The sequence below is a fragment of the Ranitomeya variabilis genome, chromosome 6 (genome assembly GCF_051348905.1).
Source record: "Ranitomeya variabilis isolate aRanVar5 chromosome 6, aRanVar5.hap1, whole genome shotgun sequence".
Taxonomy (NCBI): Eukaryota; Metazoa; Chordata; class Amphibia; order Anura; family Dendrobatidae; genus Ranitomeya; species Ranitomeya variabilis.
This window is the reverse complement of record NC_135237.1, coordinates 21,441,736-21,513,824: the sequence shown is the minus strand read 5'-3', so window position 1 is coordinate 21,513,824 and position 72,089 is coordinate 21,441,736. Positions and strand designations below refer to the sequence as shown.

General features: G+C 46.5%; 2 long non-coding RNA genes across 2 annotated transcripts in view; both read right to left on the bottom strand.

The window, feature by feature from the left end:
• Nucleotides 1-36,642: 36,642 nt before the first annotated feature.
• LOC143783371 (uncharacterized) lies at nucleotides 36,643-54,668 on the bottom strand. The gene is made up of 5 exons (XR_013217134.1): nucleotides 54,600-54,668; nucleotides 42,543-42,611; nucleotides 41,011-41,049; nucleotides 40,300-40,358; nucleotides 36,643-36,861 (listed from the first exon to the last, which is right to left on the bottom strand). It is a non-coding gene; the product is annotated as an uncharacterized LOC143783371 (long non-coding RNA).
• A 12,199-nt stretch (nucleotides 54,669-66,867) lies between these two features.
• Nucleotides 66,868-72,089, bottom strand: part of LOC143783370 (uncharacterized) — a 6,343-nt gene continuing 1,121 nt past the window's right edge. The window contains exons 2-3 of the long non-coding RNA XR_013217133.1: nucleotides 67,099-67,131; nucleotides 66,868-66,910 (exon numbers count right to left, since the gene is read on the bottom strand). This is a non-coding gene — a long non-coding RNA (uncharacterized LOC143783370). The remainder of the gene's footprint in view (nucleotides 66,911-67,098; nucleotides 67,132-72,089) is intronic.

Here is a 72,089-nt window from a genome sequence, read left to right as displayed (position 1 = left end):
GGACACTGACTGAGGAGGGCACTGTGGCTAGTACTGATGGACACTGACTGAGGGGGGCAATGAGGCTGGTACTGATGGACACTGTGACTGAGGGGACACTGTGGCTGGTACTGATGGACACTGACTGAGGGGACACTGGCTGTTGCTGATGGACACTGTGACTGAGGGGACACTGTGGCTGGTACTGATGGACACTGACTGAGGAGGGCACTGTGGCTGGTACTGATGGACACTGTGACTGAGGGGACACTGTGGCTGGTACTGATGGACACTGACTGAGGAGGGCACTGTGGCTGGTACTGATGGACACTGTGACTGAGGGGACACTGTGGCTGGTACTGATGGACACTGACTGAGGAGGGCACTGTGGCTGGTACTGATGGACACTGTGACTGAGGGGGCACTGTGGCTGGTACTGATGGACACTGACTGAGGAGGGCACTGTGGCTAGTACTGATGGACACTGACTGAGGGGGCACTGTAGCTAGTACTGATGGACACTGACTGAGGGGACACTGTGGCTGGTACTGATGGACACTGAGGGGGGCACTGTGGCTGGTACTGATGGACACTGTGACTGAGGGGACACTGTGGCTGGTACTGATGGACACTGACTGAGGGGGCACTGTGGCTGGTACTGATGGACACTGTGACTGAGGGGACACTGTGGCTGGTACTGATGGACACTGAGGGGGGCACTGTGGCTGGTACTGATGGACACTGTGACTGAGGGGATACTGTGGCTGGTACTGATGGACACTGACTGAGGGGGCACTGTGGCTGGTACTGATGGACACTGTGACTGAGGGGACACTGTGGCTGGTACTGATGGACACTGACTGAGGGGGGCACTGTGGCTGGTACTGATGGACACTGTGACTGAGGGGGCACTGTGGCTGGTACTGATGAACACTGACTGAGGGGGCACTGTGGCTGAGGAGGGCACTGTGGCTGGTACTGATGGACACTGTGACTGAGGGGCTCACTGTGGCTGGTACTGATGGACACTGACTGAGGAGGGCACTGTGGCTGGTACTGATGGACACTGTGACTGAGGTGGCAATGTGGCTGGTACTGATGAACACTGACTGAGGGGCGCACTGTGGCTGGTACTGATGGACACTGTGACTGAGGGGACACTGTGGCTGGTACTGATGGACACTGACTGAGGGGGGCACTGTGGCTGGTACTGATGGACACTGTGACTGAGGGGGCACTGTGGCTGGTACTGATGAACACTGACTGAGGGGGCACTGTGGCTGAGGAGGGCACTGTGGCTGGTACTGATGGACACTGTGACTGAGGGGCTCACTGTGGCTGGTACTGATGGACACTGACTGAGGAGGGCACTGTGGCTGGTACTGATGGACACTGTGACTGAGGTGGCAATGTGGCTGGTACTGATGAACACTGACTGAGGGGCGCACTGTGGCTGATAATGATGGACACTGACTGAGGTGGCAATGTGGCTGGTACTGATGGACACTGTGACTGAGGGGACACTGTGGCTGATAATGATGGACACTGACTGAGGGGGGCACTGTGGCTGGTACTGATGGACACTGTGACTGAGGGGGCACTGAGGCTGGCACTGATGGACACTGAGGGGGGCACTGTGGCTGGTACTGATGGACACTGACTGAGGGGGGCACTGTGGCTGGTACTGATGGACACTGACTGAGGGGGCACTGTGGCTGGTACTGATGGACACTGACTGAGGGGGGCACTGTGGCTGGTACTGATGGACACTGACTGAGGAGGGCACTGTGGCTAGTACTGATGGACACTGACTGAGGGGGGCAATGAGGCTGGTACTGATGGACACTGTGACTGAGGGGACACTGTGGCTGGTACTGATGGACACTGACTGAGGGGACACTGGCTGTTGCTGATGGACACTGTGACTGAGGGGACACTGTGGCTGGTACTGATGGACACTGACTGAGGAGGGCACTGTGGCTGGTACTGATGGACACTGTGACTGAGGGGACACTGTGGCTGGTACTGATGGACACTGACTGAGGAGGGCACTGTGGCTGGTACTGATGGACACTGTGACTGAGGGGGCACTGTGGCTGGTACTGATGGACACTGACTGAGGAGGGCACTGTGGCTAGTACTGATGGACACTGTGACTGAGGGGGCACTGTAGCTAGTACTGATGGACACTGTGACTGAGGGGACACTGTGGCTGGTACTGATGGACACTGAGGGGGGCACTGTGGCTGGTACTGATGGACACTGTGACTGAGGGGACACTGTGGCTGGTACTGATGGACACTGACTGAGGGGACACTGTGGCTGGTACTGATGGACACTGACTGAGGAGGGCACTGTGGCTAGTACTGATGGACACTGTGACTGAGGAGGGCACTGTGGCTGGTACTGATGGACACTGTGACTGAAGGGGGCACTGTGGCTAGTACTGATGGACACTGTGACTGAGGGGACACTGTGGCTGGTACTGATGGACACTGTGACTGAGGGGGGCACTGTGGCTGGTACTGATGGACACTGTGACTGAGGGGGGGCACTGTGGCTGGTACTGATGGACACTGTGACTGAGGGGGGGCACTGTGGCTGGTACTGATGGACACTGTGACTGAGGGAGGCACTGTGGCTGGTACTGATGTGGAGCTCCCCCAGTGGGCAATGGGATACTCTGTACCGGGTCCGGTACTTCATGGGGGGATGTCACGGTGGCTGACCCAGTCCATAGCCCTGGGACGTCCAAGGGAAAGGTCTTTAAAGGGATAGAGTTTGTGTTCGTGACGCCACCTGTGGTATTTGGTCAGGGTGACCGACGCTGCTTTAAGGGGTCCGCTGGGGTGATATTATGGCAGCTAGATGGTATACCTTCCCACAGGTGAAGTGTATCCCCAGGGCTGCCCAGTGTAGATGGTGGAATGGTGAGCGGTACAGAGAAGAACGAGGCCACAAGGTTGCAGTCTCTTTACCTTTACTGAAGACTTCAGCATCCACAGTCCAGAGCACCAGACCACAGGGCAGGTAGAGTCCGGCCGGTTTGGAGGCAAGTCCAGAGTTCCCTTGTACAGGTGGGAAATAGAAGCCTTCCTCTAGTGCCGTGGTGTTGTAGTCCCTTACTGCTAAGCTTCTCATAAGGTCCTCACAACTGTTGTAGATGTTATGTCTTTCTCTGTCCCCTGGTTGGGTAGGACAAAACCCGTATGACTGGTGGCTTGAGGCTTTTTACAGGGACTCTAGCATGCCCCGGCCACTGAGGGGTGCCACCGTGCCTCCTGGGTATAATGTCGGACAGGTAACGTGGAATTATCTGTCCTGACGGTCTCTGGAGTAAAGCATAGAGGTCCTTACCCCCTCGGTGTTCCGGCTACTCGGATCCTGCGCCTCAGAAGGAGGCAGCCTATTCGGGGCTGGTTCCCTTCTGGTATCCTCTCCTTTTGCTTCCTCTCCTTCACGCTCACTGCAATCCAGTTCAGCTTTCAATGTCTCTTTCTGGGAGCTGCAGCTCTGAGGGCATGCACAGCTCCTTGTCCTTCTCCTTCGTTCTCTGACAGGATCCCACCCCTGTCAGGGACCAACTAACTGAGCTCAGCCAGCAACTAACTAACTTTCCCTCCAAACTACCAGTTTTACCTATGTGTGGGGAGTGACCTAATAAATAGGAGCAGAAGCTCCCCCTGGTGGCCTGGAGTGTACACTGTGTTGCATGTTTGTGGTACCTGGATGCAGTTATCCTTCTTTGCCTCCAAACGTAGTATCACTCTCCCCGAGAGGAAAGCAATACCACTGCGACGACCAGGACCCTGGGGCGCCGCAGATGTACACTGTGACTGAGGAGGGCACTGTGGCTGATAATGATGATCACTGTGACTGAGGGGGCACTGTGACTGAGGGGGGTACTGTGGCTGGTACTGATGGACACTGACTGAGGGGGGCACTGTGGCTGGCCCTGATGGACACTGTGACTGACGGGGGCACTGTGGCTGGTACTGATGGACACTGAGGGGGGCACTGTGGCTGATAATGATGAACACTGAAGGGGCACTGTGGCTGGTACTGATGAACACTGTGACTGAGGGGGGGACACTGTGGCTGATAATGATGGACACTGTGGCTGGTACTGATGAACACTGTCTGAGGGGGGGCACTGGCGGATAATGATGGACACTGACTGAGGGGGCACTGTGGCTGGTGCTGATGAACACTGTGACTGAGGGGGGCACTGTGGCTGATAATGATGCACAGTGACTGAGGGGGCACTGTAGCTGGTACTGATGAACACTGAGGGGGGCACTGTGGCTGATAATGATGGACACTGTGACTGAGGGGGCACTGTGGCTGGTACTGATGGACACTGTGACTGAGGGGGGACACTGGCTGATAATGAAGGACACTGTGACTGAGTAGGGCACTGTGGCTGGTACTGATGAACACTGACTGAGGGGCGCACTGTGGCTGATAATGATGGACACTGACTGAGGTGGCAATGTGGCTGGTACTGATGAACACTGACTGAGGGGGCACTGTGGCTGATGATGATGGACACTGACTGAGGAGGGCACTGTGGCTGATAATGAACACTGTGACTGAGGGGGCACTGTAGCTGATAATGATGGACACTGTGACTGAGGGGACACTGGCTGATAATGATGGACACTGACTGAGGGGGCACTGTGGCTGGTACTGATGAACACTGTGACTGGTACTGATGAACACTGACTGAGGGGGCACTGTGGCTGATAATGATGGACACTGTGACTGAGGAGGGCACTGTGGCTGATAATGATGGACACTGTGACTGAGGGGGCACTGTGGCTGATAATGATGGACACTGACTGAGGGGGCACTGTGGCTGGTACTGATGAACACTGACTGGTACTGATGAACACTGACTGAGGGGGCACTGTGGCTGATAATGGACACTGAGGAGGGCACCGTGGCTGATAATGATGAACACTGTGACTGAGGGGGCACTGTGGCTGATAATGATGGACACTGTGACTGAGGGGGCACTGTGGCTGATAATGATGGACACTGTGACTGAGGGGGCACTGTGGCTGATAATGATGGACACTGTGACTGAGGGAGGGCACTGTGGCTGATAATGATGGACACTGTGACTGTGGGGGGCACTGTGGCTGGCACTGATGGACAGTGACTGAGGGGGCACTGTGGCTGGTACTGATGGATACTGTGACTGAGGGGGGCACTGTGGCTGGTACAGTACCAGCTCCTCAATGGAAGATTTACCTTCAGAGCGGTCACATCGCTACCATACACCACTAGCCAGAACATTAATACCACTGCCCGGGGATGGGGAAATAGTAAGTGATCAGTCAGTGATCCACTGCAATCCACAAACATGGAGGAATGTGAGCAATGATGCGATCCCGGTATATAGAGGGTCTTGTGGGGTCTTTCTGGTATGCGGCAGGTCTTGTGGGGTGTTCCTGGTATATAGAGGGTCTTCATAGAATCCTAGAATGTTAGATTTGGAAGGGACCTCGTCATCGTGTCCGAACCGCTGCTCAATGTAGGATTCACTAAACCATCTCAGACAGATGTCTATCCAGCCTCTGTGTGAAGGCTTCCATTGAAGGAGAACTCGCCACCTATCGTGGCTGCCTGTTCTACTCATTGGTCACCCTAACTGTCAAAAAGCTTTTCTAATATCTAACCTGTAACTTCTACCTTTCTGTTTTATCCCATTGCTTCTCGAGTTTCCGTATGCAAATGAGAATAATGATGATCCCTCTACACTGTGACAGCCCTTCAGGTATTTGTAGACAGCTATTAAGTCTCCTCTTAGCCATCTTTTTTGCAAGCTAAACATTCCAAGTTGCTTAAACCGTTCCTGGTAGGACATACTTTGCAGTCCGCTGACCATCCTGGTCGCTCTTCTCTGAACTTGCTCCAGTTTTTCAATGTCTTTTTAAAATTTGGTGCCCAGAACTGGACACAGGATCCCAGATAAGACCTGACCGAGGAGGGGTAGAGGGAGAGAATTACTTCACATGATCTAGACTCTATGCTTCTCTTAATAGATCCTAGAACTGTTTGCCTATTTTGCTGCTGCATCACACTGTTGACTGTTGTGAATTCGGTTTGTGGGCTCCCCCGGTGGTCTGTTATGGTAGTGCCTCCTATGTGCCTTCCTCCATCTCTGATTACCTGTCGCCACCCTCTAGGGGAGTTTCCTATTTAAGGCTGCTTGGCTGTTAGTCACATGCCGGCCAACAATGTGCTAGTAGCATTCTGTTGCATTCACCTGCTTCAAGTCCCAGTTCAGCTAAGTTGAATTTTTGTTTCTTGTTTTGCTATTTTTGTCCAGCTATCTGCAATGTGACCTTTCAGTGCTGGAAGCTCTTGTGGACAGAAAATTACTACTCCAGTGGCATGAGTTGTCACTGGAGTTTAAAGTAGTTTCTGGATGGTGTTTTTGAATAGTGTTTTTAGGTTGACCGTGAAGTAACACTTTCCTGTCCTTCTGCTATCTAGTAAGCGGACCTCACTGTGCTAAATCTGCTGTTCATCCTACGTATGTCACTTCCTCTGAACTCACCGTCAATATCTGTGGGGGCCTACTATCATCTTTTGGGGTTCCTCACTGGAGGTAAGGCAGGCCTGTATATTCCTCTTATAGGGGTAGTTAGATCTCCGGCTGGCGCGTGGTGTCTAGGGCATCGTAGGTACATCCCCCGGCTACTGTAAGTGTTGGGTCAGGTTCAGGTCACGGTCGACCTTAGTTTCCATCACCCGAGAGCTAGTCCGTTTTGTATTTTTATTCCCCTGGTCATTGGGGTAACCATAACAGTTTGGCCGGCCTATAAAAAAAATCTATGTGTTAAAATATGCACTAAAGCAGGAAGGAGGAGAAAAGGTTTTTTTTTTTCTGTGTTTGAAAGTGCACCTTAGTTTGCTCATTTGTATTCCTTGCTTAAACTGCAGTCTTCAGCCTTTTTTTTTCTCCTCTCCTCTTAACCTCTGAATGCTTGGGTTACACCCATTTGAATCATGGATTCACAGAGTTTAGTTGCAGGTTTGAATAACCTTGCGACAAAAGTACAGAACCTACAAGATTTTGTTATACGTGCTCCAATGTCTGAACCTAAGATTCCTCTGCCTGAATACTTTACCGGAGACAGATCCCGGTTTTTGAGTTTCAGGGAAAATTGCAAATTGTTTTTGTCTCTGAGATCTCACTCTGCTGGTGATCATACTCAACAAGTTAAAATTGTTATCTCTCTACTGCGCGGCGACCCACAAAGTTGGGCATTTGCATTATCGCCAGGGGATCCTGCGTTGTTAAATGTAGATGCGTTTTTTCAGGCTTTGGGGTTGCTTTATGAAGAGCCTAATTTGGAGATTTTGGCTGAGAAAGCCTTGATAGCTCTTTCCCAAGGGCAAGATGAAGCTGAGATATACTGCCAGAAATTCCGTAAATGGTCGGTGCTTACTAGATGGAATGAGTGCGCTCTAGCAGCTAATTTCAGAGAAGGTCTCTCTGATGCCGTGAAGGATGTCATGGTGGGGTTCCCTGTGCCTACAGGTCTGAATGATGCCATGAAATTGGCTATCCAGATTGATCGGCGTTTGCGGGAGCGCAAATCTGTGCACCATATGGCGGGGTCTTCTGAGGAAAAATCTGTGCACCATATGGCGGTATCTTCTGAGCAAAAACCTGTGCACCATATGGCGGTGTCTTCTGAGCAAAGACCTGTGCACCATTTGGCGGTGACCTCTGAAAAGGCATTAGAGCATATGCAATGCGATCGTGTTTTGTCTAGAGGCGAACGTCAAAATTACAGGCGCAAAAATGGATTGTGCTTCTACTGTGGAGATCCAGCTCATGTTATATCAGCATGCTCTAAACGTATAAATAAGGTTGATAAAAAGGTTGATAAATCTTTTTCTACAGGTACCTTGCAGTCAAAATTTCTTTTGTCCGTGACATTGATTTGTACCTTATCATCTGTTACTGTGAATGCTTATGTGGATTCTGGCGCCGCTCTGAGTCTCATGGATTGGTCCTTTGCCAAGCGTTGTGGGTTTGATTTGGAGCCGTTGGAAGTTTCTATTCCCCTGAAGGGTATTGATTCTACACCTTTGGCTAGCAATAAACCACAATATTGGACACAAGTGACTATGCGTCTTACCCCAGACCATCAGGAGATTATTCGTTTCCTTGTATTATATAACCTACATGATGTCTTAGTGCTTGGATTACCATGGTTACAGATTCATAATCCCGTCTTGGACTGGAAATCTATGTCTGTGTTGAGCTGGGGATGTCGGGGTATTCATGGGGATGCACCTTTGGTTCCTATTTCTTCATCTACTCCCTCTGAGATCCCAGCATTTCTGTCAGATTTTTATGATGTCTTTCAAGAGCCTAAAGTTGATTCTCTCCCTCCCCACAGAGAGTGTGACTGCGCTATTGAATTGATCCCCGGTAGTAAGTTTCCTAAGGGTCGCTTGTTTAATTTGTCTGTGCCCGAACATACTGCTATGCGGGAGTATATCAGAGAATCCTTGGAAAAGGGTCATATTCGCCCCTCGTTGTCTCCACTAGGGGCAGGATTTTTCTTTGTAGGTAAAAAGGATGGTTCATTGAGACCTTGTATCGACTATCGACTTTTGAATAAGATTACAGTTAAATACCAGTACCCGTTACCTTTACTGACTGATCTGTTTGCTCGCATAAAGGGGGCTAAGTGGTTCACTAAGATCGATCTACGTGGTGCGTATAATTTGGTGCGGATTAAGCAGGGGGATGAGTGGAAGACCGCATTTAATACGCCTGAAGGCCATTTTGAGTATTTGGTAATGCCTTTCGGTCTCGCAAATGCCCCTTCCGTTTTTCAGTCCTTTATGCACGATATTTTCCGTGAATATCTGGATAAGTTTATGATTGTGTATTTGGATGATATTCTTGTTTTTTCGGAGGACTGGGAATCTCACGTTCAACAGGTCAGGAGAGTTTTTCAGGTTTTGCGAGCTAATTCTCTTTTTGTAAAGGGCTCAAAGTGTAGTTTTGGAGTTCAGAGAATTTCCTTTTTGGGATATATTTTTTCCCCTTCATCTATGGAGATGGACCCTGTCAAGGTTCAGGCTATTTGTGATTGGATGCAACCTACTTCTTTGAAGAGTCTGCAAAAGTTCTTGGGTTTTGCTAATTTCTATCGCCGATTTATAGCGGGTTTTTCTGCCATTGCTAAACCTTTGACTGATTTGACCAAAAAGGGTGCTGATGTTGCTAATTGGTCCTCTGCGGCTGTGGAGGCCTTTCAAGAGCTTAAGCGCCGCTTTTCTTCCGCTCCTGTGTTGCGCCAACCTGATGTGTTACTTCCGTTCCAGGTTGAGGTGGATGCTTCAGAGATCGGAGCAGGTGCAGTTTTGTCGCAGAAAGATCCTGACTGCTCAGTAATGAGACCATGTGCGTTTTTCTCCCGAAAGTTTTCGCCCGCTGAGCGAAATTATGATGTGGGAAATCGGGAACTTCTGGCCATGAAGTGGGCGTTTGAGGAGTGGCGTCATTGGCTTGAGGGTGCTAGACACCAGGTGGTGGTCCTCACTGACCACAAGAATCTAATTTATCTTGAGTCGGCCAGGCGTCTGAATCCTAGACAGGCGCGCTGGTCGTTGTTTTTCTCCCGATTTAACTTTGTGGTGTCATATCTGCCTGGGTCCAAGAATGTGAAGGCGGATGCCCTCTCTAGGAGTTTTGAGCCTGACTCGCCTGGTGATTCCGAACCTACTGGCATCCTGAAGGATGGGGTGATATTGTCAGCTGTCTCCCCAGACCTGCGGCGTTCTTTGCAGGAGTTTCAGGTGGATAGGCCTGATCGCTGTCCGCCTGGTAGACTGTTTGTCCCTGATGATTGGACCAGTAGAGTTATCTCGGAGGTTCATTCTTCCGCGTTGACAGGTCATCCTGGAATTTTTGGCACCAGGGATTTGGTGTCTAGGTCCTTCTGGTGGCCTTCTTTGTCTCGAGATGTGCGCATGTTTGTGCAGTCTTGTGATGTTTGTGCTCGGGCCAATCCCTGCTGTTCTAGGGCCAGTGGGTTGTTGTTGCCCTTGCCTATTCCTAAGAGGCCTTGGACGCACATCTCTATGGACTTTATTTCTGACCTTCCGGTTTCTCGTAGGATGTCTGTCATCTGGGTGATTTGTGACCGTTTTTCTAAGATGGTTCATTTGGTACCTTTACCCAAATTGCCCTCCTCCTCTGAGTTGGTTCCTCTATTTTTTCAGAATGTGGTGCGTTTGCATGGTATTCCTGAGAATATAGTGTCTGACAGGGGTACTCAGTTTGTGTCTAGATTTTGGCGGACGTTCTGTGCCAGGATGGGTATCGATTTGTCTTTTTCGTCTGCATTCCATCCTCAGACTAATGGCCAGACTGAGCGTACTAATCAGACCTTGGAGACTTACTTGAGGTGTTTTGTGTCCGCTGATCAGGATGATTGGCTTGACTTTTTGCCGTTGGCAGAGTTTGCCCTTAACAATCGGGCCAGTTCTGCCACTTTGGTTTCTCCATTTTTTTGTAATTCAGGGTTTCACCCTCGGTTTTCGTCCGGTCAATTGGAGTCTTCGGATTGTCCTGGAGTGGATGCTCTGGTTGATAGGATGCATCGGATTTGGGGACAGGTTGTGAACAATCTGAAGTTGTCCCAGGAGAAGACTCAACAGTTCACTAATCGTCATCGGCGTATTGGTCCTCGTCTTTGTGTTGGGGACCTGGTGTGGCTGTCTTCTCGATTTGTTCCTATGAAGGTCTCGTCTCCTAAGTTTAAGCCTCGGTTTATCGGCCCTTATAGGATCCTGGAGGTTCTTAATCCTGTGTCCTTTCGTTTGGACCTCCCAGCATCTTTTAATATCCATAATGTTTTCCATCGGTCATTATTGCGGAGGTATGAGGTACCGGTTGTTCCTTCTGCTGATCCACCTGCTCCTGTGTTGGTTGAGGGTGAATTGGAGTATGTGGTGGAAAAGATCTTGGACTCCCGTGTTTCCAGACGGAAACTTCAGTATCTGGTTAAGTGGAAAGGTTATGGCCAGGAGGATAATTCTTGGGTGACAGCATCCGATGTTCATGCTCCCGATTTGGTTCGTGCATTTCATAGTGCTCATCCAGATCGCCCTGGTGGTTCTGGTGAGGGTTCGGTGCCCCCTCCTTAAGGGGGGGGTACTGTTGTGAATTCGGTTTGTGGGCTCCCCCGGTGGTCTGTTATGGTAGTGTCTCTTATGTGCCTTCCTCCATCTCTGATTACCTGTCGCCACCCTCTAGGGGAGTTTCCTATTTAAGGCTGCTTGGCTGTTAGTCATATGCCGGCCAACAATGTGCTAGTAGCATTCTGTTGCATTCACCTGCTTCAAGTCCCAGTTCAGCTAAGTTGAATTTTTGTTTCTTGTTTTGCTATTTTTGTCCAGCTATCTGCAATGTGACCTTTCAGTGCTGGAAGCTCTTGTGGACAGAAAATTACTACTCCAGTGGCATGAGTTGTCACTGGAGTTTAAAGTAGTTTCTGGATGGTGTTTTTGAATAGTGTTTTTAGGTTGACCGTGAAGTAACACTTTCCTGTCCTTCTGCTATCTAGTAAGCGGACCTCACTGTGCTAAATCTGCTGTTCATCCTACGTATGTCATTTCCTCTGAACTCACCGTCAATATCTGTGGGGGCCTACTATCATCTTTTGGGGTTCCTCACTGGAGGTAAGGCAGGCCTGTATATTCCTCTTATAGGGGTAGTTAGATCTCCGGCTGGCGCGTGGTGTCTAGGGCATCGTAGGTACATCCCCCGGCTACTGTAAGTGTTGGGTCAGGTTCAGGTCACGGTCGACCTTAGTTTCCATCACCCGAGAGCTAGTCCGTTTTGTATTTTTATTCCCCTGGTCATTGGGGTAACCATAACAGTTGACTCATGTGCAGTCTGTGATCTTTTAGTATACCCAAGTCTTTTTCACACATGCTGTTGCTTAGTTCTATTCCTCCCATCCTATAGATGTAATTTTTGTTTTTCTTGCTCAGATGTAGAATCTTGCATTCCTCCCTGTTAAATACCATTCTATTAATCGCTGCCCATTGTTCAACTTTATCTAGATCCTTCTGAATCCTTTCTCTGTCTACTCTAGTGTTAGCTAACCCTCCTAGCTTTGCATCATCTGCAAATTTGGTTAGTTTACTTTCAGTTGCCTGGACTTGTTGTACCCCACTTGAAACACTTTTCCAATTTTATGTACAACCATTTATCACCACTCTTTGAGTATGATCACGGAGCCAGTTATGAATCCACCTAACCGTAGCCTTGTCAATCCCATACTTGGTCATTTCAATAAGGATGACATGAGATACTTCATCAAATGCTTTGCTGAAGTTGAGATTTACTATATCTACCACATTTCCCTGATCCCATGCTCGCAAGGACCCGAGCAACCGCGCATATCCGAGCACCCGATGCAAACTGGAGTAGCGAGCACTTGCGCTCAACACTAATGACGACATATTCAGTATGACGACCTAATGTTATCAAATTCTGTGTCATCCTGTGAATTCAGAATGCTCACTATACCTCTGGATAAAATGCTTGAGGGGTGTGGCATCCAAAATGGGGTCACGTGTGGGGGGTTTCCACTGTTTAGGCACATCAGGGGCTCTCTAAGCACAACATGGCATTGGCTAATAATTCCAGCAAATTTTACATTGAAAAAATCAAAGTATGTTCCTTCTATTCCAAGCCCTTCAGTGCGCCAAACAGTAGTTTTCCCCCCCAACAATTAAGGTATTGGCGTATTCAGGAGAAATTCCACAACAAATTTTGGGGTCTATTTTCTCCTGTTACTCTTGTGAAAATAAAAAAAAATTTTTGTGGCAAAAAATTAAATGTTAATTTTTTTTCCTTCCACATTGCTTCAGTTTCTGTGAAGCACCTCAAGGGTTAATAAACTTCTTGAATGTGGTTTTAAGCACCTTGAGGGGTGCAGTTTGTAGAATGGTGTCAGTTTTGGGTAATTTCTTTCATAAAGACCTCTCAAAGTCACCTCAAATGTGATGTGGTCCTTAACCCCTTAACGACCTTTGACGCATACGCTGCGTCATGAAAGTCAGTGCCAAAACGACCTATGACGCAGCGTATGCGTCATGGAAAGATCGCGTCCCTGCAGATCGGGTGAAGGGGTTAACTCCTATTTTACCCGATCTGCAGGGAGAGGGGGAGTGGTGCTTCAGCCCAGGGGGGGTGGCTTCACCCCCCCGTGGCTACGATCGCTCTGATTGGCTGTTGAAAGTGAAACTGCCAATCAGAGCGATTTGTAATATTTCACCTAAAAAACTGGTGAAATATTACAATCCAGCCATGGCCGATGCTGCAATATCATCGGCCATGGCTGGAAAACCTGAAGTCACCCCCCCCACACCCACCGATCGCCCCCCCAGCCCTCCGTTAGTTCTCCGGTCCCCTCCGTCCGCCTGCCGGCTCCCCCGTCCTCCTGCCCGCTCCCCCCCCTGCTCCTATGTCACCCCCCCGGTGCTCCGACGCCCCCCCCCCGTGCCCCGATCCACCCCACCACCCCTTCATACTTACCGATCCTCCCGGTGTCCGGCCGTCTCCTCGCTGGGCGCAGCCATCTTGGAAAATGGCGGGCGCATGCTCAGTGCGCCCGCCGAATCTGCCAGTCGGCAGATTCCTTACAGGTACATTTTGATCGCTGTGGTAGGTTCTATCACAGCGATCAAAATAAAAAAAATAATAAATAACCCCCCCCCCTTTATCACCCCCATAGGGACAATAATAAAATAAAGAATTTTTTTTTTTTTTTCCCACTAGGGTTAGGGTTAGAACTAGGGTTAGAACTAGGGGTAGGGTTAGGGGTAGGGTTAGGGTTACGGGTAGGGTTAGGGGTAGGGTTATGGCATGTGCACACAGAGCGGATCGGCCGCGGATCCGCAGCGGATCGGCCGCGGATCCGCAGCGGATCGGCCGCGGATCCGCAGCGGATGGGCAGCGGATCCGCAGCGGATCCGCAGCGGATCGGCCGCGGATCTGCAGCGAATCGGCCGCGGATCTGCAGCGAATCGGCTGCGGATCCGCAGCGGATCGGCCGCGGATCCGCAGCGGATCGGCCGCGGATCGGCCGCGGATCCGCAGCGGATCCGCAGCGGATCGGCCGCGGATCCGCAGCGGATGGGCAGCGGATCGGCCGCGGATCCGCAGCGGATGGGCAGCGGATCGGCCGCGGATCCGCAGCGGATGGCCAGCGGATCCGCAGCGGATCCGCAGCAGATCGGCCGCGGATCCGCAGCGAATCGGCTGCGGATCCGCAGCGGATCGGCCGCGGATCCGCAGCGGATCGGCCGCGGATCCGCAGCGAATGGGCAGCGGATCCGCAGCGGATCCTGTTGTGAATTTGGATTCTGGGCTCCCCCGGTGGCTACTGGTGGAATTGAACTGGTGTCTTCATCTTCTCTGTTCACCTGTTCCCATCAAGATGTGGGAGTCGCTATATAACCTGGCTGCTCTGTTAGTTGCTTGCCGGTCAACAATGTTATCAGAAGCCTCTCTGTGCTTGTTCCTGCTCCTAGACAACTACTAGATAAGTTGGACTCTTGTCCATGTTTGTTTTTGCATTTTTGTTCCAGTTCACAGCTGTAGTTTCGTTACTGTGTCTGGAAAGCTCTTGTGAACAGGAATTGCCACTCTGGTGTTATGAGTTAATGCCAGAGTCTTAAAGTAATTTCTGGATGGTGTTTTGATAGGGTTTTCAGCTGACCATGAAAGTGTCCTTTCTGTCTTCTGCTATGTAGTAAGTGGACCTCAAATTTGCTAAACCTATTTTCATACTACGTTTGTTATTTCATCTTAATTCACCGCCAATACATGTGGGGGGCCTCAGTCTCCTTTCGGGGTATTTCTCTAGAGGTGAGCTAGGACTAATATTTTCCTCTGCTAGCATTATTTAGTCCTCCGGCTGGTGCTGGGCATCTAGAATCAACGTAGGCATGCTACCCGGCCACTGCTAGTTGTGCGTTAGGTTTAGTTCATGGTCAGCTCAGTTCCCATCTTCCAAGAGCTAGTTCCTATATATGCTGATGCTATGTTCTCTTGCCATTGAGATCATGACAGTTTGACCGGCCCACTAAAGGGTTAAAATCCTTGGCTGAGAAAGGAGAGAAATAAGAAGTCTGCTGAGATTTTTTTTTTTTTTTTTTTTCTCTCCTGCTAATCTTTGAATGGCTCTTTGTCCACCTGTTTGTAATGGATCTTCAGAGTGTAACTGCAGATTTGAATAATCTGGCCACGAAGGTACAAAATTTGCAAGATTTTGTTTTTCATGCACCTGTATCTGAGCCGAGAATTCCCTTGCCGGAATTTTTCTCGGGGAATAGATCTGGGTTTCAGAATTTTCGAAATAATTGCAAATTATTTTTGTCCCTGAAATCTCGCTCTGCCGGAGACCCTGCACAGCAGGTCAGGATTGTGATTTCCTTGCTCCGGGGCGACCCTCGAGACTGGGCTTTTTCATTGACACCAGGGGATCCTGCGTTGCTCAATGTGGATGCGTTTTTTCTGGCCTTGGGGTTGCTTTATGACGAACCTCATTTGGAGCTTCAGGCAGAAAAAACTTTGATGTCCCTATCTCAGGGGCAAGATGAAGCGGAAATTTACTGCCAAAGATTCCGTAAATGGTCTGTGCTTACTCAGTGGAATGAGTGCGCCCTGGCCGCGACTTTCAGAGAGGGTCTCTCTGATGCCATTAAGGATGTTATGGTGGGGTTCCCTGTGCCTGCGGGTCTGAATGAGTCCATGACAATGGCTATTCAGATCGATAGGCGTTTGCGGGAGCGCAAACCAGTGCACCATCTGGCGGTGTCCACTGAGAAGTCGCCAGAGAGTATGCAGTGTGATAGAATTCTGTCCCGAAGCGAGCGGCAGAATTTTAGACGGAAAAATGGGTTGTGTTTCTATTGTGGTGATTCTACTCATGTTATATCAGCATGCTCTAAGCGCACTAAAAAGCTTGATAAATCTGTTTCCATTTGCACCTTACCGTCTAAGTTTATTCTATCTGTGACCCTGATTTGCTCTTTGTCATCTATTACCACGGACGCCTATGTCGACTCTGGCGCCGCTTTGAGTCTTATGGATTGGTCCTTTGCCAAACGCTGTGGGTATGATTTAGAGCCTTTGGAGACTCCTATTCCTCTGAAGGGGATTGACTCCACCCCATTGGCTAATAATAAACCACAATACTGGACACAAGTAACTATGCGTATTAATCCGGATCACCAGGAGATTATTCGCTTTCTGGTGCTGTATAATCTACATGATGATTTGGTGCTAGGATTGCCTTGGCTGCAATCTCACAACCCAGTCCTCGACTGGAGAGCTATGTCTGTGTTGAGCTGGGGATGTAAGGGGGCTCATGGGGATGTACCTGTGGTTTCCATTTCATCATCTATTCCCTCTGAAATTCCTGAGTTCCTGTCTGATTATCGTGACGTCTTTGAAGAATCCAAGCTTGGTTCATTACCTCCGCACCGAGAGTGCGATTGTGCCATAGATTTAATCCCGGGTAGTAAATACCCAAAGGGTCGTTTATTTAATCTGTCTGTGCCTGAACATGCTGCTATGCGGGAATATATAAAGGAGTCCTTGGAAAAGGGACATATTCGTCCATCGTCATCTCCCTTAGGAGCCGGTTTTTTCTTTGTGTCAAAAAAAGACGGCTCTTTGAGACCATGTATTGATTATCGGCTTTTGAATAAAATCACTGTTAAATATCAATACCCATTGCCGTTGTTGACTGATTTGTTTGCTCGCATAAAGGGGGCCAAGTGGTTCTCTAAGATTGACCTTCGTGGGGCGTATAATTTGGTGCGAATCAGGCAGGGGGATGAGTGGAAAACCGCATTTAATACGCCCGAGGGCCACTTTGAGTATTTAGTTATGCCTTTTGGTCTTTCTAATGCTCCGTCAGTTTTCCAGTCCTTTATGCATGATATTTTTCGCGATTATTTGGATAAATTTATGATTGTGTATCTGGATGATATTCTGATTTTTTCGGATGACTGGGACTCTCATGTCCAGCAAGTCAGGAGGGTTTTTCAGGTTTTGCGGTCTAATTCTTTGTGTGTGAAGGGTTCTAAGTGTGTTTTTGGGGTACAGAGGATTTCCTTTTTGGGATATATTTTTTCTCCCTCTTCCATTGAAATGGATCCTGTCAAGGTTCAAGCTATTTGTGATTGGACGCAGCCCTCTTCTCTTAAGAGTCTTCAGAAATTTTTGGGCTTTGCTAACTTTTATCGTCGATTTATTGCTGGTTTTTCGGATGTTGTTAAGCCATTGACCGATTTGACTAAGAAGGGTGCTGATGTTGCTGATTGGTCCCCTGATGCTGTGGAGGCCTTTCGGGAGCTTAAGCGCCGTTTTTCCTCTGCCCCTGTGTTGCGTCAGCCTGATGTTGCTCTACCTTTTCAGGTTGAGGTCGACGCTTCTGAGATCGGAGCTGGGGCAGTGTTGTCGCAGAAAAGTTCTGACTGCTCCGTGATGAGGCCTTGTGCCTTCTTTTCCCGTAAATTTTCGCCCGCTGAGCGGAATTATGATGTTGGGAATCGGGAGCTTTTGGCCATGAAGTGGGCTTTTGAGGAGTGGCGCCATTGGCTTGAGGGGGCCAGACATCAGGTGGTGGTATTGACTGACCACAAAAATTTGATTTATCTTGAGACCGCCAGGCGCCTGAATCCTAGACAGGCGCGCTGGTCATTATTTTTCTCTCGGATTAATTTTGTGGTGTCATACCTACCGGGTTCTAAGAATGTTAAGGCGGATGCCCTTTCTAGGAGTTTTGAGCCTGACTCGCCTGGTAACTCTGAGCCCACAGGTATCCTTAAGGATGGAGTGGTATTGTCAGCCGTTTCTCCAGACCTGCGGCGGGCCTTGCAGGAGTTTCAGGCGGATAGACCGGATCGTTGCCCACCTGACAAACTGTTTGTTCCTGATGATTGGACCAGTAGAGTCATCTCTGAGGTTCATTCTTCCGCGTTGGCAGGTCATCCTGGCATTTTTGGTACCAGGGATTTGGTGGCAAGGTCCTTCTGGTGGCCTTCCCTGTCACGAGATGTGCGAGGCTTTGTGCAGTCTTGTGACGTTTGTGCTCGGGCCAAACCTTGTTGTTCTCGGGCTAGTGGATTGTTGTTGCCCTTGCCTATTCCTAAGAGGCCTTGGACGCACATCTCGATGGATTTTATTTCAGATCTGCCTGTTTCTCAGAAGATGTCTGTCATCTGGGTGGTGTGTGACCGTTTCTCTAAGATGGTCCATTTGGTTCCTCTGCCCAAGTTGCCTTCTTCTTCCGAGTTGGTTCCTCTGTTTTTTCAAAATGTTGTTCGTTTGCATGGTATTCCTGAGAATATCGTTTCTGACAGAGGGACCCAATTCGTGTCTAGATTTTGGCGGGCATTCTGTGGTAGGATGGGCATAGATTTATCTTTTTCGTCCGCTTTCCATCCTCAGACGAATGGCCAGACCGAGCGGACTAATCAGACCCTGGAGACATATCTGAGGTGTTTTGTGTCTGCTGACCAGGATGATTGGGTTGCTTTTTTGCCATTGGCGGAGTTCGCTCTCAATAATCGGGCCAGCTCTGCCACTTTGGTGTCCCCGTTTTTCTGTAATTCGGGGTTTCATCCTCGATTTTCCTCTGGTCAGGTGGAATCTTCGGATTGTCCTGGAGTGGATGCTGTGGTGGAGAGATTGCATCAGATCTGGGGGCAGGTGGTGGACAATTTGAGGTTGTCCCAGGAGAGGACTCAGCTTTTTGCCAACCGCCACCGTCGTGTTGGTCCTCGGCTTTGTGTTGGGGATTTGGTGTGGTGGTCTTCTCGTTTTGTCCCTATGAGGGTCTCTTCTCCTAAATTTAAGCCTCGGTTTATCGGCCCGTATAAGATATTGGACATTCTTAACCCTGTTTCCTTCCGTTTGGACCTCCCTGCATCCTTTTCTATTCATAACGTTTTTCATCGGTCATTATTGCGCAGGTATGAGGTACCGGTTGTGCCTTCCGTTGAGCCTCCTGCTCCGGTGTTGGTTGAGGGTGAGTTGGAGTACGTTGTGGAGAAAATCTTAGACTCCCGTGTTTCCAGACGGAGACTCCAGTATCTGGTCAAGTGGAAGGGATACGGCCAGGAGGATAATTCTTGGGTGAATGCATCTGATGTTCATGCCTCTGATCTGGTTCGTACCTTTCATAGGGCCCATCCTGATCGCCCTGGTGGTTCTGGTGAGGGTTCGGTGCCCCCTCCTTGAGGGGGGGGTACTGTTGTGAATTTGGATTCTGGGCTCCCCCGGTGGCTACTGGTGGAATTGAACTGGTGTCTTCATTTTCTCTGTTCACCTGTTCCCATCAAGATGTGGGAGTCGCTATATAACCTTGCTTCTCTGTTAGTTGCTTGCCGGTCAACAATGTTATCAGAAGCCTCTCTGTGCTTGTTCCTGCTCCTAGACAACTACTAGATAAGTTGGACTCTTGTCCATGTTTGTTTTTGCATTTTTGTTCCAGTTCACAGCTGTAGTTTCGTTACTGTGTCTGGAAAGCTCTTGTGAACAGGAATTGCCACTCTGGTGTTATGAGTTAATGCCAGAGTCTTAAAGTAATTTCTGGATGGTGTTTTGATAGGGTTTTCAGCTGACCATGAAAGTGTCCTTTCTGTCTTCTGCTATGTAGTAAGTGGACCTCAAATTTGCTAAACTGTCATGATCTCAATGGCAAGAGAACATAGCATCAGCATATACAGGAACTAGCTCTTGGAAGATGGGAACTGAGCTGACCATGAACTAAACCTACCGCACAACTAGCAGTGGCCGGGTAGCATGCCTACGTTGATTCTAGATGCCCAGCACCAGCCGGAGGACTAAATAAGCTAGCAGAGGAAAATATTAGTCCTAGCTCACCTCTAGAGAAATACCCCGAAAGGAGACAGAGGCCCCCCACATGTATTGGCGGTGAGTTAAGATGAAACAACAAACGTAGTATGAAAATAGGTTTAGCAAATTTGAGGTCCACTTACTACATAGCAGAAGACAGAAAGGACACTTTCATGGTCAGCTGAAAACCCTATCAAAACACCATCCAGAAATTACTTTAAACTCTGGCATTAACTCATAATACCAGAGTGGCAATTCCTGTTCACAAGAGCTTTCCAGACACAGTAACGAAACTACAGCTGTGAACTGGAACAAAAATGCAAAAACAATCATGGACAAGAGTCCAACTTATCTAGTAGTTGTCTAGGAGCAGGAACAAGCACAGAGAGGCTTCTGATAACATTGTTGACCGGCAAGCAACTAACAGAGCAGCAAGGTTATATAGCGACTCCCACATCTTGATGGGAACAGGTGAACAGAGAAGATGAGGACACCAGTTCAGTTCCACCAGTAGCCACCGGGGGAGCCCAGAATCCAAATTCACAACACTAAACCTATTTTCATACTACGTTTGTTATTTCATCTTAATTCACCGCCAATACATGTGGGGGGCCTCAGTCTCCTTTCGGGGTATTTCTCTAGAGGTGAGCTAGGACTAATATTTTCCTCTGCTAGCATTATTTAGTCCTCCGGCTGGTGCTGGGCATCTAGAATCAACGTAGGCATGCTACCCGGCCACTGCTAGTTGTGCGTTAGGTTTAGTTCATGGTCAGCTCAGTTCCCATCTTCCAAGAGCTAGTTCCTATATATGCTTATGCTATGATCTCTTGCCATTGAGATCATGACAGGATCCGCAGCGGATCGGCCGCGGATCGGCCGCGGATCCGCAGCGGATCCGCAGCGGATCGGCCGCGGATCCGCAGCGGATGGGCAGCGGATCCGCAGCGGATCCGCAGCGGATCGGCCGCGGATCCGCAGCGGATGGGCAGCGGATCGGCAGCGGATCCGCAGCGGATCGGCCGCGGATCCGCAGCGGATGGGCAGCGGATCCGCAGCGGATCGGCAGCGGATCCGCAGCGGATTGGCCGCGGATCCGCAGCGGATTGGCCGCTGCGAATTCGAAGCAGTTTTCCATCAGGTTTACAGTACCATGTACACCTAAGGAAAACCAAATCCGCTGTGCCCATGGTGCGGAAAATTCCGTGCAGAAACGCTGCGTTGTATTTTCCGCAGCATGTCAATTCTTTGTGCGGATTCCGCAGCGTTTTACACCTGTTCCTCAATAGGAATCCGCAGGTGAAATCCGCACAAAAAAACACTGGAAATCTGCTGTAAATCCGCAGGTAAAATGCAGTGCCTTTTACCTGCAGATTTTTCAAAAATCGTGCGGAAAAATCTCACACGAATCCGCAACGTGGGCACATAGCCTTAGGGTTAGGGTTGGAATTAGAGTTAGGGTTGGAATTAGGGCTAGGGTTTGAAATAGGGTTAAGATTAGGCTTGTGGTTAGGGTTACGGATAGGGTTAGGGGTGTGTTGGAGTTACAGTTGTGGTTAGGGTTGGGATTAGGGTTACGGTTGGGATTAGGGTTAGGATTAGGGTTGGAATTAGGGTTACGGGTGTGTTGCGGTTAGGGTTGTGGTTAGGGGTGTGTTGGGGTTAGGGTTGTGATTAGGGTTATGGCTACAGTTGGGATTAGGATTAGGGGTGTGTTGGGGTTAGTGTTGAAGTTAGAATTGAGGGGTTTCCACTGTTTAGGCACATCAGGGGTCTCCAAACGCAACATGGCGCCACCATTGATTCCAGCCAATCTTGCGTTCAAAAAGTCAAATGGTGCTCCCGCCCTTCCAAGCCCCGACGTGCGCCCAAACAGTGGTTTACCCCCACATTTGGGGTACCAGCGTACTCAGGACAAACTGGGCAACAACTGTTGGGGTCCAATTTCTCCTGTTACCCTTGCAAAAATAAAAAATTACTTGCTAAAACATAATTTTTGAGGAAAGAACAATTATTTTTTATTTTCACGGCTCTGCGTTATAAACTTCTGTGAAGCACTTGGGGGTTGAAAGTGCTCACCACACATCTAGATAAGTTCCTTCGGGGGTCTAGTTTCCAAAATGGGGTCACTTGTGGGGTGTTTCTACTGTTTAGGCACATCAGGGGCTCTGCAAATGCAATGTGACGCCCGCAGACCATTCCATCAAAGTCTGCATTTCAAATGTCACTACTTCCCTTCCGAGCCCTGACGTGCGCCCAAACAGTGGTTTACCCCCACATATGGGGTATCAGCGTACTCAAAACAAACTGGGCAACAAATATTGGGGTCCAAATTCTCCTGTTACCCTTGTGAAAATAAAAAATTGCTTGCTAAAACATCTTTTTTGAGGAAAGAAAAATGATTTTTTATTTTCACGGCTCTGCGTTGTAAACTTCTGTGAAGCACTTGGGGGTTCAAAGTGCTCACCACACATCTAGATAAGTTCTCTTGGGGGTCTAGTTTCCAAAATGGAGTCACTTGTGGGGAGTTCCTACTGTTTAGGCACATCAGGGGCTCTGCAAACGCAACCTGATGCCCGCAGAGCATTCCATCAAAGTCTGCATTTCAAAACGTCACTACTTCCCTTCCGAACCCCGACGTGTGCCAAAACAGTGGTTTACCCCCACATATGGGGTATCAGCGTACTCAGGAGAAACTGGACAACAACTTTTGGGGTCCAATTTCTCCTGTTACTCTTGCAAAAATAAAAAAATTCTGGGCTAAAAAAAATATTTTTGAGGAAAGGAAACACATTTTTTATTTTCACGGCTCTGCGTTATAAACTTCTGTGAAGCACTTGGGGGTTCAAAGTGCTCACCACACATCTAGATAAGTTCCCTTGGGGGTCTAGTTTCCAAAATGGAGTCACTTGTGGGGAGTTCCTACTGTTTAGGCACATCAGGGGCTCTGCAAACGCAACCTGATGCCCGCAGAGCATTCCATCAAAGTCTGCATTTCAAAACGTCACAACTTCCCTTCCGAACCCCGATGTGTGCCAAAACAGTGGTTTACCCCCACATATGGGGTATCAGCGTACTCAGGAGAAACTGGACAACAACTTTTGGGGTCCAATTTCTCCTGTTACTCTTGCAAAAATAAAAAAATTCTGGGCTAAAAAAATATTTTTGAGGAAAGGAAACACATTTTTTATTTTCACGGCTCTGCGTTATAAACTTCTGTGAAGCATTTGGGGGTTCAAAGTGCTCACCACACATCTAGATTAGTTCCTTGGGAGGTCTAGTTTCCAAAATGGGGTCACTTGTGCGGGAGCTCCAATGTTTAGGCACACAGGGGCTCTCCAAACGCGACATGGTGTCCGCTAATGATTGGAGCTAATTTTCCATTCAAAAAGCCAAATGGCGTGCCTTCCCTTCCGAGCCCTGCCGTGCGCCCAAACAGTGGTTTACCCCCACATATGGGGTATCATCGTACTCAGGACAAACTGGACAACAAAATTTGGGATCCAATTTCTCCTATTACCCTTGGGAAAATAAAAAATTCTGGGCTAAAAATCATTTTTGAGGAAAGAAAAATTATTTTTTTATTTTCACGGCTCTGCGTTATAAACTTCTGTGAAGCACCTGGGGGTTATAAGTGCTCACTATGCATCTAGATAAGTTCCTTGGGGGGTCTAGTTTCCAAAATGGGGTCACTTGTAGGGGAGCTCCAATGTTTAGGCACACAGGGGCTCTCCAAACGCGACATGGTGTCCGCTAACGATTGGAGCTAATTTTCCATTCAAAAAGTCAAATGGCACGCCTCCCCTTCCGAGCCTTGCCGTGCACCCAAACAGTGGTTTACCCCCACATATGAGGTATCGGCATACTCAGGAGAAATTGCCCAACAAATTTTAGGATCCATTTTATCCTGTTGCCCTTGTGAAAATGAAAGAATTGAGGCTAAAAGAAATTTTGTGTGAAAAAAAAGTACTTTTTCATTTTTGCGGATCAATTTGTGAAGCACCTGGGGGTTTAAAGTGCTCACTATGCCTCTAGATGAGTTCCTTGGGGGGTCTAGTTTCCAAAATGGGGTCACTTGTGGAGGAGCTCCAATGTTTAGGCACACAGGGGCTTTCCAAACGCGACATGGTGTCCGCTAACGATGGAGATAATTTTTCATTCAAAAAGTCAAATGGCGCTCCTTCCCTTCCGAGCCTTACCATGTGCCCAAACAGTGGTTTACCCCCACATGTGAGGTATTGGTGTACTCAGGAGAAATTGCCCAACAAAATTTAGGATCCATTTTATCCTGTTGCCCATGTGAAAATGAAAAAATTGAGGCTAAAATAATTTTTTTGTGAAAAAAAAGTACTTTTTCATTTTTACGGATCAATTTGTGAAGCACCTGGGGGTTTAAAGTGCTCACTATGCTTCTAGATAAGTTCCTTGGGGGGTCTAGTTTCCAAAATGGGGTCACTTGTGGGGGAGCTCCAATGTTTAGGCACACGGGGGCTCTCCAAACGTGACATGGTGTCCGCTAAAGATTGGAGCCAATTTTTCATTCAAAAAGTCAAATGGCGCTCCTTCCCTTCCGAGCCCTGCCGTGCGCCCAAACAGTGGTTTACCCCCACATATGAGGTATCAGCGTACTCAGAATAAATTGGACAACAACTTTCGTGGTCCAGTTTCTCCTTTTACCCTTGGGAAAATAAAAAAATTGTTGCTAAAAGATCATTTTTGTGACAAAAAAGTTAAATGTTCATTTTTTCCTTCCATGTTGCTTCTGCTGCTGTGAAACACCTGAAGGGTTAATAAACTTCTTGAATGTGGTTTTGAGCACCTTGAGGGGTGCAGTTTTTAGAATGGTGTCACTTTTGGGTATTTTCAGCCATATAGAACCCTCAAAATGACTTCAAATGTGAGGTGGTCCCTAAAAAAAATGGTTTTGTAAATTTTGTTGTAAAAATGAGAAATCACTGGTCAAATTTTAACCCTTATAACTTCCTAGCAAAAAAAAAAAATTGTTTCCAAAATTGTGCTGATGTAAAGTAGACATGTGGGAAACGTTATTTATTAACTATTTTGTGTCACATAACTCTCTGGTTTAACAGAATAAAAATTCAAAATGTGAAAATTGCGAAATTTTCAAATTTTTTGCCAAATTTCCGTTTTTTTCACAAATAAACTCAGAAATTATCGACCTAAATTTACCACTAACATGAAGCCCAATATGTCACGAAAAAACAATCTCAGAATCGCTAGGATCCGTTGAAGCGTTCCTGAGTTATTACCTCAAAGGGACACTGGTCAGAATTTCAAAAAACGGCAAGGTCATTAAGGCCAAAATAGGCTGGGTCATGAAGGGGTTAAAAAAAATGGTCCTGTAAATTTTGTTGGAAAATTGAGAAATCGCAGGTCAACTTTTAACCCTTATAACTTCCTGAAAAAAAATTGCTGCCATAACACAGGTCTGCAAAAAAAATGCTTTCAAGAGCCGTTTTGGTTATTCCACATAATCTTTGTTTTTAAGTGCGCTGAATCTGAAAATGACCTCCGTTTTGTCATAGGACATCACGTTTTCTGACAATTTAAGTAACTATGTTAAATAAGACAATACCTCAAAATAAATGTAAATAGACTCATAAAATTAATTTTTTATTACAAATGTTTCATGAAAATCATTTTCTAACTGCAATGAGCTCACTAACACACACTAACATCGCTTCTTCTTCCCTGCGAGGCTTCTCTTGGTACATTTACTCTTGTGAGGAGCATCTGGAAGGTCTCTCTGAAGCGTCCAACAGTAGTCTACCATTCTTGTAATGCTCCATCTTCCCTGGTATCTTCTTTCCATCTCTTTAATGTCCTGGTGGAATCGCTCACCTTGCTCTTCACTAACAGCTCCCACATTTTCAGGAAAGTTGTCAAGGTCGGAATGGAGGAAATCCACTTTCAAACTCATCAGGCAACCTAAAGCTTGAAATGCTTTCAGCATTCATCCGACGATTTTTTTGTAGTCAGGGTCTTTGTTATTGCCTAAAAATTTCTCCACAACCGCTTGAACTGCAAACCACCCTTCTTTTTGAGGATATTCACCACAAATGTAACAGAAACTGTCAGGCGAATTAATACACTTCCGCTGAGCCATAATGCTAATTTTGGGAAACACGGTTGAATATGATGAGCTAACACGAACTGAGATGAAATAGTGTGAACAGGCGAGAACCAAGATAAAACAATCGAATCAAGCCCGGGCATGTCAGAGTCTGCTCGCTCAGCTTGCAACATTGTTGATGCTGGTTTCATTAGCTCACTCTGAAAGTTCTTTTCTTTGAAAGTTATATTTTTTTGGCATTGTATATCTTCAATGCATTGATGTGAATTAATTAATTGTCATTTTGATTTTCAAAACCCTAAGATAAAAATACCAAAATTGAGAAAAATATACTAAATTTGAAGAGAATTTTGCATTTTGTGGCAAATCCCGACATCCAGGATTTTTTTCAATGTTTTTTTTCATTTTCAGCACACCAAAATACATGGCAATTAGATGAAAATAATCAAACAGCTTTTTAGTCGCAGACCTGTGTAATTGTACTGATGTAAAGTAGACATGTGGGAAAGGTTATTTATTAACTATATTGTGTGACATGACTCTCTGATTTAAGGACAAAAGCATTCAAAGTTTTAAAATTGTGAAATTTTTAAAATGTTCGCAAAATTTCAGTTTTTTTCACAAATAAACGCAAGTCATATTGAAGAAATTTTACCACCATCATGAAGCACAATATGTCACGAAAAAACTTTCTCAGAATCAGTGGGATCCATTGAAGCATTCCAGAGTTACAAACTCATAAAGTAACAGTGGTCAGAATTGTAAAATTTAGCCTGGTCATTAAGGTCAAAATTGGCTTGGTCATTAAGGCGTTAAAATGGAGCTATAACTTTGGATTTCTTTTTCCCTTTATAATAAAGACTTTCTTTTAGAAACTGCATATTGTGTTTACTTGTGTTATTGTTGTCTAATATTTACATTTGTCTGGTGATCTGACACATTTAAGTGTGACAAACAAGCAAAAGAATAAGAAATTAAAACAGTAACCGGTGTGTGGTTAGGATGTACGATAACGCCAAATTCTTCTTGTGAAATCCTATTTGACTGAACAAAACAGATACACAGTAAGACCACCTGTGGATGCTAGCTAAGCTGGTTGGGCTGTGAGTTTTGACGAGGGGCAGTACCCCGAAACACAGTGTCTGCAAATTGAGATTCTGGTTTTGCTATTATCCTAAGTCATGTGACAATCCTCGTTAAAACGTCGACATTGACTTGTAGGATTGCTACCGTCCAATAGGTGGCATTAGAGTTCTAGTTCTCTTCCTCTCTGAAGAGACAATTTGCATAATTAGCATATTTCCCAGATGAGCGGCTTTAAGGCCACGTTCACACTTTGCGGGTTCCTCTGCGGGTTAATCCCGCAGCGGAATTGATAAATCTGCAGGGCAAAACCGCTGCGGTTATCCCTGCAGATTTATCGCGGTTTGTTCCGCGGTTTCCGCTGCGGGATTACTCCTGTACTATTGATGCTGCATATGCAGCAATATGCAGCATCAATAGTAATGTAAAAAATAATAAAAATTGGCTATCCTCACCCTCTGACGTCGCGATCTCCTCGGCGCTGCAAGCGGCTGTGCCGACAAGGACCTTCGTGACGTCACGGTCATGTGACCGCGGCGTCATCACGGTCATGTGACCGCGACGTCACCACAGGTCCTGTTCGGCACAGCAACTGAGACCGGACGCCGCGGGCAGCGCTGAGAGGTGAGTATAGCATTATTTTTTATTTTAATTCTTTTTTTTTTACACCAAAATATGGTTCCCAGGGCCTGGAGGAGAGTCTCCTCTCCTCCACCCCGGGTACCATCTGCACATTATCCGCTTAACTTCCCGCAACGTGGGCACAGCCCCATGCGGGAAGTTAGCGGATCAATGCATTTCTATGGATGCAGAATCGCTGCGATTCTGCACCAAGAAGTGACATGCTCCTTCTTTTTTTCCGCAGAAAAGCCGCGCGGCTTTTTCCGCGGAAATCCGCAGCATGTGCACAGCGGGTTTTGTTTTCCATAGGGTAACATTGTACTGTACCCTGCATGGAAAACTGCTGCGGATCTGCAGTGTCAAATCCGCTGCGGATCCGCGGCAAAACCCGCAAAGTGTGAACATAGCCTAAGTCTCCTCATCTCGGCATGCTTAGCATGTCAATCTCCGCAAGGAGAAACGACACTTCTTGGACTTTGCAGCTGAAAAGGCTGACCCCCTGCGGAGCCAGGTGTTCTGTTACAGCTACACATTCTGAAGGAGGATTGTAAGCTACCACCAAATGCACCCACACTATTTACAATGGGTAAATGTCATTTTCTCTGGTTGTCAGGTTGAGCTCCCCTTCTTTTGAGATGTATGAAATTTGAGTTGTTTAACCTGGTGGTCTATAGCAGATGAGAGGAATAACACTTGATGGTCTAGAATACACTAGGGGATTCATCATTTGTTACTTTGTGGGCAAGTATAAAATAGGATGGTGATACTAAGTGGTCTGATAGTTAACTTACTAGTTGGTCCTTTGGCTAAGCAATGTGTTACGTCACATTTGTTTTCTCTTCCAGCATTGCATTAATCATATAGCTCCGTGCCAAGCAATGACATAGTGTGGAAGGGGGATGAGGGGGCACTGAGGCCGTTGACCCCCAAAGCAAAAGTCTACGGGGCCGCAAAAGTTTTGTATGTTTTATGGCCAATGTGAACATGTGTTTATGTGCTGCATGTATACCAACTTAGACCAAGCTCAATGTTTGTGCATTCTGTGCAAGCCGGGTGTGGCCTCCCTCTCCTGAGCTGGAAATTACATTTAAAAGTGATCCCCAGACTGGTGTCCATAAGTTGTGACCCGGTCCTTTTGTCTGCCCTTATTCACACACTGAGGTCAACTCTGACACATGCTAAGGTTTTAACATTAGACCGGGTAGGAGTCGTCAAAATCTGGGTCACTTTGTTGATGGTGGGATGGCATTTTTTTTGCTATTTTTAATCAAAAACAGTATTACTCAGAACCCTGTTATTTAAAGGCACTTTTGCTTTTTACTTATTTAGCTAAAGCAGGGTTTTTGCTCATTTTGTTTCTTGTGGGTTTTGGGGCCGCAAAAAGTAGTCCCATCCCCATTCAACCCAATTGTCAAATGATCAGTGTCCGCAAGCTCCACTGTTGTGTGTGTGTGGTGCAGTCAATGCACGCCTGACGCTACTTCTGCAAAGCACAGCAGGCAAAATCAGTTTGACATCACCTACCATGCAGTGCATAGGCAATGAATAAAATGACAAAGCTCAATATAATGAACTGACCTTTGTTTTACTTTTTAGTCGCTGCCTATGCAAACCGCAATAGCTAATGATGACAGGCTCATCTTGCCTGCTGCTCTGTGCAGAAGCAGCAGAAGTAATGGCAGGAGATGAGCAGCACATGGATGATGACAGAATTTAATTAAGTGCAGTCCATATGATTCAATACTGTGTTCAATCAGTATGAAGAACTGAATTTACAATTGTATATTCTGTCTGACCTTGAACAGTGTTGGAGCTAAAGATTGGTTTAGAGTTAGGGTACCGTTACACTAAACGATTTACCAACGATCACGACCAGTGATACGACCTGGCCGTGATCGTTGGTAAATCGTTGTGTGGTCGCTGGAGAGCTGTCACACAGACAGCTCTCCAGTGACCAACGATGCCGAAGTCCCCGGGTAACCAGGGTAAACATCGGGTTACTAAGCGCAGGGCCGCGCTTAGTAACCCGATGTTTACCCTGGTTACCATTGTAAATGTAAAAAAAAAAAAAAAAAAAAAAAAAGCTACATACTTACATTCCGCTGTCTGTCCACGTCCTTCGCCGTCTGCTTCCCGCACTGACTGTGAGAGCCGGCCGTAAAGCACAGCACAGCGGTGACGTCACCGCTGTGCTCTGCTTTTACTTTACGGCCGGCGCTCAGTCAGTGCGGGAAGCAGATGGCGAGGGATGTGGACAGACCTCAGAAGGTGAGTATGTAGTGTTTTTTTTTTTTACATTTACAGTGGTAACCAGGGTAAACATCGGGTTACTAAGCGCGGCCCTGCGCTTAGTAACCCGAAGTTTATCCTGGTTACAAGCGATCGCATCGCTGGATCGGTGTCACACACACCGATCCAGCGATGACAGCGGGAGATCCAGCGACGAAAGAAAGTTTCAAACGATCTGCTACGATGTACGATTCTCAGCGGGGTCCCTGATCGCTGCTGCGTGTCAGACACAGCGATATCGTATGGATATCGCTGGAACGTCACGGATCGTACCGTCGTAGAGACAAAAGTGCCACTGTGAGACGGTACCCTTAGATTTAGAATTCAGACTAAAGGTACCGTCACACTCAGCGACGCTGCAGCGATATAGACAACGATCCGATCGCTGCAGCGTCGCTGTTTAGGTCGCTGTAGAGATGTCAAACACAGCAGCTCCACATAGATGCAAGAGCGATCCTGTGACGTAACGGTGACTCACTTATCGTTCTCACAGGTCGTTAGCTCCTTGTTTAACATTGCTGACATCGTTGCTTTTGCTGTCAAACACAACGATACACGCCGATCTGACGACCAAATAAAGTTCTGGACTTCTAGCTCCGACCAGCGATATCACAGCGGGATCCTGATTGCTGCTGCGTGTCAAACACAACGAGATCGCTATCCAGGACGCTGCAACGTCACGGATCGTTGTCGTTCTCGTTGTTTAGTGTGAAGGTACCTAGGCTTTGGAGTTGTATTTGGGATGGTTCTATGGCTAAGGTTAGGGGTATGGTTAGAGATTGGGTTAGGGTTATAAAATCGTTACATAAAAAATATAGCAAAAATATAAATAGAACAAAAAATGACAACAAATAATTCTTTATTTTAAAATATGGCTGAGGTCAGCAAAGTGTCTGTAGAGTCTAGACCCTGCGCTAAAGCTGTAATATAACTGATCCGTATGTGCACGATGCCCAGCGACCTTACAGAGGCCTGTAGTATGCCAGCATGCAAGGATGTGACAGAGTGGTGAGCGCAGTGCTCGTGCCAGGAGTCCGGTGATGCTACCGGCACATGTGAAGCAGATTCCCTAGTGGTGTGCAGCTTACTTCTGGTAGCGGTGAGCGCAGTGCATGTGCCAGGAGTCCGGTGATGCTGCTATCTGGAGAAGTGGAGAGCACGGTTTGTGTGCTGAGCCTCCGATGGTGCTGCAGGATTACTGCGGAGGGTAGGATGGCAGGAGACCTGGGGAGCGTCCTACCGTGGTGTCAGGTTCCCTCCGTTACCTCCGTAAGCCAATGCAGGAGACCGGCGGTGCGATCTGGCCGAGAAGCGCAGCCGCACAGTAGCGAGGTTGGAGAGAGGCATAGTCTGGGGGACGTCACCAGAACTGGGGGACGGGTGCGCAAGAGGGCCAGTAAACCAACGCGTTTCAAAGAACTCCGTCCTTCTTTGTCAGGGCTGCTGACCCCACCTTAAACCCGGCTATATATATATGTATATATATATATATATATATACGTGCGCCCCCCACTGTGTCCCACTGATACCTATTGTTGAAATGCACATCTAGTTAAATGAGGACAAGTGACCCATCTGCATATTCAATTATCTACTTTTCATACCCTGTTTCCGCGAAAATACGACATCTCCCAAAAATAAGACCTATGGTTTTACAGAACTGCTAAATATAAGGCCTTCCAAGAAAGTAAGACCTAGCAAAGTTGTTTTTTGGTAGCATGCCCATTAGAACACCAGAGCATACAGCTGTGATTCTTTTTTGCCCGCTGCCGTTGTCCCCTACCTTCACTGTCTGATGCAGGACATGAAGACCGGCCGCCAACCCCGATGTTCCGTTCTGCGGCCATCACTTGTAAAGGTGCAGGCAAGGCATCAAGAGGCCCGTCGCCTGCAGCCTTCTCCGTTGTCAACTGTCAGTCTGTCGTTAACCCGTCTCCTGCTGCCATACAGTACTGTATTCTCCAGGGCCGGACTGAGCATCTGGCACTTCTGGCAAATGCCAGAAGGGCCGGTGCCTGTAGTGGGCCGCTCGATCTGTTCCTGCTTCCGGGGCACACCACGCAACTACGGGATCCCCCTCCTGCAGTGATGCCACATGGATGTTCCCCTGTACTGTGCATGGGAATGGGATGGCCGCTCTCCATTCAGACAGGCAACACCGGCAGCCTCCGCCCGCAGAGCATGAGCACACCGTCAGGGAACCACGCACAGACAGCACAGAGTGATGACGTGTGAGGGCGCTGCGGTCACCCGACCACGAGGGGGCATGAGCACTCATCCCCTGCAGCGCCGGATAAGTGTGTGAGGTGCCGTGCCGCAATACTGATTGCAAGACCCCGAGGAGCTGTTGGGAACTACAGATACCAGGGAGCCCTGTGCATGTGTGGGAAGAAGAGTAAACTGTATTGGGTGTTAAAATTCAACATGTGAAAGCCATAATGTCTATGGAGCCTAATGTGTGTGGGCGTGGGGAGGAGTGAATTCATTTCACTACAATAGCGGGCAGCGTTTGCCGCAAATTGCAGCTAAACACTGCCCGCTATCAGAGCCCGCAGACCCCCCCTGCTCCCTCAGGGGCCCCCAGCTCACACGGCCGCTATGGGGCCGTAAGCCAGGGATCCCGGCCCCAACGCCGCCCCCCAGCGCTCATTAATGGGGAGAGAGCGTCAGATGACGCTCCCTCTCCCATGATTCCCCTCGCCGCTGACACACAGCAGGTGCGTGATGACATCACTTCATCACGCACCTGCTGTGAGTGAGGCCAACAGCAGCGCAGCTCCTGACATCGGAGCAGAGCCGCTGCTGGAGTCAGTGTGGGAGCGAGGAGGAGAGGTGAGTATTGTGCTTTTTTTTTTTTTTTTTAATTATTGAGTCCTGGTTGTATGGGGGGGGGGGTGACCTGCATGATGCCCTATGGGGCAGGGGGGTGAGCTGTATGATGCCCCATGGGGCGGGGGGGTGAGCTGCATGATGCCCTATGGGGTGGGGGGGTGAGCTGTATGATGCCCTATGGGGTGGGGGGGTGAGCTGCATAATGACCTATGGGGCAAGGGGGGGGGTGTGAGCTGCATGATGCCCTATGGGGCAAGGGGGTGTGTGTGTGTGAGCTGCATGATGCCCTATGGGGCAAGGGGGTGTGTGAGCTGCATGATGCCCTATGGCACAGGGGGGGTGAGCTGTATGACGCCCTATGGGGCAAGGGGGGTGTGTGAGCTGCATGATACCCTATGGGGCAAGGGGGGCGTGTGAGCTGCATGATGCCCTATGGGGCAAGGGGGGTGTGAGCCGCATGATGCCCTATGGGGCAGGGGGTGTGAGCGGTATGATGCCCTATGGGGCGGGGGGGGGTGAGCTGCATGATGCCCTATAGGGCAGGGGGGGTGAGCTGCATGATTCCCTATGGGGCAAGGGTGTGTGTGTGTGAGCTGCATGATGCCCTATGGGGCAAGGGGGGTGTGTGAGATACATGATGCCCTATGGGGCAAGGAAGGGTGTGAGATGCATGATGCCCAATGGGGCAAGGGGGGAGTGAACTGCATGATTCCCTATGGGGGGAGTGAGCTGCATGATGCCCTGTGGGGGGCATTGAGCTGCATGATACCCTATGGGGGGAGTGAGCTGCATGATGCCCTATGGGACGGGGGGGTGAGCTGTATGATGCCCTATGGGGCGGGGGGGTGAGCTGCATGATGCCCTACGGGGTGGGGGGTGAGCTGCATGATGCCCTATGGGGCAAGGGGTGTGTGAGCCACATGATGCCCTATGGGGCGGGGGGGGGGGTGAGCTGCATGATGCCCTATAGGGCAGGGGGGGGTGAGCTGCATGATGCCCTATGGGGCAAGGGTGTGTGTGTGTGAGCTGCATGATGCCCTATGGGGCAAGGGGGGGGGGGTGAGATGCATGATGCCCTATGGGGCAAGGGGGAGTGTGAGATGCATGATGCCCTATGGGGCAAGGGGGAGTGTGAGATGCATGATGCCCTATGGGGCAAGGGGGGAGTGAGCTGCATGATTCCCTATGGGGGGAGTGAGCTGCATGATTCCCTATGGGGGGAGTGAGCTGCATGATGCCCTATGGGGGGAGTGAGCTGCATGATGCCCTATGGGGGGAGTGAGCTGCATGATGCCCTATGAGAGGGGGCAGCGTGATAACCTATGAGGGGGCTACATTATATTCCATGAAGGGGCTGCATTATACCTTATGAGGGGAGTTGCACTATACTCTAAGGGGGCTGCATTATACTCTGAGGCTGGTTGCATTATATTCTATGGGGGGGCTACATTATATTCTGTGAGGGGGATACATTGTACCCTATGAGGGGTCTACTTTATTTTCTATGAGGGGGCTACCCCAACCCCTTCTACATAATTAAGACGTGTACTACCTTATATTATACCCTGATATTAGGGCGTTTTTTTGCACAATTGGTGGTCTTGTATTTATTTCTATGAAGCTACATAGTGGACCCCAAGAATGATTTTCTCTGGTGGGCCCAAGGTGCTCCAGTCTGACGCTGTGTATGGGAGCTCCTAATGTGTGTGGGTCCTAATATGTATGGGAGCTCCTAATGTGTATGGGCCTAAAGTGTGTGATAGCTCCTAATGTGTGTGGGGCCTAATGCGCGTGGAGCTTAATGCGCGTGGAGCTTAATGCGCGTGGAGCTTAATGCGCGTGGAGCCTAATGCGCGTGGGGCCTAATGTGCATGGAGCCTAATGTGCGTGGGGCCTAATGTGTGTGGGGCCTAATGGGCGTGGAGCTTAATGCGCGTGGGGCTTAATGCGCGTGGAGCCTAATGTGCGTGGGGCCTAATGTGCGTGGAGCCTACTGTGCGTGGGGCCTAATGTGCGTGGGGCCTAATGTGCGTGGGGCCTAATGTGCGTGGAGCCTAATGTGCGTGGAGCCTAATGTGCGTGGGGCCTAATGTGCGTGGGGCCTAATGGGCGCGGAGCTTAATGCGCGTGGAGCTTAATGCGCGTGGAGCCTAATGTGCGTGGGGCATAATGTGTGTGGAGCCTAATGTGCGTGGAGCTTAATGTGCGTGGAGCCTAATGTGCGTGGGGCCTAATGTGCGTGGGGCCTAATGTGCGTGGGGCATAATGTGTGTGGAGCCTAATGTGCGTGGGGCCTAATGTGTGTGGAGCCTAATGTGTGTGGAGCCTAATGTGCGTGGGGCCTAATGTGTGTGGAGCCTAATGTGCGTGGGGCCTAATGTGTGTGGGAGTCATCGGGGTCTTGCAATCACTATTGCGGCACGGCACCTCACACACTTGTCCGGCGCTGCAGGGGATGAGTGCTCATGCCCCCTCGTGGTCGGGTGACCGCAGCGCCCTCACACGTCATCACTCTGTGCTGTCTGTGCGTGGTTCCCTGACGGTGTGCTCATGCTCTGCGGGCGGAGGCTGCCGGTGTTGCCTGTCTGAATGGAGAGCGGCCATCCCATTCCCATGCACAGTACAGGGGAACATCCATGTGGCATCACTGCAGGAGGGAGATCCCGTAGTTGCGTGGTGTGCCCCGGAAGCAGGAACAGATCGAGCGGCCCACTACAGGCACCGGCCCTTCTGGCATTTGCCGGAAGTGCCCGATGCTCAGTCCGGCCCTGGAGAATACAGTACGGTATGGCAGCAGGAGACGGGTTAACGACAGACTGACAGTTGACAACAGGGAAGGCTGCAGGTGACGGGCCTCTTGATGCCTTGCCTGCACCTTTACAAGTGATGGCCGCAGAACGGAACATCGGGGTTGGCGGCCGGTCTTCATGTCCTGCATCAGACAGTAAAGGTAGGGGACAACGGCAGCGGGCGAAAAAGAATCACAGCTGTATGCTCTGGTGTTCTAGCAGGCATGCTACCAAAAAACAACTTTGCTAGGTCTTACTTTCGGGGGGGGGGGGGGGGCCTTATAATTAGCAGTTCTGCAAAACCACAGCTAGGTCTTATTTTTGGGAGATGTCTTATTTTCGGGAAAACAGGGTATGAAAAGTAGATAATTGAATATGCAGATGGGTCACATGTCCTCATTTAACTAGATGCGCATTTCAACAATAAGTAACAGTGGGACATGGTGGGGGGCGCACGTCTATGTATATATATATATATGGCCGGGTTTAAGGTGGGGTCAGCAGCCCTGACAAAGAAGGACTGAGTCCTTTGAAACGTGTTGGTTTACTGACCCTCTCATGCACCCGTCCCCCAGTTCTGGTGACGTCCCCCAGACCATGACCACCTCCAACCTCGCCACTGCGCTTCTGCGCTTTTTGGCCGAAGCGCACCGCCAGTCTACTGCATTGGCTTACGGAGGGCACGGAGGGAACCTGACACCACGGTAGGACGCTCCCCAGGTCTTCCGCCGTCCTACCCTCCGCAGTAATCCTTCAGCACCATCGGAGGCTCAGCACACAAACCGTGCTCTCCACTTCTCCAGATAGTTGCATCACCGGACTCCTGGCACATGCACTGCGCTCACCGCTACCAGAAGTAAGCTGCACACCACTAGGGAATGTGTTTCACATGTGCCGGTAGCATCACCGGACTCCTGGCACGAGCACTGCGCTCACCACTCTGTCACACATCCTTGCATGCTGGCATACTACAGGCCTCTGTAAGGTCGCTGCGCATCGTGCACATACGGATCAGTTATATTACAGCTTTAGCGCAGGGTCTTTCTACCCACTAGAAGGTGTCTCTTGCACTCTACCCAGAATCTGTGCCTGTTCTGTCAGACACTGCAGCTGTTGGTGAAACCATTTCATGCTTGTGGCCTGATCACTTTCTTGCTACGTAGAAGAAATTGCAGAGTCGATGGCAGCAAGAACAAGAATGATGGGAATAACCAGGCCAATGACCGCGCCATGTGAGAACTGAACTTCTGTAAAGGAAAATATGGATTAGAGATGGCAGAGACAGACTGATCATAAGCAGATGTCGGCGGAGAACAGACTTACTCATTAGAGATGAAGGGGCCGATTCACCATTGATTGGGGCAGATTTTGCCAGCTTTCCATTTGCACCATAATTATCTTTTCATTTGTACCTTTCCTAAACTCCCTGTTTTGTGTACGTCTGTTTTGTTTTAAGCATTTGTGGGCAGGGTTTAGACTTTACAGATGTTTTCATGCGATTTTTTTTTTTAATTTTAAACTTTTTGAAAAGTCACTAAAATGTTTGTGGAAATGTACAGCAGCCTCCACCAAGATTGATTTTATATAAAGCAGAACATTTTTGCCAAACTTTGCGACATTTTGCAAAATGTGCAAGTTTTTTGCAGTAAGACAAATAGCTCTTAACGACCGTGGGATTTTCTGTTTTTGAGTTTCCGTTTTTTCCTCCCCGTCTTCCCAGAGCTATAACTTTTTAATGTTTTTCTGTCAATATGGCCGCGTGAAGGCTTGATTTTTTGCAGGAAAAGTTGTACTTTTGAACTTCACCATTGGTTTTACCATATCGTATATTGAAAACAGGAAAAAAAAAAATCAAAGTGCAGTGAAACTGCTAAAAGGCAAAATTCCACAAATTTCGTTTTGTTTTTTTTTCTTTACCATGCTCACTAAACGCTAAAACTGACCTGCCGTTATGATTCTCCAGGTCATTACGAGTTCACAGATACCAAACATGTATAGGTTCTGTTTTATTTTAGTGGTCAAAAGAAAAATGCAAAGTTTGCAAAAAAAAAAAAAAAGCGCCACTTTCCGAGACGCGTAATGTCTCCATTTTTCATGCTCTGGGGCTGGGTGATGGCTTATTGTTTGCGCGTCAAGCTGATATTTTTATTGATTCCATTTTGGTGTAGATACAATCTTTTGATCGCCTGTTATTGCATTTTATTGCAATATTGAGGCGACCAAAAAAAAGTAATTCTGGAGTTTCGATTATTTTTCTCATTACGCCGATTACCATTCAAGTTAATTATATTTATATTTTGATAGATCAGGCATTGCTGAAAGTGGCAGTACCAAATATGTGTATTTTTAATTTTGTTATTGTTTTATTTTGAATGGGTCGAATGGAGGGTAATTTAAACTTTTTTCGATTTTTTTTTTTTTTTATTATTATTTTTAACAGGTCATCAATGTATCTGTACTAGCACTGCATGTGGGAAGTGGCCTGGGGACTACTGTGGAAAATCTCCTCCTATAGGCTGAGAAAGAGATTTGCATACGATGGCGCCATGCCGTGCCCATGGCAGTGCTTGCTTCTGTAAAAATAATCTATCTTTGAATGTAAAATAATTAGGTGTCCTCCTACCTTATTTTCTATGCATAAGAATTAAACTAATTTGTCACCTACTGACTCTTTATATGATAATCAATACTTAAGAAGACACTGATGTAGAGTTTGTTAATCTTAAAGGGCCACTGTCACCCCCCTCCAGCCATTATAAACTAAAAGAGCCACTTGTGCAGCAGTAATGCTGCATTCTAACAAGGTGGCTCTTTTAGTTTTAGGTTCAAGTATACCCCAAATAAAGCGTTTTTATACTTAGCCACAATTCCTGTCTCTAGCCAGGGAGGCGGATCCTCACTCCCCAGCTTGGCCAGCTCCTCTGCCGTCACTCCAATCTTCCTGCGCTTTCGGCGCCGCCCCCTCAGCGCTGTTATCGTTTCAAAACCGGCGCCTGCGCTGTGTACTGGTGTCCTGCGCAGACGCAGTAAGCTCTGGCCGTCTGATGTCCCAGCCAGGCTTGCACACTGCGCCTGCGTGGGCATCGCGGCCAGCCACCTTTCGAATCCCCGGAAAACGTTTTCTCCAGTATATATTTGTTTCACCTATACAGAATATTCCATGTAATGGCTGATACCAGAGAACAAAAGACATCCACAGAACACCAGGATGGATCTGCTGCACAGCAAATAGCTGTAGGACCTGCGATGACGTCACTGCCATGTGATTGCCCTAATCACATGGCAGTGTGTTGTGGATTGGTGATTTAGGAGCGACATGCGACTAGCTCTGAGCAGGTGGTAACTATACTGACCGCAGTTCCTGATCTTAACACAACACTAGAAGTAGCCGTGGGATGTTCCTGTCACTCCATAGACACCTCGTCACAGCCTAAGAGCTAACTACCCCTAAAGGTAGAAACAGGAAAGCTATCTTGCCTCAGAGAAAACCCCCAAAGGATAGGACAGCCCCCCACAAATAATGACTGTGAGTGGAGAGGGAAATTACATACGTAGAATGAAACAAGATGTAGCAAAGGAGGCCACTTCTAGCTAGATAGATAGTACAGGACAGACACTGTGCGGTCAGTAATAAAAACTAGAAAAAGTCCACCGCAGAGAATGCAAAATCTCCACACCTGACTAAAGGTGTGGAGGGCAAAATCTGCTGCCCAGAGCTTCCAGCTTAGCTGAATAGATCCATACTGATAAGCTGGACAAATGAGAAAAACATAGAATATGCTGAACAATAAAGTCCACAACAAGTGGACTGCAAAAGGACAAGCAAGGACTTATCTTTGCTGAACAGGTCAGAGTGTCAGGGAAATCCAAAAGAGCCGTGACTCCAAGCAGGAACAATTGACAACTGGCATTGATTGAGGGCAAGGCCAGACTAAAATAGCCGAGCCAGAAAGACGATCAGTGGAAGCAGCTGCTGATGCTAAATCCAAGAAGCAGCCATACCACTCAAAACCACCGGAGGGAGCCCAAGAGCAGAACTCACAAAAGTGCCACTTACAGCCACCGGAGGGAGCCCAAGAGCGGAATTCACAACAGCAGTGACGTCATCGCAGGTCCTACAGCTATTTGCTGTGCAGCAGATCCATCCTGGTGTTCTGTGGATGTCTTTTGTTCTCTGGTATCAGCCATTACACGGAATATTCTGTATAGGTGGAACCTTTGGAATCCCCGCCCCGCACTGTGCATAATGCATAACACAGTGCGGGGCGGGGATTCCAAAGGTGGCTGGCCGCGATGCCCGCGCAGGCGCAGTGTGCAAGCCTGGCTGGGACATCAGATGGCCAGAGCTTACTGCGTCTGCGCAGGACACCAGTACACAGCGCAGGCGCCGGTTTTGAAACGATAACGGCGCTGAGGGGGCGGCACCGAAAGCGCAGGAAGATTGGAGTGACGGCAGAGGAGCTGGTCAAGCTGGGGAGTGAGGACCCGCCTCCCTGGCTAGAGACAGGAATTGTGGCTAAGTATAAAAACGCTTTATTTGGGGTATACTTGAACCTAAAACTAAAAGAGCCACCTTGTTAGAATGCAGCATTACTGCTGCACAAGGTGGCTCTTTTAGTTTATAACGGCTGGAGGGGGGTGACAGTGGCCCTTTAAAATCTTTCAATAAAAAAAATTATACTTACGTGATTTTCTTTACTCTGCTGCTGTGTTCTTAAAGCAGCAGAGAATCACTCTGAGGAGCCTAGTGTTTAGAATGGAGACGAAAGGACGGGAAGGTTAGAGAGTTTAGAAGACATGAACTAAAAAGGGAAATTCTTTTCTCTCATAATGGGACATATAGACATTTAAATATATTGGTTTCTTCCATTAAAAATATTCCATATAGTATAACGATATAAAGGGAAGACACAAAATGTATCTGCCCCTGATATAATGATAAGCAAAAGGAGAAAAATACAGAGCAATGATTTATTCAAACAAACTTCAATTCATTAAATAGTACATCAATATATATATCACAAATATCAATAGTAAATAGCTAAAACACAGGATGAATGCCCGAAAATGCTGATATCAACCCCCATCACCCACACTCCCCCAGATGTAATGCCGGTGTAAAGGCAAGTAAATAGGCCACTGTGCTCACCCCCTGAACTAGGGGTGTAAAAAACAGGAGAAGCACAATAGGTGCATGATAACACCTATAGAAACAGCCGAAGCCGCCCAAGTGGGGAACCACTATTAAAACCACATAATGTAAAGGTGGGAAAAGTGCCTACTCTGGGGGTGGGGAGACTGGCGGGGGATGAGCCCCAAAGTGTATCTGCCCCTGATATAATGAGCCTGAGTGCAACAACATGTCACATACAATAATGAGGGAAGAGTTTCCTTACTTTGGTATGCGGCTCCCTTTTTTATCATGCTCTTTTTTGCTGTTGGAGAAATAGAAGAAATGATCACAAATAAATACCTTGTAATGTAATAATCAAGAACAAATCCTTGTCTCATAGGGACACCGACAAACATAATGCATTACCTGTCTCATATACGTCACCACACGATTTAGATAGATGTCATTACTAATTAATATTATATTTTTAAATAATGTTACAATTAACATTATTATTAATAATAATACATTAATAGCTCATTGTATAAATATCAAATTCACATGCACTTGTAAGGGGACTGATCTTTTACCTGTTGTCACGATAATGTAAAAATGTCATAATGTAAGAGAGTTCTAGAAATTACCCTGTCACAGACACACATTGCAGTTTCGACCCACCTTTCTCCCCTTCTGCATTCGGTCATACAACAAACAAAGCCCTATGGCAGATACTGTGCAACTTGATACCAATGTGTGAGCAGTGTATGGCTTTTAAACTGCAGACAACTAATCCTGTAAAGCCCCTCGTTGCCCCTCCCCTTGCCCAAGGAATGTCTTTGTCTGGGGGCTCAAAAAATGTAAATAGGTGGAAAATGAGTGCATGTCATTACTTATCCCACTCAGTGATGTCACGACAAGAGGGCATATCTTTACCCCTGCTGAATTGGGGGAAGAGTTGGTCCAGGAAGCGAGCTAACAACAGCTCGGTAAAGCTGTGTTCATGCATCTGGATATATGTAAGCCCTTTCTCCTCCATAGTACACGGCCAGTCTCAAGCTGAAATGTTCTGAATGCTATTTAAATGTTCTCTTTTCAGTGTTAACCCTATTTTATTTGTAATGTACACATGATTTTGTCTTCTTTATAATATCTTTTATACTTTGCAAACACTGCCTACCTTTTTATGGAGTCAAATATATAATTTACTAGCTTGTCTCTCTCTGCTCTATAAACGAACTGTCGCTTCCTCTGAAGTGAATTACGCTACTGATTTGGGTTGGCTCCGGACCAGTTAACCCTTGTGGAATCGAAGCTGGTGGCAGGATACTTTGTTCTGTGCGATTGGGAATCTTTGTAGCGACGGCGGCATTGATAATTATTGTTCCCGCCTGTGTGGGAGTAGTTATAATGCCCTCGTTGCAGGATGCCCAATAGCCAGTGCATAGCAGGCAGCCTTTCTGGTGACTAATTACCCTAGGTGCAGGACCTAATCTGACCTGAGGGTAAGGGGGACGCCAGAGAGCTACAAGTTCCAAACTGGAACTGGGATATAGATAAATCCCCTTCAAAAGGAACCAGGGGCAACCAAACCACCGCGGTTTGTGACAAATTGGTGTGAGTAGTGGGGACAATAAAGGTATCCTACCCAGGATCCCTGACATGTTGTTGGGATCCGTGACACATTGTTGACAGCACAGGTGTGAAACATGGCACCTGTGTAACTACCAGGACGAGTCATTGTATAATTTTGCATCTAGAAAACAGCATTTAGGAAATAAGGGCATGTCCATTTGTGGAAAGTGTTAAAATACCTACATGTTCCTGACTTTGCTGTTTTTTCTGTCAAAGCATTTTTGCCACCTTTGCCACCATTTACGTTTGCATCTGAAGAAAAATCCAAACAAACAAACAAATTGAGACACAGACAGTTCACATTATCATTCTGATCAGTCTATGAGGAAATCTAGGAAAGTAGAGAAAATAAGAAGCTCATTAACTGCACTGAAAGAATAATATTCTCAGAGTCAAGATGGTAGAATGTGAACAAAAAGGGCAAGATCTCAATATATGTAGCAAATGGATAACAATGTGCAAAAAACAAAATGGAGAATATATGACCAAATAAAGCAATAATATAAATCATGGCACGAGTGCACTGGCTTAGTAGCAGACCTATGCCCAGCTAGTGGAGTAGACAGAGGGTAGTAGGCGCTGTGCGCACTTAGATGTTTGGGAGGGCACACGGAGGAGGTGCGAAGATGTAGGGAGAAGAGGAGGGAACCTCCGGCTCAGGTGAAGGCAGCTCAGGAAGGGCATCATAGCTGGGGAGTGAGTGTTGTAAATGGCCTTGTAGTAACCCGAGAGCGTGCCGGACTGGAGATGCGGGATCAGTAGTGGTATCAGCGGGTCGGCTCTAGTAGACATTTGTTTTTTTTTCTCACAGGTCAAATACAATTACACTGTATGTCTCCCTCCTCTGCGCCACCCACCAGCGCCTCTACCTTCATCTTTGCCAGTCATACCGGCCATTGGCAAAACTGTTTTCAGTGCGCCATGGCCACATTGGAGCGGCAGCACTGCTCAGACAAGACCAAGAGCTCAGAAAATTGTGCCCCCTATAATCCTGGAGTAGGAGACCCCTAAATCAGTATGCACAGCAATGTTTTCTATCCTCCTCAGTCTATACTCAGTGATAACAAGTCATTCATCAGATATTAATAAATATCTACAATCATATACAACCTGTGATATCTCTATACTCCATATCTCTGTACTTACAGCTCTGGCAAAAATGAACAGACCACTGCAAAATGTTCAGTTTGTCTGATTTTTCTCTTTATAGATATAAGTTTCAGTAAAATGTAAATTGTTGTTTTATTCTATAAACGTCTGACAACATGTCTCCAAATTTTCAAGCAATTAATTTTGTATTTTTTTTTTTTGAAAAGGAGAAATGGTCAAAACTAAAAAAAAAACAAAAAACAGCGCTTTCAGACCTCAAATAATGCAAAGAAAACGAGTTCATAATCATTTACGAACAACAATACTAATGTTTTAACTCAGGAAGAGTTCAGACATCAATATTTTGTGGAATAACCATGCATTTTAATCACAGCTTTCATGCGTCTTGGCAGCTTTCCACCAGTCTGTCACGCTGCTCCTGGGTGACCTTATGCCACTCCTGGTACAATAATGTCAGCAGTTCTTTGTTTGATGGATTGTGACTATCCATCATCCTCCTGATTACATTCCAGAGGTTTTCAGTGGGGTTCAGGTCTGGAGATTGGGCGGCCATGACAGGGATTTGATGTGGTGGTCTCCTAATTTTTCCCAGAGCTGTACAGTCTGATGGTATCTTATTTGGAGCAATCCCTGCCCACCTCTTGCTCCTCTTCCTCACTGCTGAGCACATAACATTGATTACATGCAGTAATAAATCTCATAAATGAACATTATTGTAATCGCTCCTTTATAGGGAGTGTTACAGTGGGTTCATACAATGCAACAATGGTGCATTTACTGCTGTGCTGCTCCAAATCCAGAGGAATACTTGCATTTAGGACAGAAACATACCCTGTGATCACATTGTGTGAGCCCACCATAGTGCGGATAAATACATCATTCATGAACAGGTGTAAGATATTTCTGACAAATTCAGAATTTTACAGGACAGCGCACAGTACTGCACAGCTCCAGTAGGGGGCGCTTTTAAGCCTAAGAACGCTGTCTGTTATGTAGTTAATAGCGATACATCCTAGCGCATTGATGACATCACGCCGCAGGCACTAGGAGAGCGGGTGTACGACAGAGCACTACAGGGGCCTTCTACTTCTCTGGCCAAAGAGGCTGCACAAGTACAAAGCCCAAGTCAGTCATCGTGAGCTTCAGGTGATTAAATGGGGACATTCAGGCACTGAATAGAAATAAATGGCGTCATTAAAGGGGCAATAAATGGCAAACTGACACAAAAATCAGTGCCTCTTAGTGTCCACTTACCATTTATCATTCTTTATTAATGCCCTTCTGTGCCCTTTGGGTGCTACATGAGCAATAAACTCGAACAGGTCAGCCTGAAGCACCAAAGGGGCAAATGGCACATAGGGGTCACTGATTTCTGTGCCCATATTCCATGTATTGCTCCTTTTGTGACCTTACGTTCATTATCTCATTTCTCCACAACTGAGATTCATTCACCCCATTAGAGGAAGAATTACAGCCATGTATATATATATAGGGTGGGCCATCTATATGGATACACCTAAATAAAATGGGAATGGTTGGTGATATCAGCTTCCTGTTTGTGGCACATTAGTATATGGAAGAGGAGATATATATCTTGGTACCGTGCTAGTAGATAGAAAAATATTTAGAATTGAGAGTCCTCAGTGGTTGATACCTTTTAATGGCTAACTGAAAAGATGGTAACAAATTGCAAGCTTTCGAGACTACACAGGTCTGTTCATCAGGCAAAGACTAAAACAAATTCTGAAGAATCACATATTTATACACAACATAGCACAGAAAAACAAAACAAAAACAAAAAAACAAAACCATGGATAAGGTGACATGAAGCAGAATTACCATGGGTGATAAACAGTTATGTCCATAAATATTGGACCAGTTCTTAGATAAGAATGTTTTATTGTCCTCTGATTGGGGTCTGGTTCTGTTGTGATGACCCCTCATAGTCTGAGGGGCAAATTCCTTAGCTGATGTAAAAAGACATAAATCCATGCGACACATTCATTCCACCACTACAGTCAAAGGTCGTCATCAGTTTATATTCCCAGACTCTCCTGTCTTTCTGCGATTTGAAGTTACCTTTTAACACCAGTAATCTCATGTCCATAATGTTATGATTTGGGAGACAGAAATGTATTGCCACAGGTAGATCCATTCTTTTTTCTCTTATTGTGTGGCGGTGAGAATTCATTCTTGTTCTAAGCTTTTGCCCTGTCTCCCCCACATACAGACCCCCAGTTGGACATTTAGTACATATAATTAGGTACACCCCATTAGATGTGATGCAGCTGAATGTACCTGGGATCTTGTAGTCCTGATGTGAGTTGTGATCTTTATCTTGTCCCTGGTCATTATAAATGGACAGGTTTTACGTGTTTTCTGGTTGCAGGGAAAGGTTCCTGCAGCTGTTGGAGAGGACAGGGAGCTTCTGACAATGATGCTTCTTAGATTTGGGGGCTGCCTAAAACACAGTAGTGGGGGGTCTGGAAACATGGATTGTAAGCGGCATCTTTTTGTAGTAAAGGTTGTAATTTCCGGGCAGCTCCCCTTAGCACCTCCAGATTTGGATTGTAGGTAACTACTAGAGGCACCCGGTTATTTTCTTCTTTAGCTTTGTAATGTAGCAGGTGATTCCTTGATATTCTGGTGGCTCTTGTAATGTGGTTTTCAATTGTTCTTGGATGATAGCCCTGATTCAAAAAGGTCTTTCTGAGGCGACCAAGGTGTTCATCCCTGTCCATTGGGTTGGAACATACCGTATTTTTCGGACTACAAGACGCACTTTTTCCCCCCAAAAAAAGGGGGGGAAATGGGGGGTGCGTCTAATAGTCGCAATGCAGGCTTACCGTGGCGGCAGAGGTATGGTGGCAGAGGTGCGGTGGCAGAGGTGCGCCGGCAGACGTGCGGGGATGAGGAGGCGCAGTGAGCGGGGTCCCTTTGCCCGGTGAGGTGATGCAGCAGCCCGGTAAGCAGCAGAGCCGGGTGAATCCTGTTGTTAGCGGTGGTGGCGGCCATCTTCCGGAGGCCGCGCGTGCGCAGATGGAGCGCTCTGCTTCCCGGGGCTTCAGGAAAATGGCCGCCGCGATCTCCATCTGCGCACGCGCGGCCTCCCGCGGGCATTTTCCTGAAGCCCCGGGAAGCAGAGCGCTTCATCTGTGCACCCGCGGCCTCGGGAAGATGGCCGCCACCACCGCTAACAACATGATATCTCTGCATATGTCCGTTATGCCCCCGGAGTGGTCGAGGTGCCAGTGAGTGACGATGATTTCTTGGATGGCAGTGCTGGAGTCCTGCAGGACTTGCTTCAGAGTGTTGATATATTCTGGTACTGATGGCTCTCCTGTGTCTATGAGAATCCTCCTCCGGCCGGTGCCCAACAGGTATGTGTTAGTGCCCTGTAAGGTCATGGGCCCCGGGTTACATCCCAGCACACGGATCACCTGGGAGGACAAGTGCTCTATACGGGGCAGAAACGACTGCGCCATCCCGGATTCCAATATGGCCCTGCACTTTCCCCTTCTGACGTCAGAACATCACGTGACAAGTAAGGTCACATGGTGCAGCATGCTTGCGAGAAGAGGAGCTAACAACAGTATTCACCCGGCTCTGCTGCTTACCGGGCTGCTGCATCACCTCACCAGGGAAAGGGACCCCTCTGATGCCATACCTCTCACTGCGCCTCCTCATCCCAGGACCTCCTCATCCCAGGACCTCCTCATCCCAGGACCTCCTCATCCCAGGACCTCCTCATCCCAGCACCTCCTCATCCCAGCACCTCTGCCGGTAACAACTGCTGCAGCCCTCCCATGGACACCAGGCCGTGGCGTCGCCCACCTAAGCAGGAAGGGACCCTGCTCAGGTGCACGCCGTACCGCATCACCCCACCTCTGCTGACACCATGCCTCCTGTGACCCTGCTCTGCCACCGCCAGCCCTCAGGTAAGATACTGGAAATTCGGACAATAAGACGGACCCCCATCTTATAAAAAATCTTTTTTTCTGCAATTTTCACCCCAAATTTGGGGTGCGCCTTATGGTCCGGTGCGTCTTATAGTCCGAAAAATACGGTATATGATTGTATCTGATGGCTTGGCTGTAGACAATGGAGTTTTTTATGTCCAAAATGAAAGAAAAAAGGAACGCACTTACCCCTGTTCAAGATTTGTTCACTTTATTCGGACATACTTAAAAAACAGATTGCAGGGAGGGATAGAAGCAGCTCCGGACAACGGCTGTTTCGTGCGTTTTTTGGAAAACGCACCCCCAGTTTGATATAGGTAAATGGAGCTTCTGTAACCATCACAGTGTGAAGTGGTTAACAAAATTAACGGATTACATTCAGTTGGCAGTGCGGATTTGTGTGTTTCTTGCTTTTGGAGTTTTTTATGTGTTTTGGATGGAAACTGTCCCATTTAAGGTATGTTGGACGGTCGATTGGCTTCTGATACAGGGATGTCTCTATTTCATTGTTCTGCAGCTTAACCCTTTCGCGACATGCGCCGTACATGTACTGCGCATGCCGTGTCTCCCCCTTTGATGTGGGCTCCGGCGCTGAGCGCACATCAAAGTCGCGACATGTCAGCTGTTTTGTACAGCTGACATGTGCGTGCAATAGCGGCAGGTGAAATCGCTATTCACCCGCCGCTATTAACCTGTTAAATGCCGCTGTCAAACGCAGACAGCGGCATTTAACTACCGCATCCGGCCGGGCGGCCGGAAATGACGTCATCGCCGACTCCGTCACATGATCATGTGTCAGGATGGTAACCATAGAGGTCCTTGAGACCTCTATGGTTACTGATGCCCCTGTGGTCGGCGCTCACAGCACACCTGCATTTCAGCTACATAGGAGCGATCTGATGATCGCTGCCATGTAGCTGAGCCAATCGAGTTGTGCCAGCTTCTAGCCTCCCATGGAGGCTATTGAAGCATGGCACAGGTAAAAAAAAAATGTTTTTAAAAATATGAAAAAAATGTATAAAACATAAGTTTAAATCACCCCCCTTTCGCCCCATCCTAAATAAAACAATAAAAAAAATATCAAACCTACACGTATTTGGTATCGCCGCGTTCAGAATCGCCCGATCTATCAATAAAAAAAAAGCATTAACCTGATCGCTAAACAGCGTAGCGAGAAAAAAATTCAAAACGCCAGAATTACGTTTTTTTGGTCGCCGCGACATTGCATTAAAATGCAATAACGGGCAATCAAAAGAACGTATCTGCACAAAAGTGATATTATTAAAAACGCCAGCTCGGCACGCAAAAAATGAGCCCTCACCCGACCCCAGATCACGAAAAATGGAGACGCTACGGGTATCGGAAAATGGCACTTTTGTTTTTTTTTTTTTTTTTTTTTAAGCAAAGTTTTGAATTTTTTTTCACCACTTGGATAAAAAATAACCTAGACATGTTAGGTGTCTATGAACTCGTAATGACCTGGAGAATCATAATGGCAGGTCAGTTTTAGCATTTAGTGAACCTAGCAAAAAAGCCAAACAAAAAACAAGTGTGGGATTGCAGTTTTTTTGCAATGTCACCGCACTTGGAATTTTTTTCCCGTTTTCTAGTAAAAAACATGGTAAAACCAATGGTGTCGTTCAAAAGTACAACTCGTCCCGCAAAAAATAAGCCCTCACATGGCCATATTTACGGAAAAATTAAAAAGTTATGGCTCTGGGAAGGAGGGGAGTGAAAAACGAAAATGCAAAAACGAAAAAGGGCCGCGACTTGAAGGGGTTAATAATAGTGTCCAAAAAGTTAATCTCAGTGCAGGAGTAGTTGAGTGTCAAGTTGATTGTGGGATGAAATTGATTAAACTGTTCATGGAATGTCTTTAGCTGTGGCTCAGACTCCGTCCAGATGATTAAAATGTCATCAATGTAGCGGTAGTAGGCCAGAGGCCTTATGGGACATGAGGACAAAAAGTCACTTTCAAGTTGGCCATGAAAAGATTTGCATACTGTGGGGCCATTTTACTTCCCATTGCTGTATCAGTCTCCTGTAGATACAGTGCCTACAAGTAGTATTCAACCCCCTGCAGATTTAGCAGGTTTAATAAGATGCAAATAAGTTAGAGCCTTCAAATTTCAAACAAGAGCAGGATTTATTAACAGATGCATAAATCTTACAAACCAAAAAGTTTTGTTGCTCAGTTAAATTTTTATAAATTTTAAACATAAAAGTGTGGGTCAATTATTCTTCAACCCCTAGGTTTAATATTTTGTGGAATAACCTTTGTTTGCAATTACAGCTAATAATCGTCTTTTATAAGACCTGATCAGGCCGGCACAGGACTCTGGAGTTATCTTGGCCCACTCCTCCATGCAGATCTTCTCCAAGTTATCTAGGTTCTTTGGGTGTCTCATGTGGACTTTAATCTTGAGCTCCTTCCACAAGTTTTCAATTGGGTTAAGGTCAGGAGACTGACTAGGCCACTGCAACACCTTGATTTTTTGCCTCTTGAACCAGGCATTGGTTTTCTTGGCTGTGTGCTTTGGGTCGTTGTCTTGTTGGAAGATGAAATGACGACCCATCTTAAGATCCTTGATGGAGGAGCGGAGGTTCTTGGCCAAAATCTCCAGGTAGGCCGTGCTATCCATCTTCCCATGGATGCGGACCAGATGGCCAGGCCCCTTGGCTGAGAAACAGCCCCACAGCATGATGCTGCCACCACCATGCTTGACTGTAGGGATGGTATTCTTGGGGTCGTATGCAGTGCCATCCAGTCTCCAAACGTCACGTGTGTGGTTGGCACCAAAGATCTAGATCTTGGTCTCATCAGACCAGAGAACCTTGAACCAGTCAGTCTCAGAGTCCTCCAAGTGATCATGAGCAAACTGTAGACGAGCCTTGACATGACGCTTTGAAAGTAAAGGTACCTTACGGGCTCGTCTGGAACGGAGACCATTGCGGTGGAGTACGTTACTTATGGTATTGACTGAAACCAATGTCCCCACTGCCATGAGATCTTCCCGGAGCTCCTTCCTTGTTGTCCTTGGGTTAGCCTTGACTCTTCGGACAAGCCTGGCCTCGGCACGGGAGGAAACTTTCAAAGGCTGTCCAGGCCGTGGAAGGCTAACAGTAGTTCCATAAGCCTTCCACTTCCAGATGATGCTCCCAACAGTGGAGACAGGTAGGCCCAACTCCTTGGAAAGGGTTTTGTACCCCTTGCCAGCCTTGTGACCCTCCATGATCTTGTCTCTGATGGCCTTGGAATGCTCCTTTGTCTTTCCCATGTTGACCATGTATGAGTGCTGTTCACAAGTTTGGGGAGGGTCTTAAATAGTCAGAAAAGGCTGGAAAAAGAGATAATTAATCCAAACATGTGAAGCTCATTGTTCTTTGTGCCTGAACTACTTCTTGATACTTTAGGGGAACCAAACAGAATTCTGGTGGGTTGAGGGGTTGAATAATAAATGACCCTCTGAAAAAACTTTTCACAATTAAAAAAATAAAAATAAACAAAGAAATAACATTCTTTTTTGCTGCAGTGCATTTCACACTTCCAGGCTGATCTACAGTCCAAATGTCACAATGCCAAGTTAATTCCAAATGTGTACACCTGCTAAATCTGCAGGGGGTTGAATACTACTTGTAGGCACTGTAGATCTTCTTGTCAAATTCAAAGTAATTGTAGGTGAGGATGAATTTTATAAGTTTCACCACAGAATTTGCATCAGTCCCTGTGTTTTCCAGGAAGAGTTTGCAGGCATTTAGTCCATCCTGATGTGGGATATTGGAGTATAAAGATTCCACATCCATGGTGGCCAGGATGGTTCCTTCTGGTAGAGGACCTATTGCTGATAGTTTATTCAGTAGGTCAGTTGTGTCCTGAATGTAGCTGGGTGTGTCCTTTACCAGGGGTTTAAGAACACCCTCTACCCATCCAGATACCTGCTCAGTAAGGTGCCCACACATGAGATAAGTGGTCTTCCTGGATCTCCAGATTTGTGGATTTTGGGAGCATGTAGAATGTCCCTGTTCTTGGGCTTTCTGGTATCAAGTCATCGGATCTTATGGATTCGTCGGGCAGACAAGATACTAACTTGTTTAGTTCCTTGTAATAGTCCTGTGTAGGATCCGACTCCAATGTTTTGTAGTAGCGTGTGTCCATAAGTCGTCTGTTTGCTTCCTTCATATAGTCTGATGTGTTCATCAGGACTATTGCACCTCCCTTGTCAGCAGGTTTGATGATGATTTCCAGGTACAGACTGGGGACGAAATTCAGCCCTGGCATTTGAAATCACACAGGCCCATGGTGTCACCGTCCCCAATAACCAGATGGGATATATAACTAATATTACCCTGGATGAGGGAAAGGAAGCTTTACTACAAGACTAATATTTGTAATGATACCCACGGCATGCTGAGGTATGTGACAGAGTGATCGGCTTTGTGCTCCGTCACAACTGTTAACAGTATGGGTGTCTTGAGAACATTGATTCTGTTAACAACGTAGCACACAAGGCAGCCCACAACCAGACAGGCCCTTCTGGCATTTGCCAAATGGCCAGTCCGGCCCTGATGATTTCTTTGCTGGTTTTCAGAGACTGTATGGCCTTTCTCTCCTGGGCACTGATGTTGGATGCTTGTCTCCTGTTAGTATCTATGATGATGGATTTTATCACATGTCTGAAGTAGTCTATATATTTATCCAAATGAGGGTTGCGTTCCGGTGGAGGTGTCCAGTCTGACTTCTTCTTTGTTGTTAGGATCCCTTTTCCTTCAGTCCAGGTGGGTTCTGAATCTTCTGTATCATTGAAATATTCCCTCAGGCGCGGTCTCCTGAAAAAATGTTCCATATCACTGCAGAGTTCAGTTTTATCCAGGGCCTTAGTAGGACAAAATGAGAATCCTCTGGAAAGCACGGCCAGCTCCACTTTGTCGGGTTTATAACCTGAGAGATTAATGACACAGTTAGAGGCTTTTGTGTCTGGAATGGAGTGGTTGTCCAAGTTGTCAGGTTTTGGCTTTGTTTTGTATCTGTTTGCATAGAGTCCTGAATTGAGGCGCAATCTGTGCAGTTTCTTTTCCTTGTTATGAATCAGAAGGTCCCTTAGTTTGTTGTAGTATTGTTGTGCATAAATATGTGATTCTTCAGAATTTGTTTTAGTCTATGCCTGATGAAGAGACCTGTGTAGTCTCGAAAGCTTGCAATTTGTTACCATCTTTTCAGTCAGCCATTAAAAGGTATCAACCACTGAGGACTCTCAATTCTAAATATTTTTCTATATGGGAGGGGGAAACTTTTCAAGATGGGTTTTGACCATGGCGGCCATTTTGAATTCAGCCATTTTGGATCCAACTTTATTTTTTTAATGGGAAGAGGGTCATGTGACACATCAACCTTATTGAGAATTTCACAAGAAAAACAATGGTGTGCTTGGCTTTAACGTAACTTTATTCTTTCATGAGATATTTACAAGTTTATGACCACTTATAAAATGTGTTCAAAGTGCTACCCATTGTGTTGGATTGTCAATGCAGCCCTCTTCTCCCACTCTTGACACACTGATAGCAACACCGCAGAAGAAATGCTAGTCTAAGGGGGTCAGATTCCTTGTAGGAATGCTCGGACCTGACACCCATAATGTGGTGGTCACCATCTTGCTGGAAAAACTCACGGAATCTGCCATCTTCACTGCATAAAGAGAGCAACACATCATCATGTAGCAATTTCAGATATCCAGTGGCGTTGAGGTTTCCATTGATGAAGAATGGCCCCACTATCTTTGGACCCCATATATCACACCATACTATCAATTATGGGCGTCAGGTCCGAACATTCCTACATGAATAGTTTTCTGGAAAGTGGATTGGTTGTAGTGGGCCAGTTGAATGGCCACCAAGGTCTCCCGATCTGACCTCCTTAGACTTTTATCTTTGAGTCATCTGAAGGCAATTGTCTATGCTGTGAAGATACGAGATGTGCAGCATCTGAAACATCAGACACTGGAAGCCTGCGCTAGCATTTCTTCTGTGGTGTTGCTATCACTGGACCATGTGTTCTTGGGGTATGTGCACACGTCAGGATTTCTTGCAGAAATTTCCTGAAGAAAACCGGAAATTTTCTGCAAGAAATCCGCATTTTTTTTTTTTGCGTTTTTTCCCGTTTTTTTCACGTTTATTTAAGCATTTTGCAAGCGTAATTAGCTTGCAGAATGCTAAAGTTTTCCAAGCGATCTGTAGCATCGCTTGGAAAACTGATTGATAGGTTGGTCACACTTGTCAAACAGTGTTTGACAAGTGTGACCAACTTTTTACTATAGATGCTGCCTATGCAGCATCAACAGTAAAAGATGTTTAAAAATAATAAAAAAAAATAGTTATACTCACCTGCAGACAGCCGATCTCGTCAGCGGCTTCCGTTCCTATAGATGGTGTGTGTGTGTGCAGGACCTTCCGTGACGTCGCGGTCATGTGACCGCGACGTCATCGCGGTCATGTGACCGCAACGTCATCGCGGTCATGTGACCGCAACGTCACGGAAGGTCCTTCACACACACACCATCTATAGGAACGGAAGCGGCCACATGCACCGATAAGAGGCGGGAAGACTCCGGGGGTGAGTATATCACGATTTTTTATTTTAATTCTTTTTTTTTTTTTTACCAATTATATGGTGCCCAATCCGTGGAGGAGAGTCTCCTCTCCTCCACCCTGGGTACCAACCGCACATGATCTGCTTACTTCCCGCATCGTGGGCACAGCCACATGCGGAAAGTATGCAGATCAATGCACTCCTAGGTGTGCGGAATCCCCGCAATTCCGCAAATTTAATGAACATGTTGCTTTTTTTTCCACGATGCAATTTTTTCGCAGAAGAAATGCGGAATACACTTTAAATAATGGGAGGCATATGTAAGCGTTTTTTTTGCGTTTTTTATCACGTTTTTGTAGCGAAAAATACTGAACGTGTGCACATGGCCTCAATACGGCATCCAAAGCGCCTGAAATAAAACCATACAGCTCTGGTTAGAAGAAATGATGCTTAGGAAGCCTACGGATAAAGTCCTCTGCCTGTATACAGCTGCTATAGATGGATCCTTGAGTATCTTTTTCCGGGAGACTCGGGGATGTTCTGGGAGTGTTGGCGAGAAAGTTTTAACCTCACTATCTCTCTACTTACGATTCCTTGTCCTCACTGCTCTCTGCTTCCTCCACTTCCTCCACTTCCTCCTCTTCCTCCTCTTCCTCACTATTGGATATATAACAGACTCTGTTTATCAACTCTCATAAACTACCAGTGTTACAATCACTTATTTTATACAATATATTTTTCTCAAAAATTTACAGTTTTTATTCCATGGTCGATGTTATCCTCCAGTTGCCAACCAGTGGCAGAATGAAGGCTGAAATTTATGGTGGACTGTGTATGGAGGACATAAATGGTTTCATGAACCTCCCAGGTAAGATCCATGAAAATAGCTCTAAGAAAAAGTGTCAGGGCCTCTCACAGCAACCAATCAGATCATTGCTCTTATTTTAACCCCTTAATCCCATATGACCTACTAACCCATCAAGGTGACCTGGGACTTAATTTCCAGTGACGGGATAGTACGTCATATGCGATCGGCCGCGCTCACGGGGGGAGCGCGGCCGATCGCGGCCGGGTGTCAGCTGACTATCGCAGCTGACATCCGGTACTATGTGCCAGGAGCGGTCACGGACCGCTCCTGGCACATTAACCCCCGGGGCACACTGCGATCAAACATGATCGCAGCATTGCGGGGGCATAGGGAAGCATCGTGCAGGGAGGGGGCTCCCTACGGGCTTCCCTGAGACGATCGGTACAAGGCGATGTACTCACCTTGTACCGAGCGTCTCCTCCCTGCAGGCCCCGGATCCAAAATGGCCACGGGGCTACTACCGGGTCCTGCAGGGAGGTGGCTTACAAGCGCCTGCTCAGAGCACACAGTGCTCTGCAAAGTGTCAGATCAGCGATCTGTCACTATAAAGTGATGTCCTCCCCCTGGGACAATGTGATAATGTAAAAAAAAAAAAAATGTTCACATGTGTGTAAAAAATAATAAAATAAATTCCTAAATAAAGAAAACAAATCTATATATTGTTCCCATAAATACATTTCTTTATCTAAATAAAAAAATCAAACAATAAAAGTACACATATTTAGTATCACCGCGTCCGTAACGACCCGACCTATAAAACTGTCCCACTAGTTAACCCCTTCAGTGAACACCGTAAAAAAAAAAAAAAAAAAAAAGGCACAAAACACTGCTTTATTATCATACCACAGAACAAAAAGTGGAATAACACGCGATCAAAAGGACGGATATAAATAAACATGGTACCGCTGAAAACGTCATCTTGTCTTGCAAAAAAATGAGCCGCCATACAGCATCATCAGCGAAAAAGTAAAAAAGCTATAGTCCTCAGAATAAAGCGATGCAAAAATAATTATTTTTTCTATAAAATAGTTTATCGTATAAAAGCGCCAATACATTAAAAAAAATATATAAATGAGGTATCGCTGTAATCGCACCGACCCGAAGAATAAAACTGCTTTATCAATTTTACCAAACATGGAACGGTATAAACGCCCCCCACAAAAGAAATTCATGAATAGCTGGTTTTTGGTCATTCTGCCTCACAAAAATCGGACTAAAAAGCGATCAAAAAATGTCACATGCCCAAAAATTTTACCAATAAAAACGTCAACTCGTCCCGCAAAAAACAAGATCTCACATGACTCTGTGGACCAAAATATGGAAAAATTATAGCTCTCAAAATGCGGAGACACACAAACTATTTTTTTGCAATTAAAAGCGTCTTTTTGTGTGTGACAGCTGCCAATCATAAAAATCCACTAAAAAAAGGCTATAAAAGTAAATCAAACCCCCCTTCATCACCCCCTTAGTTAGGGAAAAATAATAAAATAAAAAAAATGTATTTCCATTATCCCATTAGGGTTAGGGTTGGGGATAGGGTTGGGGATAGGGTTAGGGCTACAGTTAGGGTCGGGGCTAAAGTTAGGGTTAGGGCTGGGGCTAAAGTTAGGGTTAGGGGTGTGTTGGAGTTAGGGGTGTGGTTAGTGTTTGGGATTAAGGGTGTGTTGGGGTTAGGGTTGTGGTTGGGATTAGGGTTAGGGGTGTGTTTGGGTTAGGGTTTCAGTTACAATTGGGGGTTTCCACTGTTTAGGCACATCAGGGCTCTCTGTTGTGAATTTGGATTCTGGGCTCCCCCGGTGGCCGCTTGTGGAATTGGACTTGTCATCCTCTTTCCTGTTTCACCTGGTTCCATCAGTAGTGGGTGTCGCTATTTAAGCTCATTTCTCTGGTGGTTTCTTGCCGGTCAACAATGTTATCTGATGCCTCTCAGTGCTTGTTCCTGCTTCTAGACAACTACTAGATAAGTTGGACTTTTGTCCATGTTTTGTTTTGCCTATTTGTTCCAGTTCACAGCTGAAGTTTTGTTACTGTGTCTGGAAAGCTCTCGTTGATCAGGGATTGCTACTCTGGCGTTATGAGTTAATGCCAGAGTTTAAGGTAATCTCTGGATGGTGTTTTGTTAGTGTTTTTCTGCTGGCCATGAAAGTATACTATCTGTCTTCTGCTATCTAGTAAGCGGACCTCAAATTTGCTAAGACTATTTTCCTGCTGCGTTTGTTGTTTCATCTGAACTCACAGTCATTATATGTGGGGGGCTACTGTCTTCTTTGGAATATTTCTCTAGAGGTGAGCCAGGTCTTATATTTCCCTCTGCTAGCTATTTAGGTCTTAGGCCAGAGCTGGGCATCTAGCGATAAATAGGAAATGCTACCTGGCTATTTCTAGTTGCGCGGCAGGCTTAGTTCATGGTCAGTATAGTTCCATCTTCCGAGAGCTTGTCCCTCTATAGGCTTGCTATGATCTCTGCCTGCAGAGATCATGACAGTTTGACCGGCCAATAAAGTGTTAAAGACCCAGGTTGAGAAAGGAGAGTTATAAGAAGTCTGCTGGAATTTTTTTTTTTTTTTTTTTTCCTCCAGTCTGCCTTGCTGCAGTCTTTTTTCTCTCTCTCCTCCTAATCTCTGTATGGCTCTGTGTGCACCTGACAATAATGGATCTTCAGAGTGTAACTGCGGGTTTGAATAATCTCATCACGAAAGTACAAAATTTACAAGATTTTGTGGTACGTGCTCCGGTATCTGAGCCGAGAATTTCTTTGCCGGAGTTTTTCACAGGGAATAGAGCTAGCTTCCAGAATTTCCGAAATAATTGTAAGCTTTATTTGTCCCTGAAGTCTCGTTCAGCTGGAGACCCTGCTCAGCAGGTTAGGATTGTGATTTCCTTGCTCAGGGGTGACCCTCAAGATTGGGCCTTCTCATTGCCAGCAGGGGATCCTGCGTTGCGCGATGTGGATGCGTTTTTTCTGGCCTTGGGCTTGCTTTATGAGGAACCTCATTTGGAACTTCAGGCAGAAAAAACTTTGATGGCACTATCTCAGGGGCAAGACGAAGCTGAAGTTTACTGCCAAAAATTCCGTAAATGGTCTGTGCTGACTCAGTGGAATGAGTGCGCCTTGGCGGCAACTTTCAGAGAAGGTCTCTCTGATGCCGTTAAGGATGTTATGGTGGGGTTCCCTGTGCCTACAGGTCTGAATGAGTCCATGACAATGGCTATTCAGATTGATAGGCGTCTGCGGGAGCGCAAACCGGTGCACCATCTGGCGGTGTCTATGGAAAAGACGCCAGAAAGTATGCAGTGTGATAGAATTCTGTCCAGGAGCGAGCGACAGAATTTTAGACGGAAGAATGGATTGTGTTTCTATTGTGGGGATTCTACTCATGTTATATCAGCATGCTCTAGGCGTACAAAGAAGCTTGATAAGTCTGTTTCCATTGGCACCATTCAGTCTAAGTTTATTTTGTCTGTAACCCTGATTTGCTCTTTGTCATCCATTGCTACGGACGCCTATGTTGACTCTGGCGCCGCTCTGAGTCTTATGGATTGGTCCTTTGCCAATCGTTGTGGTTTTGATTTAGAGCCTTTGGAGACTCTTATTCCTCTGAAGGGGATTGACTCCACCCCATTGGCTAATAATAAACCACAATACTGGACACAAGTAACCATGCGTATCAATCCGGATCACCAGGAGATTATTCGTTTCCTGGTGCTGTATAATTTACATGACGATTTGGTACTGGGATTGCCATGGTTGCAGTCTCACAATCCAGTCTTGGACTGGAGAGCAATGTCTGTGTTGAGCTGGGGATGTAAGGGTATTCATGGGGACTTACCTTTGGTTTCTATTTCTTCGTCTATTCCCTCTGAAGTCCCTGAGTTCCTCTCTGATTATCAAGACGTCTTTGACGAACCCAAGCTTGGGTCGTTACCTCCGCACCGTGAGTGCGATTGTGCCATAGATTTGATACCGGGTTGTAAATATCCAAAGGGTCGTTTGTTTAATCTGTCTGTGCCGGAACATGCTGCTATGCGGGAATATATAAAGGAGTCTTTGGAAAAGGGACATATTCGTCCATCTTCTTCTCCCTTGGGAGCTGGGTTTTTCTTTGTCTCAAAAAAAGACGGCTCTTTGAGACCATGTATTGATTATCGGCTTCTGAATAAGATCACTGTTAAGTATCAATACCCATTGCCATTGCTTACTGATTTGTTTGCTCGTATAGAGGGGGCTAAGTGGTTCTCTAAAATTGATCTTCGTGGGGCGTATAATTTGGTGCGGATCAGGCAGGGGGATGAGTGGAAGACCGCATTTAATACGCCCGAGGGCCACTTTGAGTATTTGGTCATGCCTTTTGGTCTTTCTAATGCCCCTTCAGTTTTCCAGTCTTTTATGCATGATATTTTCCGCGATTTTCTGGATAAATTTATGATAATATATCTGGATGATATTCTGATTTTTTCTGATGACTGGGACTCTCATGTCCAGCAGGTCAGGAGAGTTTTTCAGGTTCTGCGGTCTAATTCTTTATGTGTGAAGGGGTCTAAGTGCGTTTTTGGGGTCCAGAAAATTTCCTTTTTGGGGTATATTTTTTCTCCCTCTTCCATTGAGATGGATCCCGTCAAGGTGCAAGCTATTTGTGACTGGACTCAGCCCTCCTCTCTTAAGGGTCTTCAGAGATTTTTGGGCTTTGCCAATTTTTACCGCCGATTTATTGCTGGTTTTTCGGATGTCGTTAAACCACTGACTGATTTGACCAGACAAGGCGCTGATGTTGCTAATTGGTCCCCTCATGCTGTAGAGGCCTTTCAGGAGCTTAAGCGCCGTTTTGCCTCTGCCCCTGTGTTGCGTCAGCCTGATGTGAATCTGCCTTTTCAGGTTGAGGTTGACGCTTCGGAGATCGGAGCTGGGGCAGTGTTGTCGCAGAAAGGTTCCGACTGCTCCGTCATTAGGCCTTGTGCCTTCTTTTCTCGCAAATTTTCGCCCGCAGAGCGGAATTATGATGTTGGGAATCGGGAGCTTTTGGCCATGAAGTGGGCGTTTGAGGAGTGGCGCCATTGGCTCGAGGGGGCTAGGCATCAGGTGGTGGTATTGACTGACCACAAAAATTTGATTTATCTTGAGACTGCCAGGCGCCTGAATCCTAGACAGGCGCGCTGGTCTTTATTTTTTTTCTCGCTTTAATTTTGTGGTGTCATACCTACCGGGTTCTAAGAATGTTAAGGCAGATGCCCTTTCTAGGAGTTTTGACCCGGACTCTCCTGGTAATTCTGAACCCACAGGTATCCTTAGGGAGGGAGTAATTTTGTCGGCCGTTTCTCCTGATCTGCGGCGGTCCTTGCAAGAGTTTCAGGCGGATAGACCGGATCGTTGTCCGCCTGATAGACTGTTTGTTCCGGATGATTGGACCAGTAGAGTCATCTCTGAGGTACATTCTTCTGCATTGGCAGGTCATCCCGGAATTTTTGGTACCAGGGATTTGGTGGCAAGATCCTTCTGGTGGCCTTCCCTGTCACGAGATGTGCGAGTCTTTGTGCAGTCATGTGACATTTGTGCTCGGGCCAAGTCTTGTAGTTCTCGGGCTAGCGGACTGCTGTTGCCCTTGCCTATTCCTAAGAGGCCTTGGACACACATCTCGATGGATTTTATTTCAGATCTGCCTGTTTCCCAGAAGATGTCTGTCATCTGGGTGGTCTGTGACCGTTTCTCTAAAATGGTCCATTTGGTTCCTCTGCCCAAGTTGCCTTCTTCTTCTGAGTTGGTTCCTCTGTTTTTTCAGAATGTTGTCCGATTGCACGGTATTCCTGAGAATATCGTTTCTGACAGAGGTACCCAATTTGTGTCTAGATTTTGGCGGGCATTCTGTGCTAGGATGGGCATAGATTTGTCTTTTTCATCTGCTTTTCACCCTCAGACTAATGGCCAGACCGAGCGGACTAATCAGACCCTGGAGACATATCTGAGGTGTTTCGTCTCTGCCGACCAGGATGATTGGGTTGCTTTTTTGCCATTGGCAGAGTTCGCCCTCAATAATCGGGCCAGCTCTTCCACCTTGGTGTCCCCGTTTTTCTGTAATTCGGGGTTTCACCCTCGATTTTCCTCCGGTCAGGTGGAATCCTCGGATTGTCCTGGAGTGGATGCGGTGGTGGAGAGATTGCATCACATCTGGGGGCAGGTTATGGACAATTTGAAGTTGTCCCAGGAGAAGACTCAGCGTTTTGCCAACCGTCATCGTCGTGTTGGTTCTCGGCTTTGTGTTGGAGATTTGGTGTGGTTGTCTTCTCGTTTTGTCCCTATGAGGGTCTCTTCTCCTAAGTTTAAACCTCGGTTCATCGGCCCTTATAGAATATTGGAGATTCTTAATCCTGTTTCTTTCCGTTTGGACCTCCCTGCGTCCTTTTCCATTCATAACGTTTTTCATCGGTCGTTATTGCGCAGGTATGAGGTACCTGTTGTGCCTTCAGTTGAGCCTCCTGCTCCGGTGTTGGTTGAGGGTGAGTTGGAGTACGTTGTGGAGAAAATTCTGGACTCTCGTGTTTCCAGACGGAGACTCCAGTATCTGGTCAACTGGAAGGGTTACGGCCAGGAGGATAATTCTTGGGTCAATGCATCTGATATTCATGCTTCTGATCTTGTTCGTGCCTTCCATAGGGCTCATCCTGGTCGCCCTGGTGGATCTGGTGAGGGTTCGGTGCCCCCTCCTTGAGGGGGGGGTACTGTTGTGAATTTGGATTCTGGGCTCCCCCGGTGGCCGCTTGTGGAATTGGACTTGTCATCCTCTTTCCTGTTTCACCTGGTTCCATCAGTAGTGGGTGTCGCTATTTAAGCTCATTTCTCTGGTGGTTTCTTGCCGGTCAACAATGTTATCTGATGCCTCTCAGTGCTTGTTCCTGCTTCTAGACAACTACTAGATAAGTTGGACTTTTGTCCATGTTTTGTTTTGCCTATTTGTTCCAGTTCACAGCTGAAGTTTTGTTACTGTGTCTGGAAAGCTCTCGTTGATCAGGGATTGCTACTCTGGCGTTATGAGTTAATGCCAGAGTTTAAGGTAATCTCTGGATGGTGTTTTGTTAGTGTTTTTCTGCTGGCCATGAAAGTATACTATCTGTCTTCTGCTATCTAGTAAGCGGACCTCAAATTTGCTAAGACTATTTTCCTGCTGCGTTTGTTGTTTCATCTGAACTCACAGTCATTATATGTGGGGGGCTACTGTCTTCTTTGGAATATTTCTCTAGAGGTGAGCCAGGTCTTATATTTCCCTCTGCTAGCTATTTAGGTCTTAGGCCAGAGCTGGGCATCTAGCGATAAATAGGAAATGCTACCTGGCTATTTCTAGTTGCGCGGCAGGCTTAGTTCATGGTCAGTATAGTTCCATCTTCCGAGAGCTTGTCCCTCTATAGGCTTGCTATGATCTCTGCCTGCAGAGATCATGACAGCTCTCCAAACGCGACATGGCGTCCAATCTCAATTCCAGCCAATTCTGCGTTGAAAAAGTAAAACAGTGCTCCTTCCCTTCCGAGCTCTCCCGTGCGCCCAAACAGGGATTTACCACAACATATGGTTATCAGCGTACTCAGGACAAATTGGACAACAACTTTTGGGGTCCAATTTCTCTTGTTACCCTTGGGAAAATAAAAATTTGCGGGGCTAAAAAAACATTTTTGAGGGAAAAAATGTTTTTCTATTTTCACGGCTCTGCGTTATAAACTGTAGTGAAAGTTCTCACAACACATCTAGATAAGTTCCTTGGGTGGTCTAGTTTCCAATATGGGGTCAATTGTGGGGGGTTTCTACTGTTTGGGTACATCAGGGACTCTGCAAATGCAACGTGACGCCTGCAGACCAATCCATCTAAGTCTGCATTCCAAATGGCGCTCATTCCCTTTCGAGCTCTGTCATGCGCCTAAACGGTGGTTCCCCCCACATATGGGGTATCGGCATACTCAGGAGAAATTGGACCCCAAACGTTGTTGTCCAATTTGTCCTGTTACCCTTGGGAAAATACAAAACTGGGGGCTAAAAAATAATTTTTGTTGAAAAAAATATGATTTTTTATTTTCACGACTCTGCGTTATAAACTGCAGTGAAACACTTGGGGGTTCAAAGTTCTCACAACACATCTAGATAAGTTCCTTGGGGGGTCTAGTTTCCAATATGGGGTCACTTGTGGGGGGTTTCTACTGTTTAGGTACATCAGGGGCTCTGCAAATGTAACGTGACGCCTGCAGACCAATCCATCTAAGTCTGCATTCCATATGGCGCCCTTTCCCTTCCGAGCTCTGCTATGCGCCCAAACGATGGTCCCCCCCCCCCACACACACATATAGGGTATTCGCGTACTCAGGACAAATTGGACAACAACTTTTAGGGTCCAATTTCTCCTGTTACCCTTGGGAAAATACAAAACTGGGGGCTAAAAAAAAAATTTTGTGGCAAAAAAAAGAATTTTTATTTTCACAGCTCTGCGTTATAAACTGTAGTGAAACACTTGGAGGTTCAAAGCTCTCACAACACATCTAGATAAGTTCCTTAGGGTGTCTACTTTCCAAAATAGTGTCACTTGTGGGAGGTTTCAATGTTTAGGCACATCAGGGGCTCTCCAAACGCAGCATGGTGTCCCATCTCAATTCCAGTCAATTTTGCATTGAAAAGTCAAACGGCGTTCCTTCCCTTTCGAGCTCTTCCATGCGCCCAAACAGTGGTTTACCCCCACATATGGAGTATCAGCATACTCAGGACAAATTGCACAACAACTTTTGGGGTACAATTTCTTCTGGTACCCTGGGGAAAATAAAAAATTGGGCACGAAAACTTCATTTTTGTGAAAAAATATTATTTTTTATTCTTACGGCTCTACATTATAAACTTCTGTGAAGCACTTGGTGAGTCAAAGTGCTCACCACACATCTACATAAGTTCCTTAGGGGGTCTACTTTCCAAAATGGTGTCACTTGTGGGGGGTTTCATTGTTTAGGCACATCAGTGGCTCTCCAAACGCAGCATGGCGTCCCATCTCAATTCCTGTCAATTTTGCATTGAAAAGTCAAATAGCGCTCCTTCCCTTCTGAGCTCTGCCATGCACCCAAATAGTGGTTTACCCCCACATATGGGGTATCGGCGTTCTCAGGACAAATTGTAAAACATGTTTTGGAGTCCATTTTCTCCTGTTACCCTTGGTAAAATAAAACAAATTGGAGCTGAAGTAAATTTTTGGTGAAAAAAAGTTAAATGTTCATTCTTTTTTTAAACATTCCAAAAATTCCTGTGAAACACCTGAAGGGTTAATAAACTTCTTGAATGTGGTTTTGAGCACCTTGAGGGGTGCAGTTTTTAGAATGGTGTCACACTTGGTTATTTTCTATCATATAGACTGCTCAAAATGACTTCAAATGTAATGTGGTCCCTAAAAAAAATGAGAAATTGCTGGTCAATTTTTAACCCTTATAACTCCCTAACAGAAAATAAATTTGGTTCCAAAATTGTGCTGATGTAAAGTAGACATGTGGGAAATGTTACATATTAAGTATTTTGTGTGACATATCTCTGTGATTTAAGGGCATAAAAATTCAAAGTTGGAAAATTGCAAAATTTTCAAAATTTTCACCAAATTTCCGCGTTTTTTCACAAATAAATGCCGGTAATATCAAAGAAATTTTACCACTATCATGAAGCCCAATATGTCAAGAGAAAACAATGTCAAAATCACCGGGATCCGTTGAAGCATTCCAGAGTTATAACCTCATAAAGGGACAGTGGTCAGAATTGTAAAAATTGACCCGGTCATTAACCACCCTTGGGGCTTAAGGGGTTAAAGGAAACTGATGCTAAAACCTGGAATCTGATTGGCTCTGATGGGCCACACTGATACTTTGTCTTAGAACAGTTTTTAAACATGAGTGCCCCTGTGTCGGCTGCTGGTGGCACAGTGACAATGAGGGTATGGGCGCAGTCAGACGGCCGTAAAATAAGGACGACTGTTGCATGGGAATGCTCAGACTGGCCGGCGGCTCTCCGAACCTGAGCATGACACCATGTATTTCTATGTAACTGTCACACTAGGGCTGGGATAGCCGCCGGCCAGTCCGAGCATTGCGATGCAATCGTCATCCCTGTTATATGGCTGTCTGACTGCGCCCTATGTGAAATCCTCCTGCATTTCCTACGCTTTTTACATCGTTCCCCCTTATAGATACATTGATTATGGCAATAGATTATATGGAGGAACCTCTAATAAATATTACCGTTTATTACACCAACTTACAAAATAGTCTCCAGAGCCGGGACGCGGGAAGGTCTTATAAATCTTTTCGATTTTTTGTGCCTATAAAAGAACATACAGCTGTGGTGAGAATCTGTAGAAGGGGAAGTGCCCCAAAATGTATATCTTTACATAGAGATGTGTTTAGTGATATAATCCTGCCATGTGTTCCACATGAAGCTCCCCCTCCAGCCTGCTGTAAAACAAAGCTGCCATGAGCTGGAAAAACAAGTTTCCTTTAGGATTGAGGGGATGTACCTTTGCCAGTGGACAATAGACTTGTGACCTCATCCCCCACACCTGAGGCTGGACACACCGCTTTTAGCTGGTCACATATAAGGGACAAGAACAGCTGGTTCTCTCTTTTTTGCTGTGCCTGCATGCTGGAATGATCATGGATGGTGGATAAGTATACTCTGTACCCCCTTTTCTTACTAGGCCCTGTAACCTCTTAGGCCTTAGGGTTAGTAAGCTATAGATGGGAGGGCTGATATTGTGTGCGTGATTTGGGTAATCGGGCAGTTAATTGTGGGTTTTTATATTGTGTGATATTGTTGTGATATTACTGGATATTGTGGGTTATTACTGTGTTATTGCTGGGATATCACTGTATACTGTAGTGATATTACTGTATTAGAGTTGTAGTATCCGTATATGTGTATATATATATTTATAGTCGCTAGCTTGGGTATAAATATATATGTATGTTCTAGACTGCAGACTTGTGTGTGTGTAATAAATATCCTTTATCGTTACACTGTTTTGTCTCAGTCAGTGTATAGCATAAAGGAAAGATAACGTTGAGGCATATTTAGTGTATATTAATTATTAATAGCCAAGTTCGGCGATAATAGTTGATATCGATATCGAGGTGTAAGGAGAGATCCTCCATTTGATAACTATAAATTTAGTAAGAGGAAATCCCTTCCTTTAACAGAATCATTTACACCTTGGCTCATCATTTGCAGCTTTTTTAAAATCACTTTCCTTTTTTATCTTGTGGTGTTGGTTTCTGTTTTGGCACCAAATTTTTTAGAAGCCGACAAATGAATTATCGGCTATTCTGCTATCTAGCTCTGTATGACATATAAAGATACATATATGTGTGTCACTGACATGCAGTATATATATACACCTATACTATGTGTAGATTTCTATTCTATCTATTCTATTGTAACCGGTCAGTGTGATTTTACTGTACACCGCACTGAATTAACGGCTTTTCTATAGGACACCGGTCCGTATTTCTCGCAAGTCACCCTGATGGTCCGTGTGGTGAGCGAGTTTTTCTCGCCCCCATAGACTTGCACTGGCGAGTCTCGGCCAATATACGGTGCAAATCTCAGCATGCTGCAATTTCCCTCCCAGTTAAAATACGGCTGAGGAAACAACGGATGATGGGAGCTGCCCCATAGAGTAACACTGGTCCGAGTGCCATGCGATTTCTTCTCACTTAGCACTCCTCCGTAGTCCTCTCTAGTGTGACTCCGGCCTGACCATAATTTACTCATAACCTCATTGTTATCCTATGAAGAAAAGGGATGAGGAGCAGTAAGAAGAATTCAACGTGGCCTAAATTCTTTATTATTGAAAGCAATTTTATCCTTCATATGGAAACATTGTAAATGCCCGTGATAGAGAGCAGTAATGTCATGATACCATCACTATGGAGTCCTCCCCTTATTCTACACATACAACTAATAGATGGATGTGGAGAGATGTAGTAAGACACATACTTGTATTTTGGCTTCCATGCCTTCACTGATTCAATCCATTTACTAAAGAAAAAGACAAGAAAAAAAAATGAATAATATTACTCTTACACATTCTCCAAAATAGTAGGAAGACAGATGATCCTATTGAGCCTTAATATAACCAGTGCAGACTGATAGCGAACATCTCTGCGGTGGATTATTACAGGGAGAGTCTAGGAGAATCAATGATCCCAATTACATGTTATACTTACAGGAATTCCTCCTCTTCTTGATCTGACATCATCCTATAGAAGAGTAAGGAAGACAATTAGCAATGATTGTATCAGATGATAACAGAAGATCAACGGTCACTAAAATTTACAACTTTTGTATGAAGAAAACTGGCGTAGTGTACGGCCCCTTCACATGTACGTGTGTCATCCATCTTCTCATGTACTGGAGAAGATATCCACACGTACCCAGTATAACATGTGGGACTGCTCACATGTCCGTATTTTACCGTCAGCGCTGATGACAAGAGCCAATACAGGTCTATGGGTCCATGTAAAACACGTACAGCTCACTGATGAGATACTGATGGCACACTGATCAGATACTGATGGCACACTGATGAGATACTGATGGCACACTGATGAGATACTGATGGCACACTGATGAGATACTGATGGCACACTGATGGCACACTGATGAGATACTGATGAGATACTGATGAGACACTGATGGAACACTGATGGTACAGATGGCTCACTGATAGCACACTGATGGCACCGGTACCGTTTTTCCAATACCTGTTTTCTACGGACGTGTGAAGGGGGCCTAAGGGCTCATACTCATTTGCAAAAAAAACGGACGAGTGCAATCCGATAAAAAATCGGATTGCACTCTGACCAATGTTATTCAATGGGTTACATCTCATCTGCGACTTTTTTCTCAGCTGAAATTGGACTGAGAAAAAAATCGTAGCATGCTGTGATTTGCTGCGTATCTTGGACGAGACTCGCCAATGCAAGGCAATGGGTGCGAGAAAAAAACACTCAGCACTCCCACCATGCGAGTGCTGTCCGTTTTTTACGCACCAGTGTCCTTTGAAAAGCCGGTAACTCATGTGCTGCATACAGTAAAATCACACTGACAGGTTAGAATAGAATGGAAATATACACATAGGATACATATATACCGTATATACACATGTCAGTGACACATATTATTTATATATATATTTATATAGCGACAGTATATATATATATATATATATATATATATATATATATATATATATATACTAGCTGTACTACCCGGCTTCGCCCGGGTTAATGACTGCTGTTAGCAAAATAGAATGTGTTAACAAAAATTTATTCTGCACACAAAAACCACAAAACAAATAGATAGAAATGTAATCATTAAAAGGCAAAAACTAAGCTAATAGAAGCATTTCACAACATATATTAGCTTTGTTATACTGAGAATGTCTTTGTTGCCTATATTAACCAATCAGAGCTCAGATTAATTAACTGTAGCAAAATAGAAGCTGAGCTGTGATTGGTTGCTATTGGCAGCCTGATAAATCCCCAGCCAACAGGAAGCCCTCCCCCCTGGCAGTATATATTAGCTCACACATACACATAATAGACAGGTCATGTGACTGACAGCTGCCGGATTCCTATATGGTACATTTGTTGCTCTTGTAGTTTGTCTGCTTATTAATCAGATTTTTATTTTTGAAGGATACTACCAGACTTCTGTGTGTTTTAGGGCGAGTTTCATGTGTCAAGTTGTGTGTGTTGAGTTGCGTGTGGCGACATGCATGTAGCGACTTTTGTGAGATGAGTTTTGTGTGGCGACATGCGTGTAGCGACTTTTTGTGTGTCGAGTTGCATGTGACAGGTTAGTGTAGCAAGTTGTGTGCAGCAAGTTTTGCGCATGGCGAGTTTTGCGCGTGGCGATTTTTATGTGTGGTGCCTTTTGAGTATGTGCAAGTTTTGTGTGAGGCAACTTTTGCATGTGTTGCAACTTTTGTGCATGTGGCAATTTTTCCGCGTGTGCAAGTTTTGCGTGTGGCGAGTTTTGCATATGGCGAGTTTTGCATGTGGAGAGTTTTGCGCGTGGCGAGTTTTGAGCGGCGACTTTAGTGTTTCGACTTTTATGTGGCGAGGTTGGTGTATGTGTGGTGAAATGTGCGCTGAGGGTGGTATATGTGTTCGAGCACGTGGTAGTGTGTGGCGCATTTTGTGTGTGTGTTCATATCCCCGTGGTGGTGTGGTGATTATCCCATGTCGCGGCCCCACCTTAGCAACTGTACAGTATATACTCTTTGGCGCCATCGCTGTCATTCTTTAAGTCCCCCTTGTTCACATCTGGCAGCTGTTAATTTGCCTCCAACACTTTTCCTTTCATTTTTTCCCCATTATGTAGATAGGGGCAAAATTGTTTGGTGAATTGGAAAGCGCGGGGTTAAAATTTCACCTCACAACATAGCCTATGACGCTCTCAGGGTCCAGACGTGTGACTGCGCAAAATTTTGTGGCTGTAGCTGCGACGGTTCAGATGCCAATCTCAGACACACACACATACATACATACGTTCAGCTTTATATATTAGATATATATATATATATATATAATATTTCATAGAGAGATAGATCGAAGGCTAGCCGGTAATTAATTCTAGTGATTTTACAGAAGCCGACAGGATAGAAGACATGGTTTACATAGAGTAAACAGATGCAGAATAGGTAGATATATACTGTAGATGTCAGTGACCAATCCAATTAGTATTGTGTGTGTGTGTGCGCAAATTAGGGGACATGTATGTACCGTATTTTTCCTACTATAAGACGCACTTTTTCCCCAAAAAAATTGTGAGGAAAATGGGGGGTGCGTCTTATAGTTGGAACGCAGGCTTACCGGCATTGTGGCGGCGACAGAGGTGTGGGGATGATGTGGCACGGTGAGCGGTATGGCGTGAGCAGGGTCCCGTCCACATTTGAGGCGAATCTGCGGCCCGGTATTGAAGGAGAGCAGCAGAGCTGGGTGAGTTACGGTTTTCTCGGTGGCGGCGGCCATCTTCGTGAGGCCGCGCGTGCGCAGATTGAGTTTTCTGCTTCCTGGGGCTTCAGGAAAATGGCCGCGGGAGGCCGCGCGTGCGCAGATGGAGATCGTGGCGGCCATTTTCCTGAAGCCGAGTTCACAGATTGAGATTTCGGCTTCAGGAAAATGGCCACCGCGATCTCCATCTGCGCACGCGCGGACTCCCACGGCCATTTTTCTGAAGCCCTGGGAAGCAGAGTACTGAATCTGCGCACGCGTGGCCTCAGAAAGATGGCCGCCGCCACCGGGAAAACCGTAACTCACCCAGCTCTGCTGCTCTCCTTTAATACCGGGCCGCGGATTCACCTCAAATGTGGGAGGGACCCTGGCGGCCGCCGCCACCTGAGGAAGTGACCGCACATCTGCCGCCGCCACAGCACTGCCGCAACCTCCCCATGGACACCAGGCCATGGCGTCGCCCACCTAAGCAGGATGGGACCCTGCTCAGGTGCACGCCGTTCCGCCCACCGCACCTCAGCATCACCTCACCTCTGCCACCACCATGCCTCCTGTGACCCTGCTCTGCCACTGCCTGCCCTCAGGTAAGAGATCTTAAATTCGGACAATAAGACGGACCCCCATCTTATAAAAAATCCTTTTTTCTGCAATTTTCACCCCAAACATATCCATTACTAATCCTATAGTTGTTACATGTTAAATAAAGACACAGCCAGAATAAAGTTTTTTAATTAAATAGAACGTCAACTCTTGGACAGTCTGTGGTGCAACGTGATGTTGGTGGATGGAATGAGACATCATGTCCCAGATGTGTTCAATCGGATTCAGCTCTGGGGAACGGGCAGGCCAGTCCATAGCTTCAATGCCTTCATCTTGCAGGAACTGCTGACACACTCCAGCCACATGAGGTCTGGCATTGTCCTGCATTAGGAGGAGCCCAGGGCCAACCGCACCACATATGGTCTCACAAGAGGTCTGAGGATCTCATCTCGGTACCTAATGGCAGTCAGGCTACCTCTGGTGAGCACATGGAGGGCTGTGCGGCCCTCCAAAGAAATGCCACCCCACACCATTACTGATCCACTGCCAAACCGGTCATGCTAAAGGATGGTGCAGGCAGCAGATCATTCTCCACGGCATCTCCAGACTCTGTTACGTCTATCGCATGTGCTCAGTGTGAACCTGCTTTCATCTGTGAAGAGCACAGGGCGCCAGTGGCGAAATTGTCAATCCTAGTATTCTGTGGCAAATGCCAAGCGTCCTGCACGGTGTTGGGCTGTGAGCACAACACCCATCTGTGGACGTCGGGCACTCAGACCATCCTCATGGAGTCAGTTTGTAACCTTTTGTGCAGACACATGCACATTTGTGGCCTGCTGGAGGTCATTTTGCAGGGTTCTGGCAGTGCTCCTCCTATTCCTCCTTGCACAAAGTCTGAGGTAGCGGTCCTGCTGCTGGGTTGTTGCCCTCCTACGGCCCCCTCCACGTCTCCTGGTGTACTGGCCTGTCTCCTGGTAGCGCCTCCAGCCTCTGGACTACGCTGACAGACAGCAAACCTTGCCACAGCTCGCATTGATATGCCATCCTGGATGAGCTGCACTACCTGAGCCACTTGTGTGTTTTGTAGAGTCCGTCTCATGCTACCACGAGTGTGAAAGCACAACCAACATTCAAAAGTGACCAAAACATCAGCCAGAAAGCATTGGTACTGAGATGTGGTTTGATTTTCTTGGAGTTATATTCTGTTGTTTATATATATATGTGTGTGTTTTTGATGAATATTTCCTTTGAAAATGATGTGTAAATGACAGAGAACTCCTATATGTAAAAGCGCATATTAAAACCGCATTGCAATCGGATGTAAATCGGATGCTAGATGTGAAAATCGCATTGTACTCGCATGACACTCGTCTGCTTTTTCGGTCCAGATATCGGAACCTTTCTTTTGTCCCATATGGTTATGAGTGCTAAGATGAATTTTACCCTATGACTGAATTTCCAAAAATGTGGACACTACAAATCTGCCACATCTGAATTGGCATGAGGCCACGTTCACACATTCATTATGTGGTCAGTATTTTACATCAGAATGGAACAATCAGATGAATATTATAATAGAACCACGTCACCACTTCTGTATTTTTCACTCATTCCTGATTTTGTCTTACAAATCCTGATGTAAAATACTGAACATGTGA